Below are 71529 nucleotides of genomic sequence, written 5' to 3'. Positions count from 1 at the left end.
CGGCTGGAATTGAACCCAGGTGCTGTGAGACAGCAGTGCTAACCACTGTATCACCACGGACTTACAGTTAACACATTTACACATTGGACACAAACTGCTGCTGCTACTAATCATATAACCTTGGGCATTTGGACTACAGGCAGTATCGATCCTTCAGAGAGCTCCTCACTAACTGTGGACAAAGGTGAAGGTAATCCAAAGCCATTTGTAGAATTTGCACATCTCATTGTTTAAGGATGGGAAACACCTAATCACTATGCAGTTTCCAGGCTACCTGTCTCCATTTTCATACTGGATGAAACGGGAAGGTTAAAATAAATGACCACTATCAGATTCCTATTGTATCATGATTGTCTTCCCCATTCAAACTAGACTGGACACGCTAGGATCATTTAAGACCTATCTAGATAGCCACATGAACAGACTGGGATTAGAGGGATACAAACTGATGGTTGAGTTAGGAACACATGATTGGTGCAGGCTTGGAGGGCCGAAGGGTCTGTTCCTGTGCTATTTTGTTCTTTGGAGAGAGAGGAGCGTGTGAAGGAGCGTCTCCTCAGTATTAAACCAATGATCGTGTGATTAAAGCTGGCCTTGGGGGCTACACCTTTATTTAACCCGGGGGCCCGGCAAATCCAACAGAATCATCAGTCTGAGAAGAATTAGCCGTAAGCCATCAAGCACCAAGAGCTCCAGTTTCACAGTTCACGCCAAAATTAATCTCCTAGATGTTCAACTGCAAGAATCCTTGGAACCAGCTGCGACCTGTACAGGAACTCACTTCCACTTTTAATCATCGAATCCGCCCAAGCCACCCCAGGCCTGCTGCGTGGGAGACCTGAAATCGTAAATCAGCGATTGAATTAACTGTGTTCTGTAGAACCGGGCTAGCTGTAACGAATTTTTGTTTGTGTGGGTGTGGTTTGGATGTGTGAGACCGAGGGCGGGATTCTCCCCAGAAATCGGCAAAATTGACGGAGGGTGGGAAAAATGGCAGTGAGGCTGTCGATAACATTAATAACTTTCTCTACCAGATAGTTTGCGGCTTTGAAAAGATACTCTGGGCGTGGTGGGTGGGTGGGGGAGGGGGGTGGATTGCGGTGGTGTTGAGGGGGTGGGGGGTAGATCAGTGGGGGCCATGATGTATTGCTGGTTTGATTCGTCCTCCCGACCAGCAACTTGGTCAGCTGAGGATCGAGTCATCATTTTGAAGACCACCCCAGCAAAGAGAGACCAAATGAGTTCACTCTGGAAAACAACCGTGACCCCTCAGCACTGTCCTCCCCCAACTACCTGGGCACTGGCACCTGGGCATTGCCTGGGCACTTCCCAGGCATCACCCTTGGGACACCAGCTGCGACTCATGCCATTCTGCCTTCGGATGGGTATGGATGGGTTTCTGATGAGGGGGAGGGGGGGCCTGATAATTCGTAGAATTCCTACGGTGCAGAAAGAGGCCATTCAGCCCATCAAGTCTGTACTGACCATAAGCACAACAGGCCCCATTCCCGTAACCCCACACATATGATGGTGTATTCAAATGAAGTTTCAAATATGGAACATTGGGAAACTCACCCCCTCACTGACAGGGAGAGGGGACAATCATGTCACACGTTTACACTGATGTAAAACACAACTTTGTTGTTCCCATGATATTTTCCGCTCCCTTCACTGAACCTGCCCAACACAAACAGGAGCAGAAAATTCCAAACCCGGGTGTGTGACATTGCATTAATTTGGGAGACTAAATAATCTTAATTATTTTAATCTCACAAAAGCTTGCTGCTGAATTATATAATGGGAAGGCACACTCCCAGAGAGAGTAAGAAAAGACACATTTCTTTCCATATACCCTGTACTGATTATGGACACTAAGAAAGCAGATCCATACTGTCCTTGTCAGGAGTAAATCTAAGGTTTGGGAAGATCCAAGGACTTAGCTAAAAATAACCAAGAAATTGATGAGCAGAGAAAATAGAAGGAAATCGTAAGAGTTTTTGGCACTTTAGGAGCATCTACTACCAAAGCTCCTTATACTGCGATGAAGGCATTAAGGTCTCAGGAATACCTTGTGAAGAAGAGTTAGAGAAAGGCTCAGGGAAGGATTCACAGATCCCTTAAAGAGGCATATACTGACAATAGATGCGATGGTGTTCCATGTGTGATGGTATCATGTAGCTGGTTAAACCTGACAGCTGGCACCAATCTGAAATGTCATGTCGCCTGATGCAAATATCAGTAGCCAGTGATGTCAATGGGATTTCTGAGACTTAAAGCTTATTTATTAGTGTCACAGGTAAGCTTACATTCACACTGCAATGAAGTTACTGTGAAAATCCCCAAGTCGCCACAATCCAGACGCCTGTTCAGGTACACTGAGGGAGGATTTAGCACGGCCAATGCACCTCACCAGCACGTCTTTCAGGCTGTGGGAGGAAACTAGAGCACCCATAGGAAAAGCACGCAGACACGGGGAGAACGTGCAAACGCCACATCGATAGTGACCCAAGCCGGGAATCGAATCCTGGTCCCTGGCGCTGTGAGGCAGCAGTGCTAACCCACTGTGCCAATCTGTGCTTGGCTATGTGGTTATCCTATTACGAGTTTCCAGTAAACCATTGGTGGATGAACAGGAGGAGGAGAGGCATGCTGTTAATGCAGGAAAGTTCACGATGGAAAAGTTCACTAGGTCACAGTGAATACACAAGTCATGAGCGTTATGCAATCTGTTATCTCCTTCAGAGTTTGTTCTTTCATTACATTACTGATAATTCACTTTCTGCATGAGGTTAAATGGACAACATTTATACTGGTGCCAGCATAATCTGGAGCAGCAAACAGCTGAGATGTGTTTATCAATATATGCAAATTAAAAAAATGTTGGCTAATTTCGGAGCTCCCTTGACAAGCTGGGCAATATTTTTCTTGCTGCAATTCACCCGTTTGCATTCTAAGCTAGCTGGAAAATGAGAATGTTTGCTTCTGCTGCTGGCAACACCTCCAAGCTGGGATTCACCCACCTTTAGCAACTGAGAAAATGCCTAACAGGAGGTGCCCTGGGCCAAATGCCTTCACCGAGATCAGGCTGCCAATTTAAAAGGGCGCCCTGCTCTCCATGTTCAGAGAGAGACCCCCTCCCCATCACCATGGAAATGGTGACCCCCACCCCCAATCCCACTGACAAGGGGAGCACCACTAACCCCTCAGGAAATAGGGGCATCCTCCACGCAACGTGGGTGGCACGGTAGCACAGTGGTTAGCACTGCTGCTTCACAGCTCCAGGGTCCTGGGTTCGATTCCCAGCTCGGGTCACTGTCTGTGTGGAGTTTGCACATTCTCCTTGTGTCCGCGTGGGTTTCCTCTGGGTACTCTGGTTTCCTCCCACAGTCCAAAGATGTGCAGACTAGGTTGATTGGCCATGCTAAGAAATTGCCCCTGAGTGTCCAGGGATGCGTAGGTTAGAGGGATTAGTGGGTATAAAATGTGGGGGTAGGGCCTGGGTGGGATTGTGTTTGGTGCAGTCTCGATAGGCCGAAGGGCCTCTTTCTGCACTGTAGGGTTCTATGGTAACGCTAAAATAATGGATTGTTCCCCTCTTCACCAACATTATGCAGGGTGAGAGTGACCTGACTCCACCCCTTCAAACTGCCCCCATCCCCCCTCATCGCTCATGGTCTTGTTGGCCAATTCTGCCAGTGAAGTCAGCCTCATGCCCGGGAAGGGGCACAATCGTCTGCGTTTACTTACTTTAGTCCCTTCATCTATCGAGATCCTCAGCAGCGCAGATCGTACATGATCCCCACCAAGGGGGACCAGATGTGATGGCCTCGCTGGTGGGACTCGAGGCCGTCAAAGTCCCGAGGTGGTTGGACAGTGCCCAAGGAGGAGTGCCAGCCTGGCACTGCCATCCTGACACCCTGGCACTGCCCACTGGTCACTGAGTCGGGTGGGGGGGGTGCAATTGGTTAGGGTCGCAACTGGAGGAGGTGATCAACCAGGGCAGCAATCAGGGATGGGGATCAGATGAATCGGTGAGCGGGGTGGGGTGAGAGGGGCCGGGTGATGTCTGAGGGTGGGGTGGGGAGCTGGGGGGTATGCTGTCCCAGTGTACTGGGAGATCAGGCTACTGAGGCAATGGCTCCCCTTGAGCACACTCTCGCAGGTGAGCTTAGACCCCACCATCCCCTACTCATCAGATTCACATTACAGCCTCTTTATTGCGCACTATTGTGTAACCTCGCCGTAATTTACATGACATACCTTGCTGAAAAAATGGGTGCGAAAACCTTTCATTTTAATATTTTGAGAAAATCCCACCCATGAGGTCTCCTTTAAATTCCAGTATACTAGGAGATCGGGCCGCCTCTGTAATGGCACCCCGAGAGCTCAGCAGCCACTTCTCAGTGAGATTAGGCACCACCCCTCCCCCTACTGGCGAGAATAACATCCTGGCTCTTTTTTTAACTAAATGCCCCAGAAAATCAGCATGATTCTCTTCTGTTTTCACGCTTGATTGGCACTTAGGTATGATTGCCTCATCAGGACTTGGTCTGGTTACATAAAAGGAACAAAAGATGTGATGAATTAAAAAGACTGAACATCAAAATCTGCAACAAACCTAATCAAAACTCTGTTCTGAAATCCCAGGGAGGAAACCAAGTAAACACAAATGCATTAACTCTGCTCACACTAACACACCATCAACTTAGTTATTATCCTGCAGCCTCAACATGGAACTACATCTATTGTCAGACAAATTAATTTCTGGCATTGAGCCTCCACCTCTAATATGAAACGCGATATAAATATATTTCTTAAAAGGTACAGTAACATCTTATTTGGGATGAACGGTGGCTCGGAAGGCAACCTGCAGAGGGTGATATTCCCATATGTCAGTTGCCCTCTTCCTCCTAGGTGGTAAATGTCTCAGTTTGAAAACTAGTGTTGAGGGTACCTTGGTGAGTTATGCATTTTGTAGATGGTACACATGGCTGCTGTTTGTCAGCAGTGGATAGGGTGTCAGTCAAATGGGCTGCTTTATACAGGGAAGTATCCAGGTTCTTGAATGTTGTTGGATCTTAGCTCATGCAGCAAAGTGGTAAGTATTCCATCTCACTCCTAATTTGTGCCTTGTAAATGATGGACAGGCTTTGGGGATTCAGGAGATGAGTTACTCTCCAAGAATTCCCAGTCTGCTCTTGTAGTCACAGTATTTAGATGGCTGGTCCAGTTCAATTTCTGATCGATAATAACTCCCCCAGAATGTTGATAGCAGGAAATTTACCAGGAGATAATGTTATTTTTCTCTCTGGTGCAGCTTGAAGTCAGCAGATTCTAGCAGGTGACATAAAGAATAAGTCTAAGCTGTTTTAAAAGTAAATTAAGGGTAAAATGAGACCATTAAGGACCACAGTGGTAACTTGTGTGTGGAGCCAGAGGAGGTAGGCAATGTTCTAAATGAATGCTTTGTGTCAGTGTTCACTGGTGAGAGAAATAATGTGGGTGTAGAAGTCAGAGAGAAGGATTATAATGCAATTAAAGAAATTAACATCGACAGAGAGGAGATTGTGACTAGCTTGGCAGGCTAAAAAACTAGGTAAGTCTCCAGGACCGGATGAAATGTATCCCAGGCTGCTGAATGAGGCAAGGGAGGAAATAGCAGGGGCGCTGAAAATAAGTTTCAATTCCTCTCAGGCTGCAGGAGAGGCGCTGGAGGACTGGAGGACAGCCAATGTGGCACCATGATTCAAGAAGGGAGGAGAGAATAAACCAGGAAATTACAGGCCAATTAGTCTATCTTCAGTGATGGAAGAAACTACTGGGAGCAATTGTGAGAAACAGAATGAATCTGCATCCGGAGAGGCAGGGATTAATCAAGGACAGTCAGCATGGTTTAGTTAAGGGGAGGTTATGTCTGACCAACTTGATTTTTAGAAGAGGTGACCGGGTGTGTAGATGCGGGTATGAGATGTACTCTCCTTGGCCTTCAGAAAGATTTTTGTGAAGACCCCACATGGAGAACGATAGCGAAAGTAAGAGCCCATGGGATCCAAGGAAATTTGGCAAATTGGATCCAGAATTGGCTGACTGACAGAAAGCGGAGGGTGATGGTCAAGGGACGCTTTTCCGACTGGAAGACAGTGTCCAGTGGCATCCCACAGGGATCGGTGTTGGGGGTCCTTGTCATTTTTGGTTTCTGGGGTGATCTTGAACCCATGCACTCCATCTGTGGGAACGGCAGTGGGGGCTCAAGATCCAGCGAAATCCGGATTTTGGGAATCTCACCGATGAGATCAGGATTTCTGATTTTCATCGCCTCTCAGCAGTGCCAGACTCAGGTCCATGCCCATAACAGGTGTGAACCTGTTTTTGATATATTTTAATAAATTTAAACATAGTTAAAGACCACTTTTACAATATACTGAGCCGTATTTTCAAACTAGGTGGGAACTACTCCCAACACCCTCCGACCCCCTTGTGGGGGCGTAAAGGTGAGCCTAGTCCCTGGCATTGCCCCATGGAGGTTGGCGCGATGCAAACCTGGCAACTTGTGCTGGGAGTAATGCCAGGGGCAGACCCTAGTGGAGCCTTATGGTGGGGGGGGTGGTCTCTTTTATTTGTGGTGGTTTGGGAGAGCAGTTATAGGAGCAGTGGTGATGCCAGTGATGGTTGTTTTAGGAGAATGGGGGTCCAATGCCAATAATGTTCAGAGGGAAGGAGATGGTGCCGGTGATAGCTATTTGGTTGGGGGGGGTTGGGGATGGAAGGCCAGAGGAGAGATTGCCGCCTTGACCATGGGGGAGTGCGGGTGAGGGAGCCCCTGAGAAATCTGTGGTGGGGTGAGGGGGGTGGGGTTATCTTTTGCCCTTTAATCGTGGCACCCCGATCTCGGTGCAGCTGGACTTTACCGTTGTTTTTAGGACCCACCGCTCCAGATAGCACAAAATAACAGAAGATCCAGAGAGAAAAATGGCCTATTTTTCAGCAGCGAAACACATCGGTTTTCAGTCGGACCCTGACATTTTGCCATTTTTTGGGAAGATTCCTCCCACACTAACTGATTTAGACTTGAATGTAACTCACAGACTATACAAAAATTGGCAGGGTGGTAAATAGTGAGGATGATGGCCTTAGATGACATGAGGATTTAGGCAGATGGGCTGTTCAGTGACAAATGGAACTTAATGTGGAAAAGTGTGAACTTGGGCAGGGCAAAGAAGGTAAGGGAATATATGATGAATGGTAGGATCAGAGGGGCCTTGGTGTGCATGCACACCAAGATAGCAGGATACGTGCATAAAGTAGTTAAGAAGGCATATAGTATACTTGCCTTTATTACTTGAGGCATAGAGTTTAAGAGCAAGGAGGTTGTGCTGGAACTATATAAAATGTTGCTTAGATCGCAGTTAGACTTAAAATCCCCACAGAAGGAGTCCACTCGGCCCATCAAATTTGCACCAACCACAATCCCATCCAGCCCCTACCCCGTATTTACCCTGCTCGGTGCCCTGACACGAAGTGTCAATTTAGCACGGCCAATCAACTTATCCCACATATCTTTGGAGTGTGGGAGGAAATCAGAGCACCTGGAGGAAACCCACGCAGACACAGGGAGAATGTGCAAACTCCACACAGACAGTGACCCGACCAGAATCGAACCTGGGTCCCTGTGCCACAGCAGTGCCACAACAGTGCTAACCATTGCATTGTGTGCAGTTCCAGAATCCACATTTTCAGAAGGGTGTGATCACGCTGGATGAGATTTATCAGAGCTTTGCCTGGGCTGGAGAGTTTTAGTTAGAATCATAGAGGAGAATAATGGAATCTCTACATTGGAGAAGGAGGCCATTCGGCCCATCAAGTCTGCAACAACAACAATCCCTCCCAGGCCCTACTCCAGCAACCCCACATATTTACCCAGCCAGCCTACACATCTGTGGACACTAAGGGGCAATTTAGCATGGTCAGACCACCTAACCTACACATCTTTGGACTGTGGGGGGAAACTGGAGCACCCAGAGGAAACCCATGCAGATATGGGCAGAACATGCACATCCTGCACAGACAGTGACCCAAGGTGGGAATCGAACCTGGGTCCCTGGAGCTGTGAGGCTGCAGTGCTAACCACTGAGTGTTAAATGTGCACTGGTGATTCAAATGCACACAGGGCTATGGGATAAGTGCTGGAAAATTGGATTGGAATAGCTGTTAGGTGGTTTGTCTTTGATAGGCACGATGCAATGGACCAAAGGACCTACTCCTGTGTTGTATATCTCTGTGACTCTAAAATACGGTTTAGAGATACGCTCATGACCAACTCGCAAAAATATCATGAGTTCAGGGGCAGGGACAAATCAATTGCTCAGTGAGATTACAGGTCAACATGAAAGTAACCCCCTCAGATAAAAGTTAAACAGTGTTGATTCCATTTCATAGGGAAGGATCACATTCACTACGAAGTTTGAGTGTACATTTTAACTACTGAGCAATGATAACAATTCCAACCCAGCTTCTTGTTGTTTGAGGTTATTACAAAGGTTTTCAATTCCACCCTGGAGTTGAAGGCTGGATTGTTGGGAAGTTTCACTCTGTGACAACCAAAAAAGTTAAGAAAAGATTAATTTCCCCCAGCATACGAAGGCCACAATCACTGAAGCGAATGTGAGTGAGTGTGTTTGTGTGTATACATGTGTGTGTGTCCATGTGTGTACATGTGTGAGTGTTCGTTTGTCCATGTATGTTTGCGTATGTGTCCATGTGTGTATCTGTGTGTATGTGTACGTGTGTGTGTATGTGTATACATGTGGCTGTCCATGTGTGTCTGTGTGTGTGTCCATATCTGTGTGCATGTGTCGGTGTGTGTGTGTCTATTTGTGTGTTGGTCCATGTATGTGTGTGTCTGTGCGTCCGTGTGTCCATGTATGTGTGCCCAGGCGTATGTGTGTCCATGTGTGTGCATGATGTGGGTATGCCGGCGTTGGACTGGCGTAAACACAGTAAAAAGTCTGACAACACCAGGTTTTAGTCCAACCGATTTATTTGATAGTAAACGCACAAGCTTTCGGGGTTAGTCCCTTCGTCAGGTGAATGGAGAGTTCTGGCCTCAGACAGAGCATATAAAGCACAGACAGTTTAGAGATTACTGATTAGAATGCGAATCCTTACACCTAACCTGCTGTTCAAGACCTGAAGTGGCTGACAATGTGAGTGGAAGGAGCACTGATCACAGGTTACAGAGATGTGTATTGTCTCCAGACAGCACAGTGAGTGAGGCTTTGCAAACCCAGGCAAGTCACGGGGGTTACAGATAGTGCGACATGAACCCAAGATCCCTGTTGAGACCGTCCTCATGTGTGCGGAACTTGGCTATCAGTCTCTGTTCAGCGACCCTGCGCTGTCGTGTGTCGTGAAGTCCGCCTTGGAGAATGCTTACCCGAAGGTCAGAGGCTGAATGCCCGTGACCACTGAAGTGTTCGCCAACAGGAAGGGAACAGTCTTGCCTGGTGATTGTCGAGCGATGATCATTCATCCGTTGTCGTAGCGTCTGCATGTGTGTGCACCCAGGTGTGTGCGTCCATGTGTGTCTGTATGTGTCCGTGTGTGTGTGTATCTGTCCCGTGTGGGTGTATGTGTATGTTTACGTGTGCTGAGTTGGGATCAGGTGATGCACACAATGGTTGACAAGTTACTGAACTTCACAGTTGCGGCACACGTAGTCAGAGTATATGGTGAATGAGGTCTGCTGGTGCCTGTGGAAACCTTCTCCGAGCTTGACATCATGACTTCAGGGAAGGGAGTGAGAAAATGAGGGAAAAAAACTCTGCTGTTTCAATCGATTCCAAAGTGGCAACTTCAGGATAAGTTACAGAGACACACACACACATTTAACAGGAAGTTCCTTCAATGTTGCATTTATCTGGCAGATCTGTGTACTTTTTATACCGTTCAATTGTTCAACTGTTTTGTGTTTGTTTGTGTGCATCTCTCGAATACCTTTGCTGTTAATCACGCCTGGGTGAGGTTATGGAGAGAAAGAGAAACAAAATTGAAAACAAGAGGCTGCAAAAATGAGAGCAAACATTTTGTAAGCATTGGAAAGAAAAATCCTCTTTGAACAATAAACTGGTGTCATCTCTATATATCTCACAGAATCTCTACAGTGCAGAAAGAGGTCATTCAGCCCATTGACTCTGCACTGAGAACAAAGAACAAAAGAACAAAGAACACAGCACGGGAAACAGGCCCTTCGGCCCAACGAGCCCACACCGCCATTTTAACATTGTGAGTTCCCTCTTCCACCCATGACCCTTGTCTACGCTCATGGCACTCCACATTGGAAACCAGATTTAGGGGAGAATAATTTAGGGGCAATTTGTTACACCAATCAGCCTAAGAGCATATCTTTGGGGTGTGGGAGGAAACCGGAGCACCCGGAGGAAACCCACGCAAGCACGGGGAGATCAGTCCCGCCCAGGCCCTATTCCTGTAATCTCAAGCATCTTACCCTAGCTAGTCCCTCTGACGCTAAAGGGCAATTTGGCGTGGCCAATCCACCTAACCCACACAGCTTTGGATCTCCGAGGGATAAAACACAACGGGTGGGGTTTTCTGGCACCGCTCACCCCAAAACTGGAAAATCCCGTCCGAGGTCAACAGACCTTTGTGTGGTCCACCACCCCCACCCCCACCCCCACCCCTTCCCACACTCGCTATGATTCCTGTAACCTTTTGAAACTACAAAATCTGGAGGAAGGTTCCTATAGTGCTGCGTAATTTGCTATGTAAATGAAATTATTAAATGACTCTGTGTAATTTAATTAAATCAACTTCAGTGATTTCAAGTGAGTCTACTCAGATAGCAGAGGCAGAACTCTTATTCAGAATAGTTATTATTAATGATAAACCCATTCGCAGTGGCATTAATGAAACTACATCTAGAAATACTTTTGAAAAGGAAAAGAGAAAGATTACCTTCTATCATGTTGCCTGACTGCTGTGGTTCATAGCTGTTATGAAAATAATTTTAGTGGAAGCTTAAAGCTTAACCTAGGTCGCACGATAGCACAGTGGCCGGCACTGCAGCCTCACAGCGCCGGGGACCCTGGTTCAATTCCCACCTTGGGTCACTGTCTGTGTGGAGTTTGCACATTCTCCCCGTGTCTGGACGGATTTCCTCCCACATTCTGAAAGACGTGCTGGTTAGGTGCATTGACCCGAACAGGCGCCGGAGTGTGGTGACAGGAGGAATTTCACAGTAGCTTCATTGCAGTGTTAACATAAGCCTTACTTGTGACCAACGAATAAACTTTTAACTCTACTTTTAGCAAGTACAATTTCACGCACACTTCGAGTACAATTTCTCCATTGCAAACCAAAGCAAAAAGTCGGTTTTTGGTTTCTTGATCCACGGCTCCCTGCAGCCAAGGACAATAGCAACCATTCATAAAATTCAACACTTCTGCGTCTCAGCAAAAGCGATAACTTCAGACGTGAACAGGCTCAGGCAATCAGTGCTGGAAGAGAAACAAAATATCCGACAAGTACATAGCAGGGTTGTCCTGTGTCCATACGGAGAAGAAAGAGGGCAGGTTTACTGAACCTCTGCTGTCCTAAGGGCTATCCAGTGAAACAATAACCAGCCTTATGTATTGTCTCCAGATGCTCTGCAGTTCAAACATTTTCTTCCTGTGTTTCAGATTTCTCGCATTTACTTCTCTTCTCCTGATTTCATGTTGCTACTATTGTATTTTTTGGGACTTCATCCAAGTGTGAATGTAGTCCTGAGGAAGCAAATAATGGACTCATTGTTTGCCGTTTGTTAATCAGTAATGATGAAAAAAAAATTGCAAAGTTTCCACAGAGGTTCTTCAGCATTCTGCTTTAGTGTCAGATCTCACCATTCTCTCTCTCAGGACCACACAAACTCAGCCGAGTTAGGAGGCCCAATGTATCTCCTGTTTGCAATTGTCGTTGGTTAATGCAATTGTTTATTGAATTCACACACTTTGTTCCCCTCAGTCCCGGCCACGGTGCAATTGTTTTAGTTCAGTTGTGCTGTTGAGAGCTTTTCATTGCAGAGATTAGAAAACGGACAGACAGAATCACTGGCTACTTCAGCTCAAGCTGAGCCTTCGCTGATGGAGCTTCCCCAGACAGAGGACGCCGAACATTGTTCAGAACTTTCGCCGACGGAAGAAACATCAGACCATTTGGCATTACCACTAATGGAGCAGAGCGCTCCACTTCATCCGGAAGCTCCGCTGACGGAGGGCACGTCACATCAATCCGAGCCGTCGGTGATAGAGGACGCGATACATTATCCTGAAGCTTCAGCGGTGGAGAAGGAATCATCTGTTAATGAGGCAACACTGATGCAGAGTGCGCCACATCATCCTGAATCTTCAACCATAGAGAAAAGCCACTCGTGTTTTCATAACTTAAAGGTAATCTAGTGATGACCCAGATTCCCAGTGGTGTCCAATAGGAAGGATTTGTTTTACTTTTGTTTCATTATTCATTTGTGGGACATGAGCATCGCTGGTTGGTCAGCACTTATTGCCCATCAGTAGTTAGCACTGCTGCCTCACAGTGCCAAGGACCCTGGTTCGATTCCCGGCTTCCGTCACTGCCTGTGTGGAGTTTGCATGTTCTCCCTGTATCTGTGTGGGTTTCCTCCCACAGTCCAAAGATGTGCTGGTTAGGTGCATTGGCCATGCTAAATTCTCCCTCAATGTACCCAAACAGGCACTGGAGAGTGGCGACTAGGGGATTTTCACAGTAACTTCACTGTAGTGTTAATGTAAGCCTACTTGTGACACTAATAAATAAACTTTAACCTTAATTGCCCTTGAAATGGATTGGCTTGCTAGGCCATTTCAGAGGGCAGTTAAGAGTCAACCACATCACTGTGTGGTCTGGAATCATTTCCTTTCCCAAAGGACATTAGTGAAACTGATGGGCTTTTTTTTCAACAATGATTTCATTGTCATCAGTAGATTCTTAATTCCAGAGTTTTTTAAAAATTGAACTTAAATTCCGCTATCTGCTGTGGCAGGATTTTAATCCAGGTTCCCCAGAGCATTAGCTGAGTTTCTGGATTAAGAGTCTTGCGATAATACTGCTAGGCCATTTGCCTGCTCTGTGTTTGAACTTCAAAAGATCATAGGATAAATGGGAGTGAGACCTCCCTTTGTTCAGCCATTTAGGAAGGGCCTGATATTCTTCCATTATGACATTCCACTGTTGCCATATAACCCCAAGTCTTCTCCCAAAGAAACAGATATTTATCGCATTGTGTGGAGATCTTTCAGTCCTAAATTTGTCTTCGGCTAGTTTAAATCTAAGTTCCATTGCTCTAAACCCACTCTTTAGTTGAAGTAATGTTTTGGAGTTATCTTTTGAATAGCATTTCCTGCCTTTTATAAGATGACATTTTAAGGGGAGGGTAGTGGATAGTGATATTGTCACTGGACAAGTAATCCAGAGACCCAGAGTAGTGCTGTGATGACCAGGGTTCAAACCCCCGTCACAGCAGATGGTGAAATCCAAATTCAGTAAAAATCTGGAATTAAAAACCTGGTGATGACCATGAAGCCATTGTTGATTGTTGGAAATCTGGTTCACCAAGGCCCTTTGGGGAAGGAAATCTGCTGTCCTTACCCGGTCTGGCCTACAAGTGATTCCAGAACCACAGCAACATGGTTGGCTTTTGAAATGTGCTCTAAAATAGCTTAGCAAGTGATTCTGTTGAGGGGCAAGTAGGGATGGGCAATAAACGTTGGATCAGCTAGTGACAGCCACGTCCCATGAATGAAAACAAAATAATGTCTTAGGTTCCCTCTGCCTTTAGGCTTTACTCATACTTAAACAATGATAGTTGGACTTGTTGGATGTCAAGTTATGTCTACCAAGACTCCCAAATCCTTTTGATTAACTCTTTTCTGAATTGTCCCCAGGATTTGGATATACTCCTTGCATCTCATTAACCCAAGATGGATCCTATAATTAATTTTAGTCTGGCCATTGGATCACGCAATTTGAGCATAACTTTCTCTGCTTTGTGCCGTACTGTTTTCCAATCTATTTAAACGTTCTCTTGAGTTGATTGTTGCTGTGTTGTGATTGGCGTATCGAATCCACCTTTTTCTCTCCCAACCGTCTCCCCCTCTCCCACCCCCACTGCCTTCCATCTGATTCTGCAACTAATTATTCCTGGAACAGGTCACTAGTCTGTCACCTGGGGCTTATGGTTTGTGGGACACTACATCACAATCTGGCATGGTCAATCTTTGGACTGTGGGAGTAAACCGGAGCACCCGGAGGAAACTCAGGCAGACACAGGAAGAATGTGCAGACTCCACACGGACAGTGACCCAAACTGGGAATCGAACCCGGCCCCTCGGTGCGATGAGGCAACAGTGTTAACCACTGCGCCGCCCCATTGAATTCATAGGATTTGTAAATCTGTTTTGAATTTCTATTGTTTTGAATATTCCTGAAACTTAAAGTACAACCCAAGGAAGATCTAGGGATCAGCAGACACTGCGAGACGCTCCCACCAACTGCTGAGGCCACAATAAATTAAATGGAGATTCTGTGCTTAACCTTCTTTAGCTGTTTACATTGATAAGTATCGTATTCACAAGTACATAAAGATCTTTAGGGCAGAAAGGCGCATTAATACATCCCTTTTCTGCACATTATGGTATCGTACAAATTCAGGACTTGTTATTGTCCCCAGTGCTAATTAAATTGAATTTCTGAATGGGTGGGAGGAGACAATAAGTTGTCAGATGATGTTGGTGCTTCTGACTTGAATTGGGAGTCAATATGAGGGAGGGTTTTTCATTTGGAGTGCTATTTTCTGGATGCGGAATGGATTTATTTTGCGTCGGGTCATCATCACAATGTGGCCCGTGAGTTGCCTGTGGAAAAGGTACTCCTCAAAAGGCAGCCTGCCAACTGGGAGACAGGCAATTGGGCAGCTTGGCAAAGGGTGTACTGCAGCACCTTGAAGAGTAGAATCAACTGCAGTTAACACATATATCACTTTGGGGCAGTTGGCAGCATTTTTGAAGAACCTACAGCAACGTGGGATTAAATTTAGATGCCATTCAGGCTCAAAGTGTATTTCACTGCCATAAAAATGTGTCCCAAACTCGACGCAGCATTTCCTGATTGCAAGTGAGATTCCATTAATTTATGCCACCAATGGTTTCCTCTTATACTGCCCAAGGTTGGCGGGATGGGGGCAGAACATGACAGAGAGTCAGCAGAGAAGAAAATAACATTGGTAGTCCTGGCCATCTAAGGCCTGGATGATAAGCTCTAGAGGCAGCCTTCAGTTCGCCATATCTTTCCTGTGAGAGATCAGGTCGTGATTACGCTCAAGTCTCTAGTTCGACAATGCCTTACCACAGAGGGTAAATCTGCTGGCATCAATGGTGAATCTCAAAGGCTGTACCATTCCCACCAAAATGCTGTATTGCCTTGGGTTCACTGAGTGTAACCATATGGCTGGACACCATACAGCAATTCCGTAGTGTTACATGAAGATTATTTAAAGTCCCTACATCCAATCAGTCTGTGCCTTGTGAATCTCGTACCAATCAATTTTACTAATTTTTTCCCAAACTGTGGGTAGGTCCTTCATGCACTTGAGCCAGTCTGGCTGAGGCTCCAAACCCTATGAGCTGGCTGAAAAGACATGTGTCTGTGCTGTGTGCTAATTGACATTGCAACAAATAAAACCAGTTCATGTGGAGGATGAGAGGGACCGTAGGAATGGGATTCATGCCATCAGTCCTGTGAGCCAGCAATTAGAGTCGTGGAATTGTAGATTCCCTACAGTGCAGAAGGAGGCCATGTGGTCCATTGAGTCTGCACCAACTCTTATCCAGGCTTACCCTGTAACCCACATATTTACCCTGCTAATCCCCCTAACCTATATATCTTAGGACACTAAGGGGCAGTTTAGCATGGCCAATCCACCTAACCTGCACAACTTTGGACTTAGATCATGAACAATCTATCCTTCAATCTGTCTTTGTTCCATACCCTTAGATTTAATTACTTTACAAAGGGTGTTTTTTCCGATGGAGCATGAGAGGAGGAGTAACAAACTGACTTCACCCTTTAGCATTTCCTTGTCCCTCCACATCATTGCAGCATAGTGACACAGTGGTTAGCACTACTGCCTCACAGTGCCAAAGATCCAAGTTCAATTCTGGTCTTGGGTGACAGTGTGGAGTTTGCACATTCTCCCTGTGCCTGCATCGGTTTCCTCTGGGTGCTTTGGTTTCCTTCCATACTCCAAAGATGTGCAGGTTAGGTTGATTGGCCAAGCTAAATTGCCCTTTAGTGTCAGGAGATTAGCAGGGTGAATACATGGGATTGTGGGGAAAGGGCCTGGGTCGAATTGTTGTCGGTGTCTGCTCGATGGGCTAAAAAAACCTCCTTTTGCTTTGTAGGGATTCTATGAAGTTCCTCGACGTAGCTTGTCTCAGGTCAATCCACTCTTTTGCGGCTGGGGATATTTCCTTGAAGACATTAAATAAAATCAAGCTTTTACTGATTGATTTAATTTGATTTATAATTGTCACATATATTAGTATACACTGAAAAGTATTGTGTCTTGCGCACTATACAGATAAGGCATATTGCTCATAGTGAAGGAAAGGAGAGAGTACTGCATGTAGTGTCACAGTCATAGCTAGGGTGTAGAGAAAGATCAACTTAATGCGAGGTAGGTCCATCCAAAAGTCTGTTGATGGTGGGGAAGAAGCTGTTCTTGAGTTGGATGGTGACCTCAGACATTTGTATTACTTTCTGGATGGGAGATGATGGAAGAGAGTATGTCCAGGGTGTGTGGGGCCCTTAATTATGTTGGCTACTTTGCTGAGGAACGGGAAGTGTAGATGGAGACAATGGTTGGGAGGCTGGTTTGCATGATGGATTGGGCTACGTTCCTGCTATGATAGTGGAGTCGGACACTTTAGGAACTTTCAAGTAGTTATTGGATAGGCACATGGAGTACACCGGAATGATAGGGAGTGGGATAGCTTGATCTTGGGTTTGGACATAGCTTGACACATCGAGGGCCAAAGGGCCAGTACTGTTCTGTGTTCTATATTCACAACCTTTAGTACTTTCTTTCGTTGTTATCTTCTTTCCTTGATCTAATGCATGGGGGCATTAGTCACTGCACCAATGAACCCCCTGTTGACTGGTGCCTTACATCAAAAGAGCCATTTGTCAAGATGAGCAGATATACTTTAGCAAATTCCCTGGCTTAAGCGTTGAGTAATTCCTGATTTTTATCTGAGCTAATCCAGACAGAGTGATGACATTCCCTGAAATCATACATGCATGAAGGTAATTCATCGTTTGTGACAAGATGATATTGGAAATGTATTCCTGGGTGTGAATCGATGACCACTTTTCGGTACATTCCCCCCTTGCTGCCACCCCCGCCCGGATATCCATGTATAAACCTGTTATATTTTTCAAGTTGTTTTTAGCAGCCTTGTCCTTTGCCTTGTTTGCGGAAGCGTTGTCTGGGAGCTATTTGAAGAGCGCAATCACACAAATCGAGAGACGCTTCGACATACCAAGTTCATTCATTGGCATCATTGACGGGAGCTTTGAAATTGGTGAGTGTTAAATCCAGAAACCTAACACTCCACGATTGGGATAAGTTGCGGTTATCATTTGTATTTGTTGTTTTTTTTTGGTTAAAGGGAATCTGCTGGTGATTGCCTTCGTGAGTTACTTTGGAGCAAAGTTTCATCGACCGAAACTAATTGCCATCGGTTTGATACTCATGGCCACTGGAACATTTATAATAGCTTTACCCCATTTCATCATGGGACGGTGAGTTTCCGAAACCAAGCGTTCATAGTTTCTCTCGATTCTGTGAAGGAAATGTTAAGGGTGGCACGGTGATTAGTACTGTTGCCTCACCGCGCCAGGGACTGGGTTCACTTCCCAGCTTGGGTCACCGTCTTTGTGGCGTTTGCGCATTTGCCCCGTGGGTTTCCTCCGGGTGCTCCGGTTTCCTCCCATAGTCCAAAGATGTGCGGGTTAAGTGGTTTGGCCATGCTAAATTGACCCTTAATGTCAAGAGGACTAGTTAGGGTTATGGGGATAGGGCCTGCGTGGGATTGTGCAGGCTTGATGGGCTGAATGGTCTCCTTCTGCACAGCAGGATTCTATGATTCTAAGTATATTGCTAGGAGTGCTTGTTGAAATATCAACGTTAATACAAACTGTCAACATTTGCACAGCTATGAATATGAATCAGCAATTAAATCTTCGAACAATTCTACGTCAAATGTGTCCATGTGCTCAAGAGAACCATACGATGTGCAAATTTCAGAATCCCTGCAGATGTCAACACTAATTCCTAAAGAGGGCAAGTAAAGTTCTGTCAGATTTGTGAACGGTTTTATTGTTTTATTCTATGTTGTGGCATTCTTCATTTTACTGGAAGTGTGCATTTGTTGCTCAGGTTGTGAAAATACAGGCAAATCCTCTCTGTGGATACTTGTATTCCTTGGAAATGTCTTGCGTGGAATTGGGGAGACGCCAGTTGTACCTTTGGGTGTCTCTTATCTCGACGATCACGCCAAGCAGGAGAACTTTGCCTTCTACCTGGGTAATTATGGATTTTTCCGAATGAGTCAACACAAACCGTACATTCGGAATAAGGAATTTTCGTGCACTGATTGTTCTTAACTGAGTAATCCCATTGTACTTTAGGATGTATGTACACAGTTGGACTCTTGGGACCAATATTCGGCTTTGTACTGGGATCCTTCTGTGCCAGTTTGTTTGTGGATATTGGATTTGTTAGCTCAGGTAAGGACTGTGAGCATTTTCTAACATTTTGTAGAACCATAGAATACCTACAGTGCATTTGACCCATCGAGCCTATACTGACCACAATCCCACTCTGGCCCCATCCCCGCAACCCCTACTAATCCCTCCGACAACGCCCTAATATTAAGGAGCAACTTAGCATGGCCAACCAATCTAGCTCGTAAATTTGTCAGCTTTCCAGTGCAGAACACTGCATCTTCCAAGTCTAAAAGGAAGACAACTTTCCACATTGAAGGTGCAGCGTGATGCAGCCACAAATGTGAAGGCACCGGATAGGCTGGGGAGGTATAATTAAAGTGGGAGAAGGCTCGTATATAGTGAGACCAAACGGTTTGTTCTTTAGAGTGTCAAACGAGCTGTCCATCCAGCTTAGCCAAACCAACCCCATTATTTAAGTGATGCACGAACAAAACTTTAAGGCATTTGTACAGGAAAGTTCATGCACCAGTGCTGGAGTTTCACAAGTCAATCTTGCATATCTCCAAACAAAATCTAGTTTAAAATGAGTGAAAATTTCTTTAAAAAAAAAATTAAAGACTTGAATTTATATTTCTCAGAATCTTCAGAAGTGATTTAGACCCAATGAAGTCTCATTGAATTAGTGGCCTGTTGTAATATAGGAAGCAAAGCAGTTAAGTTATGCATAGCAAGATCCCACACTCAGCAATGTGACCATTACCAGACCACCTGCCTTTTGTTGTTTGAGGGATAAACATTGGCTGGGATACCAGGAAAATCTCCCCATTCTTCAAAATTCACAACCGCCTGAAAGATCAGAGGGCCATCATTTTATTGTTTTTTTAAATTTGATTTATTATTGTCACATATATTAGAATACGGTGAAAAGTCTTGTTTCTTGCGCAAAGCTTACTATTGATAGAGAAGGAAATGAACGTGTGGAATGTGGTGTTACAGTCATAGCTAAGGTGTAGAGAACTTAGATCAACTTAGTGAACAGAATCAATGTGGGAGGTCGGTTTGCGTGATGGATTGGGCTACATTCATGACCTCTTGTAGTTTCTTGCAGTTTTGGGCAGAGCAGGAGACATCCCAAGCTGTGATACAACCAGAAAGAATGCTTTCTATGGTGCATCTGTAAAAGTTGGTGAGAGTCGTAGCTGACTTGCCAAATTTCCTTATTCCTCTGAAAAAGTAAAGGCGTTGGTGGGCTTGCTTAACCATAATGTCGGCATGAGGAGGACTAGGACAAGTTGTTGGTGATTGGGACGCCTAGAAGCTTGAAGTTCTTGACCATTTCTATTTTGTCCTCATTGATCTAGACAGGTGCATGTTCTCCTTTATGGCTCCTGAAGTCGATAACAATCTCCTTCATTTTGTTGACATTGAGGGAGAGGTTATTGTTGCTGCACCAGTTCTACAGATTCTCTATCTCATTTCCTGTACTCTGTCTCATCGTTGTTTGAGATCTGACCCGCGATAGTGGTATTGTCAGCAAACTTGAAAATCGAGGTGGGGAGGAATGTACTGGAGTGTTGACCACAGAATTTTGTGCTCGAGGCCAGAAATGGTACTTCAACGCACAACCTTCTGTTTGAGAGGCAAGTGTTTGCCAAAGTAGCCCATTAAGGGCCATGAAAATACACAATTGTGTTTACATTTTCTTGTTCCTAAGTGTTTCTTCTATTTCTTTTATTCTGATATCTGAACTTCTGGGAGTTTCTGCTCACAATATCACATTGGTAACTCCAAACATGTTTCCGGGTCTCCATAGCAACTACAATGGTGGCCTCAGCTTAGATATACTTGGCATAACTGATATGTTGGGCAGCATAGAACATAGAACATTACAACGCGGTACAGGCCCTTCGGCTCTCGATATTGCGCCGACCAGTCGAACCAATCTAATGACCCTCTAACCTAAACTATTCCAATGTTATCCATATGCCTATCCACTGACCATTTGAACGCCCTTAAAGTTGGCGAGTCCACAACTGCTGCAGGCAGGGCATTCCACGCCCTTACTACCCTCTGAGTAAAGAACCTACTTCTGACATCCGTCCTATAATTACCACCCCTTAATTTAAAGCTATGTCCCCTCATGTTAGCCATCACCATCCGAGGTAAAAGGCTCTCACTGTCCACCCTATCCAATCCCTTGATCATCTTGTATGCCTCAATCAGGTCACCTCGTAACCTTCTTCTCTCTAATGAAAATAACCTCAAGTCCCTCAGCCTTTCCTCATAAGACCTTCCCACCATACCAGGCAACATTCTGCTAACCCTCGTCCGCACCCTTTCCAATGCTTCCACATCTTTCTTATAATGCGGCAACCAGAACTGTACGCAATACTCCAAGTGCAGCAGCACCAGAGATTTGTACAGTTGCAACATGATCTCACGGCTCCGAAATTCAATCCTTCTACCAATAAAACCTAACACACTGTACGCCTTCTTAACAACTTTATCAACCTGGGTGCCAACTTTCAGGGATCTATGCACATGTACCCCGAGATCTCTCTGCTCGTCAACACGACCAAGAGTCCTTCCATTAGCCCTACATTCTGTAATCCTGTTACTAGCCCTATATTCTGGAATCCTGTTACTATGCATGGTGGCATAGTAGTTAGCACTGCTGCCTTGCAACGCCAGGGACCCAGGTTTGATTCCCAGCTTAGCTCACTTAGGCTTGTGTAGAGTTTGCACGTTCTCCCCATGTCTGCGTGGGTTTCCTCCAGGTGCTCCGGTTTCCTCCCTCAGTCCGAAAGATGTGCAGGTTAGGTGGATTGGCCGTGCTAAATTGCCGTTTGGTGCCCCGGATGTGTAGATTAGAGGGATTAATGGGGTAAATGTGTGGGATTGTGATTTGTGCAGACCCAATGGGCCAAATGGTTTCTTTCTGCATTGTAGGGATTCTATGAATTATCAGCATTTTGCATAAAACAGGGGGCGAGGTTGGGGGCGTTGACGGGGGAGGGGGGATTGAGGGAGAGGAGGGCAGGGGAATTGAGGGGGAGGACGGCGGGTGGGTTGAGGGGAGAGGAGGGCAGGGGTTGAGGGTGAGGAGGGCGGGGTATGTTGTGGGGTGAGGAGGGCTGGGTGTTTGAGGGGGCAGGGTGGGGGATTGAGGGGGGAGGGCAGGGGGAGTTGAGTGGGGACGGCGGGGGTTTGAGGGGGAGGGCGGGGGGTTGAGGAAGGAGGGTGGGGGAGGATGAGGGGGGCGGGGGGAGGGGGAGGGCAGAGGGAGGGGGATGGGGAGGGTGGTTGACGGAGGAGGGTTGGGGAGGTGGTTGAGGGGGGCGGGCGGGGGATTGGTTGAGGGGGCAGGGCGGGGGTGGTAGTTGAGAGGAGAGGGCGGGGGGTGGTTGGGGGGAGGGGGAGGGCGGGGGTTCTTGAGGGGGAGGGTGGGGTGGTGGTTGGGGGGAGGGCAGGGGTGTGGTTGGGGGGAGGGGGAGCGCAGGGGTTCTTGAGGGGGTGGTTGGGGGGGAGGGTAGGGGGTTGGTTGAGGGGGGAGGGCGGGGGGTTGGTTGTGGGGGGAGGGTGGGGGGTTGCTTGTGGGGGGAGGGTGGGGGGTGGTTGAGGGGAGGAGGGTGGGGGGTTGTTTGAGAGGGGAGGGTGGGGGGGTTGGTTGAGGGGGGAGGGTGGGGGGGTGGTTGAGAGGGGAGGGTGGGGGGTGGTTGAGCGGGGACGGCGGGGGGGGTTGGTTGAGGGGGGAGGGTGGGGGGTTGGTTGAGGGGGGAGGGTGGGGGGTTGGTTGAGGGGGGAGGGTGGGGGGTTGGTTGAGGGGGGAGGGTGGGGGGTTGGTTGAGGGGGGAGGGTGGGGGGTTGTTTGAGAGGGGAGGGTGGGGGGTTGGTTGAGGGGGGAGGGTGGGGGGTTGGTTGAGGGGGAGGGTGGGGGGTTGGTTGAGGGGAGGAGGGTGGGGGGGTGGTTGAGAGGGGAGGGTGGGGGGTTGGTTGAGAGGGGAGGAGGGTGGGGGGTTGGTTGAGGGGGGAGGGTGGGGGGGTGGTTGAGAGGGGAGGGTGGGGGGTTGGTTGAGGGGGGAGGGTGGGGGGTTGGTTGAGGGGGGAGGGTGGGGGGTTGGTTGAGGGGGGGAGGGTGGGGTGTTGGTTGAGGGGAGGAGGGTGGGGGGTTGGTTGTGGGGAGGAGGGTGGGGGGTGGTTGAGCGGGGACGGCGGGGGGGGTTGGTTGAGGGGGGAGGGTGGGGGGTTGGTTGAGGGGAGGAGGGTGGGGGGTTGGTTGAGAGGGGAGGGTGGGGGGTTGGTTGAGAGGGGAGGGTGGGGGGTTGGTTGTGGGGGGAGGGTGGGGGGTTGGTTGAGGGAGGAGGGTGGGGGGTTGGTTGAGGGGGGAGGGTGGGGGGTTGGTTGAGAGGGGAGGGTGGGGGGTTGGTTGTGGGGGGAGGGTGGGGGGTTGGTTGAGGGAGGAGGGTGGGGGGTTGGTTGAGGGGGGAGGGTGGGGGGGTTGGTTGTGGGGGGGAGGGTGGGGGGTTGGTTGAGGGGAGGAGGGTGGAGGGTTGGTTGAGGGGGGGAGGGTGGGGGGTTGGTTGTGGGGGGGAGGGTGGGGGGTTGGTTGAGGGGAGGAGGGTGGGGGGTTGGTTGTGGGGGGGAGGGTGGGGGGTTGGTTGTGGGGGGGAGGGTGGGGGGTTGGTTGAGGGGAGGAGGGTGGGGGGTTGGTTGAGGGGGGGAGGGTGGGGGGTTGGTTGAGCGGGGAGGGTGGGGGATTAGTTGAGGGGGGAGGGTGGGGAGTGGTTGAGCGGGGAGGGTGGGGGGTTGGTTGAGGGGAGGAGGGTGGGAGGTTGGTTGAGTGGGGAGGGTGGGGGATTAGTTGAGGGGGGAGGGTGGGGAGTGGTTGAGCGGGGAGGGTGGGGGATTAGTTGAGGGGGGAGGGTGGGGAGTGGTTGAGCGGGGAGGGTGGGGTGGGGGACGTTGAGGTGGGTGGTTGAACGCGGAGGGCAGGATTCTTTGGTCCCGCCCCTGACAACGGGAATTCCCACTGACATCCGTCCATGCTGGCGTTAGCATGCGGAGAATTCCGGTCAAAATCTCATCTTTTCTTTGGTTCTCTTGCTAGCTCTCTCTTTCCACCAATTGGCTTCATGGTATTGCATGATTTATTGCAGCTGATCTTGTCATTATCTGGGTCAAATTCCGGGAATTCCTAATAATATGTGAGAACAATTCCCCTCCAATTCGATTTTCAAGTTTGCTGACGACACCACCATAGTGGGTCAGATCTCAAACAAAGACGAGACAGAGAACAGGAATGAGATAGAGAATCTGGTGAACTGGTGCGGCAACAATAATCTCTCCCTCAATGTTAACAAAATGAAAGAGATTGTCACCAACTTCAGGAAGCATAAAGGAGAACATGTCCCTGTCCATATCAGCGGGGGTGAAGGAGAAAGAGTCCACAGCTTCAAGTTTCTAGGTGTCCAGATCACCAACAATCAGTCCTGAGCCCCTCATGCCGACACTATAGTTAAAAAAGCCCATCAACGCCTCTATTTTCTCAGAAGACTAAGGAAATTTGGCATGTCAGTTACGACTCTCACCAACTTTTACGGATGCACCATAGAAAGCATTCCTTCTGGTTGTATCACAGCTTGGTATGGCTCCTGTTCTGCGCAAGAAACTACTAAAGGTTGTGGATGTGGCCCAATCTGTCACACAAACCAGCCTCTCATCCATTGACTCTGTCTACACTTCCCACTGTCTCGGCAAACCAGCCAGCATAATTAAGGACCCACGCACCCTGGACATTCTCTCTTCTACCTTCTTCTGTCGGGAATAAGATACAAAAGTCTGAGGTCACACACCAACCAACTCAAGGACAGTTTTTTCCCTGCTGCTGTCAGACTTTTGAATGGGCCTATCCTGCATTAAGTTGACATTTCTCTGCACCCTAGCTATGACTATCTTGCTACATTCTGCACTCCCTCGTTTCCTTTTCTATGAACATTATGCTTTGTCTGCATCGTGTGCAAGAAACAACAATTTTCATTGCATGTGTTAATAATACATGTGACAATAATAAATTAAATTAAATCAAACCAAGAAGAACGATTACCAATTTCTCAGGGTGGGCGAAACATTGCCTTGCTTGCAATGACTGAAACCCAAACATATATATATGTATGTATATATACATACATATATATATATAGAGTTGAATATAAAACAAACCTTCCTCTTTAAATGAAAGTGTTAGCCCTTTAACAATAACTCTGAGGGGTTAGTGGTGCTGTGGCAGTAGACAAGGTGTCAATACAAGTTCCACCATGGGTCAGAGGCATGTGGTGAACATTCAGGGCAGAATCTTCCAACCCTTCCCACTAAAGTGACACCTCCCCATCCCCACCCCCTCCTGGCAGCAGGGCGGGCAAGCCACACAAAGCACCATAGACAACAGCAGGTCTGGAAAAGCCTACCCATGAGTAGTTTGTCCTTAGAGGTTGTAGGATGTCACCGTTCCCAAAATACTGTGAACACGATATTTGATGTGTCAGTCTAGACTTAACAATCCTACGCAGTTGAATCCAGCCTGTTTGAGGCTCTTCTTAAGTGTGACTGCTCGATGGCTCCCCCCCCACTAGCAGCATTATACCTTAGAGAGCAAGTTTTGTTTGGAATCTTATTTGAAGTAACGCGACCAGATAAAATATATTTTCAGAGTTGACTTTTCGGAATAACTGGCTATGGGTTTGCATTGTGCTGTGCTACAGGATGGTAAGATGTGGTAATCAGCACTGAGTCCCCTACCAACACCCCATCTCAGTTGGGTAGCTCACGGTGGCACAGTGGTTAGCACTGCTGCCTCACAGCTCTAGGGACCCGGTTTCAATTCCGGCCTTGGGTCAATGCTTTCGTGGAGTTTGCGTGTTCTCTCCATGTCTGTGTGAGTTTGCTCCGGTTCCCTCTCTTATTCCAAAGAATGTACAGGTTAGGTGGATTGGCCATGTTAAATTGCCCCTCAGTGCTAGGTTAGGGGCATTAACTGGGTAAATGCGCAGGCTATGGAGATGGTGCAGGGGATGTACCCGGGTAAGATGCTCTGTCAAAAAGCTGGTGCAGAATCAATGTGTGAAATGGTTTGCTTTTCCACCGTAGGGATTTTATAATTCTAAGATCTGTGCCACTTGATGAGACATTCAACAGGCACCTAATTCATGTTCAGTGCGAGAGGGAAATGAAGGAATCCAGTCACCAGGAGAAGGTTTGGGGGTTGGCACATTCTCCGGTGCCCGGGTTTCAAGCCTCTCTCTGCCTCAGCATGAGAGGAGGCTGAAGAACATGGATAAGGGAATAAAAAAATAATCAAACAGAGACTGTTATTTTTTGCAATGATTTAAAGACAAAATCACCCATAAGGGATTGTGCAAACATGTTAGAATCATAGAATCATACAGTGCAGAAGGAGGCCATTCAGCCCATTGAGTCTGCACTGACCAAAATCACACCTAGGTCCAATCCCTGTAACCCTATATATTTACCTGAGCTAGTCTCCCTGACACTAAGGAGCAATTTAGCATTGCCAATCCACCTAACCCACACATCTTTGGACTGTGGGAGGAAACTGGAGCAACCAGACGAAACCCACACAGGCATGGGGAGAATGTGCAAACTCCGCACAGACATTGACTCAAGCCGGGATTCGAACCCGGGTCCCTGGTGCTGTGAGGTAGCAGTGCTAAGCACTGTGCCTTCATGCCGTATTCTGGGGTCATTTATTTAAGCTATGAGATCTATTTGCGAACTATATGAGAACTGTGAGAACTGTTTGAACTCATATGAGAACATATACACCCAAATAGGAAGCTTAAAGATATCAGAGCATTTAGTCTTCTGCGCACAGGTCAGAGTGAAACAAAGGTGGAATCACATGACACACTTCCCTTTTAATGATATCATGCTGCTATCCTTTAAGAAATTGCAACAGAGATGAACTCACAGGACCTCTGAGCTGATATGTGCTAGCAGTGAAATTGATACTTGCAGTATTATTGCTAGCAGTAATTTATAGAGATTACTCCCTCCTAGCCAAATAAAAACTGGGGACTGTATCTGTGCTTGGAACTCCCTTTACCACTGGAAATATGTGGTGGGTTTGAAGTATGCGACAGAGAGTGCTTGATGCTGCTGTCAGAGTGTTCACAGTAAGAAGTCTCACAACACTAGGTTAAAATCCAGCAAGTTTATTTGGAATCATGAGTTTTCAGAGCTCTGAATCCTTTATGGGGTGAATAGACTCACCTAATGAAGGAGCAGTGCCCCGAAAGCTCGTGCTACCAAATAAACCAGTTGGACTTTAATCCGGTGTTGTGAGGTTTCTTACTGCACCCACCCCAGTCCAACGCTGGCATCTCCACATCATCACTATTAGTGTTCGTGCAGTGCGTATTCAGATAATATTGCTGTAATGCTCAAACAGAACATAGCTAAGGCAAAAATCTTACATGCAATTTGACATCATTCCATGAGCCCCAGTAACCCAAAGACCAGCTAGGCTAAGCTCTGCTGGTGTGCAGGCAATAAAAATACTTACTTGTGCTTCAAAACTGTGCAGTTTGGAGGATAGCAAAAGTGGCTGTGGAAGGCAGGTGGCATTGAGTCATCTTACTCTTTATTGAAGCTGGCAACTGAACAAGGAAAGAACGTTATGGCTTTCCATGACTCTGCAGAATCTCACAATAAATATGCATCTATTTTCACAGACAGCCTGACGATTACTCCAAAGGATACTCGATGGGTCGGCGCCTGGTGGCTTGGTGTTTTACTAGCCGGTGTGATATCTATTCTTGCTGCAATACCTATATGCCTCTTTCCAAAAACTATGCCAAAAGAAGGAGAAGGAAAGAGAGGATCAAACACTTCTGCTAAAGGGTCTGGAGAGGGAGACCATGGTGGGTCAGATCATACAGCACATCAGGCACCCAAGTTTTCAGCACTGGCCAAAGGCAAGTTGCAATTTGTGTCCAGGGTGCATGGGGTCCTTAATTAGACTTTTCTGAAGTAGTGGGAAGTGTAGACAGGGTCAATGGATGAGATGCTGGTTTGCATGATGGACTGGGTTTCATTCATGGCCCTTTGTAGTTTCTTGCGGTCTAGGGCAGAGCAGAAGGCATACCAAGCTGTGATATGACCAGAAAGAATATTTTCTATGGTGCATCTTTAGAGGTTGGTGAGAGTTGTAGTGGACATGCCAAATTTCCCTCGTCTTCTGATAAATTAGCAGCGTTGGCGGGCTTTTTTAACATCTGCACGGAGAGACCAGGACAGGTGGTTGGTGATCTGGACACCTAAAAACCTGGACACCTAAAGATGTTTATACAAATCTATTGTAAATGGTGCCAGGGTGCTATCAAACTGGCACCTGCTGAATACTCGGTGAGGGAGTGGGGGAGAATGTCCCAACGTGAGTACTCAGAATGACTTCTGCTATGATGGCCAGAAGGGATTATCAATAGATCTCCCTGTGGGCCTTGTAGAATACAAGCTCCTCTATTAGGCAAGGGGAGGTTTGCCCAATAGGGAAGGAGCAGCGGGGGTTAAAAACTAGCTGGTTCCACTCAGGGCAGCAGTCAATAGGCTTGGGGCTTACTTACACTCTAGCTTTCGAATGGCACTTGACCACCACTGTAACTAAATGGGGTGATTAGTGATGGAGACCTGGCCTCGATATGACTATTACGATGTTAATATATTAAAATGATTTTTCTGGGCTCCCTCAGAATGTTTTGTGTTACTCCACCAGTCAGAGGGTTTGAAAAATCAGAAATCGGAAATCGCAATCTTGCCAGCGAGATTCACGCTTTTCCATTCTTTCTGAATTTTGCATCCACACCAGTGATCCCGCGCATGGCTAACATGTAGGTGGCACCGTGCCACAAACTTGAGTTCATTCTGACAATCAGTGTTGAACATTGTGAGCTCCCATTCTTGCCACTGCTACCGCTCATGCTACTTGTGGTGTTGCTATTACTGACAGCCACTATCGCTATCACCAACAGTACTAACAAATTCCCATTCATCAGCTCAGTCGTGATGTCAGGACTGAATGAATTTGCTCCATTGTTGCTGTTTCTGAGCTGGTCTGGCTGTTTCAGTCACTCCGTGCTTTCCTGTAAGAAGTCCATGTTGACATTTTTTATGTGACCCTTCCTTATTCTTCCTGGACATCCTGCCATAGTGTATAGCGTTGTGGAAAGTTATTCTGTTTCTGTTCTACAAACCATCTCAGGTGCCTTCCTTGGACCTTCTGTATAAATGGTGTTCCGTACCTGGACTATGTTCCTATTTTAAATTAAATGTTGTATAAGAATTACGGGTAAAATGGAGGGCAACAGTTGCATCCCTGCCCAAATCTTCTGCGGTTCATCAACCGCTGGCATTAAACCTTTATCTTCTTTTCTTGGATGCCAGCCAGCATAGGTTTGCTTTGGTAGGAATCAAAATTAACAAATACAGGCTGGGATTCTGTGACTTCACCCGCAGCTGGGATTCTCCAGTCCCGCTGCAGTGAATGGGAGATTTGAGCACTGATTTCTTTGTTTCCGCTGGCAGCAACGGTGGGGCATACGACATTGAAGAGTTCCACCATAGATTCCACTTGAAGTGATAATAATCTAGACTTTATCTTAGAATAGAATAGAATCCTTACAGTGTAGAAGGAGACCATTTGGCCCATCGCGTCTGCACCGAAAATGATCCCACCCAGAACCTATTCCCACAAACCAATACACTTACCCTGGCACTAACACAATTGAGCATGGCCGATACACCTAACAAGCGCCTTCCGGATTGTGGGAGGGAACCGGCGCACCCGGAGGAAACCGACGCAGACGTGAGGAGAAAGTGCAAACTCCACATAGACCCAAGCTGGGAAGTAAACCTGGATCCCTGGCGCTGTGAGGCAGCAGAGCTAACCACTGTGCCATCGTGCCACCCCAACATATCTAGAACCTGTTTAAAGTCCTTACTGATTTGTTTTATCTCCCAGCTTCTAATATTCAAATATTTAAATATTCAAATACTTGAAGAAGCATATTTCAAAATGCCAATGATGGTGGCACAGTGGTTAGTACTGCTGCCTCACAGCGCCAGGGACACGGGTTCGATTCCCGGCTTGGGTCGCTGTCTGTGTAGAGTCTGCACGTTCTCCCCATGTCTGCGTGGGTTTCTTCCGGACGCTCCGGTTTCCTCCCACAGTCCGAAAGAAATGTTGGTTCGGTGCAATGGCCGTGCTAAATTCTCCCTCAGTGTACCCGAACAGGTACTGTGGGGTGTGGCGACTGGGGGATTTTCAGAGCAACTGACTTTCTGTGATAATGTAAGCCTACTCGTGGCACTAATAGCAAATAAACAAGCAACATAATGGGATTTGGGGGTAATGTGTGAAAAAGGCATTGAAGTTGATGATTAGCCATGACCATATTGAATGGTGGAGCAGGCTTGATGGGCTGAATGGCGTTCTCCCAGTGTCCATCACAACTGGGAAAAAAAACTGACAATTTTCATATGAAAAGATAACATAAAACCTTTTTATTTTTCAGATTTCTTGCCATCTGTGAAAAGGTTGATTTGCAACCCAATCTATTTTCTGCTTCTACTGCAGAGTGTCCTCCAAGTGAACAGTATGATCGGAATACTAACATTCAAACCCAAATTTATTGAGCAGCAGTATGGCCAGACAGCATCAAGAGCCAATCTTTTAGTGGGTTTGTACTTTATTTTGATTGATTTATCGGTTCTTTTGAGTTTCGTTTGCTCGGAAGCTTGGCATTCGATAATGCTGATTAAAGAAATCTTCACTTAGGGAAAAAAACGTTACTGATGTTAAAATCATGACAGTTCACTGAGGCGTCATTGAACATCAGTGAGGCAGGAAGGAGAACCCGACACGTAAAGGATCAGTTCGAATGACTGAGTAGGACTAGTGGCCTGAACTCACGGCGGCACAGTGGTTAGCACTGCTGCCTCGCTGGGCCAGGGACCCGGGTTCAATTCCTGGCTTGGGTCACTGTCTGTGTGGAGTTTGCATGTTCTCCCCGTGTCTGCGTGGGTTTGCTCCGGTTTCCTCCCACAGTCCAAAAATGTACGGGTTAAGTTGATTGGCCGTGATAAATTGCCCTTTACTGTCGGGTGACTAGGAGGGTAAATGTGTGGGTTTATGGGGATCGGGCCTGGGCGGGGTTGTGGTCAGTGCAGACATGATGGGCTGAATGGTCTCTTTCCGCGCTGTAGATTCTATGTTTTTTTTCAATCATCACGGTTAACTTTGCATTGAGCATCACTGAGGCAGCAAGGAGAGCCTGGCAGGTAGAGGATCAATTTGAATGACTGAGCAGGCCTGGGGGCCTGAACTCCTGTCGCTAACACTCCTGTGGGGCTAACACTATTTTACTTCAGCTGATTTCAGTGGAGAGGGGACCAGAATCACATGGATTCTGTTCCTGGTGTGTGTGTGTGTGCCTTTGCTGAGTTCAGACCTTCCGATGCCTGACACCCAGTTGTTAGTGACAAAAACCTTCTCCCTGTGGTCAGGTTGAAGATAGAATACAGGGTGAACCTTAACTATTGCTTGAGAATTTCAATGAGCAAAAGACAAAGCATGGGATTTTCATATGGTAGGCAGGACATTTTAATTTGATTTGATTTGATTTATTATTGTTGCATGTATTAACATACAATGAAAAGTATTGTTTCTTGCATGCTCTACGGATACAGCATACTGTTCATAGAGAAGGAATCAAGAGAGTGCAGAATATAGCGTTACAGTCATAGCTAGGGTGTAGAGAAAGATCTACTTTTGCAAGGCAGGTCCATTCAAAAGTCTGGTGGCAGCAGGGAAGAAGCTGTTCTTGAGTCAGTTGGTACGTGATCTCAGACTTTTGTATCTTTTTCCTGACGGAAGAAGGTGGAAGAGAGAACGTCTGGGGTGCGTGGGGTCCTTGATTGTGCTGGCTGCTTTTCTGAGGCAGCGGGAAGTAAAGACAGAGTCAATAGATGGTGGGCTGGAAGGGAGACATGGACCATGCAAAGGCACTCGAGAGAAAATGGGATTTTTTATTCCCGGGGCAAGTGCAGCTGGAAAATCCTGACGTCACAGCAAATAGAAGGAAACAAAGACATACCTACCTCATGCCTTTCCTCCCGATGTCTCAAAGGGTTCTCCTGAAGTGCTCTTGGCACAGTAGGTGGGATTCTTGGCCTTGTGCGTGGCAGGACCCATCGCAAGTGGGAATGAAGAACAGATCTAGCGTCCCAGCCACAACTCTATTCACACTCAGCATCACAGGGAAATACTAACCGTGGACAAGGGCGGGAGATTTCGGCATTGTAACATGGAGCTATATATGCACAGCAAGACCACACAAACAGCAATGCGAATGTGACTAGATAACCTGGTTTGATTGAGAACAAATATTGTCCAAGGCACTGGAGAGAAAGCTCCACTCTTCTCCAAAACAGTGCCATGGTACTTCTACATTTTCTTGAGAAAGTAGGCCCTAGTTTAACCTATCAGTCAAAAGACGGCACCTCTAATATTGCAATGCTGCCTTCGGTACCTCACTGCAGTGGTAGAGTGAATCACACGCAGGAATGGGGGTTGAATGCAAAACCTGCTGATTCCAAGACTAGAACACTATTGCTGAACTGTAACTAAAAATGATCTCCCCTACTATTCTCTGATCTGCTCGCCTGTTGTGCAAGTATCCATGTCAGGAGTGGATACTCATGATTCTGCGGTACTTACCCATCGATGAGTAAGGCCTTATTCACATTCTTTATCAAACTATCAAGATCGATCGTTAAGTATGACTCACAACTGTGCAATCAGAGAGGTTTTTTTTAAAGAAATGATCGCATTGGTATCATCTGAAGCATCCTGGATTACGCAGGTGCGACAGGAGCTGTTTGGTAAATCAATAAAAGGTTGCCCTCTGATGTCAAATGATCGCAGTAAGAAGTCCCACAACACCAGGTTAGAGTCCAACCAGTTTATTTGATAGTAAGTTTTCGGAAACTTCGTCAGGTGTGTGGAACCTGTTGGACTTTAACCTGGTGTTGTGAGACTCCTTACAGTGTTTACCCCAGTCCAACGCTGGCATCTCCACGTCAAATGATCAGCCATGCACACGTACAGCAGGGTGCTGTTACCATGGCCTTGTACCTGTATAATTGAATGATTCCTCAATGAGTGAAGAACTTTCTTTCTGGAGAGGAAATATATTCTCTCATTAACTCAACAACACAAAAAAGGATTAGGCTTGAGCTTCGAATTGTTGATGAGTTTACAACAGTCTGAATTTAGATCCCTGGAATGTAAGATCCCCAAGCAAAGGGAAGAACCTCATTCTAACATTTACCCTTTGTCTGGTTGAGTATCCCATTGCTATTTAGAACAAAGAACAGTGCAGCACACAGGCTCTTCAGCCCACCAAACATGTGGCGCCACATGACACCTTTCTAAACTAAAGACCTTTTGCCTCCATGAGGTTCCTATCCCTGTATTCCCTCTATTTGTGAGGCTTTGCTCTGTGTAAACTGGCTGCCATCCTACTTCCACAGGCTATGTGTTATGTAGCTTTCAGTGAGTGCATTTTTCCTAGAATAAGGGGATCTCTAATTCACTCTTTCTCAATGAGTACAATCTCTCAGTTTTGGTCTTGTTCTTGCAAATCAGCTCTCCACCCTCCCAGAACCTCTGTGTCTTTTCAGTACATGGAAACCAGTACTGTGCGCAGCTCTCTAATCAGAACACTGTGTGCTTAGATTCAGATTATCGAATGCGTCAAAGTGTGTGACCCAAATAGAAGATACCCACATGTTAATTAGCAATTGAATGGTCTGTTAGTAAAGATACTGATATGCGGTCGTTTTTGATAAAATGTCTCGAACTATTGAGCTATGTGAAATATCGTAAACATTGGGCAAATGAGAGTCAAGTGAATAAAGAACGCAAAATGTCCCACAGCCGTAATGATTGTCACGTGAAAAGCAGTGGCGAACATCATTTTTGGGTGAATAGGCAGTAAATATATTACTGTCAGAGTGTGAATGCATCTCAATAGAAAGGGGCTAAATGGAATAATGATGGGAACTGATCGATTTTCAAGTATTAATGCTGATAACACAGAAAATATACAAGCTAAACACAGTGATTGTTGGAATTAAATTAATGACAATACAACATAGACAGGAACTATCCTCTATGCTAGGCCAGCATTTATTGCCCATCCCTAATGGCCCTTCAAAAGATTACTGATATTAGGCACAGGATTGGGCTGTGGGAAACTACATGTTCAAGGACAAGTGTAAGGATGCAAAGCAATACAAGATCAAGTCGGACAACCTGAATAATAATGCAAGCATCTTTTTTCCAGGAATTGTCAACGTTCCTCCTGTGGCAGTTGGGATTTTCTGTGGAGGGTTTTTGATGAAGAAGTTCAAGATAAAAGTGATCGGTGCTGCAAGGTTCTACATCGCGACTGTTGTTGGTGCGTGGATGTTCCTTGTCCTGTTTTTCGCAATGGGCTGCCAGAGGACTCCAGTGGCAGGTTTAACAGCCTCCTACGCTGGGTAGGTATGGTTCTGGGAAAATAATGGCTAGGTTTCGCAGTATGTACATGTGCAATGGTATGTACAACTCATGGCATGCCCAGGAAGGGCGGGAGGCTGCTTTAAATATCCAATATCTGGCAATTATCTTGCAATTGTGTCTTTGTCTATATATGCCGTGTTTCTGAAACCTACATCTCCACTCGCCTGATGAAGGAGCAACGCTCCGAAAGCTCGTGATTCCAAATAAACCTGTTGGTCTTTAATCTGGTGTCGTGAGACTTCTTACTGTACCTACCCCAGTCCAACACCAGCATCCCCACATCATTTGATGTGGATCTCTCTAACAGAGAAAAATATCCCAAAGCACCTAACCATCTCAGAATCAATCAAACACTGATGCTGAATCAAAGAAGAATACTTTCGGATTAGAAGTTACGAATTTAAAAAGATTTAAGGAGGGACGTACACAACCTAAAGCCTACAGAGGGTGGCATGGTGGCACAGTGGTTAGCACTGCTGCGTCACAGCACCAGGGAGCCAGGTTCAATTCCAGCCTTGGGCGACTGTCTGTGCGGAGTTTGTACGTTCTCCTCATGTCTGTGTGGGTTTCCTCTGTGTGCTCCCACAGTCCAAAAATGTGCAGGTTAGGTTGATTGACCATGCTATATTGCCCTGTAGTGTGAGGGGGATTAGTGGGATAATTACATGGTGTTGTGGGGTTAAGGCCTGGGTAGGATTGTTATCAGAGTAGACTTGATGAGCCAAATGGCCTCCTTCTACCTGGAGGAACATGACTAGAGACATAGCCACCCAGTGAGAAGGCAGTGGGGATGGGAAAAATGTCAAAGTTGAAGGAGTGCGGAGTTCACTGAGCTGTGTTGGTTTGAAGGAGTTCTGTTGGTTTGCAGCAATAGGGAGGAGCAGTGGTTGGAGAGTGGGGGGCAGCGACATGCAGCAATCTGAACACAAGACTGAGTTTTAAAACAAAGCCGAGTTTTAAAACAGGCAACGAGTGTCAACAAGCACGGGTGGAAGGGAAAGCGTTGGGAAAAGGGACTTGTTGTGAGTTGGGGGTTAGGCTGGAGAGATTAAATTTATGGTACAAGATGGAAGACAAGCCAGGAAAGCATTGGAATAGTCAGTGGAAAAAGAACAAGCAAGTTAACATTGCAGGTACAAACCCCTTGTCAGAACAACAGATACACGGATACCTAATTTGATTTCTGTCTTCTGATCATATTTCATGTTATGACTAATGTTCTTCAATTTATGTGCACTCCCAGCAAGCAACAGGGCAACATTAGCGCTATGATCTGCGTCACCTTGAAATCGTCAACAGGTTAATGGTCCGCCCACTGTGACATTTAAACATGCGCTGCAATTGTGTTCTTCAGCATCATATTGAATAATTATGGTGAAGCTTTTCACTCCATTTATAAATGACATGGATGTAGGAATAGGCAAGTGTGCTGATGAAATTGACTGGAGTAAATAATGCAGATGGGAGCCGGAAGTTGCAAAGGGGACATTGGAACATTTAAGCCAGTGTCAAAAGCTGTGGCAATTGGAGATTCAATGTGGGGAAGTGTTAGATCACTCTGGAACTAAGAAAAATGGATCAGAGTGCTTTCTAATCGCTGGCAAGTTGGAACTGTGGAGGCGCAGGGCAACACAATGATCCAAATCACTAAACCACTAAAAGCTGGAGGACTGGCATAAATAATAAGTTAAAAGGCTAAAGGAAAGTTGACCTTTGGGCATTAGCACTTAAAGAGGTGGAAGTTATGCCACAGTTATTGTAAAACACTGTTATAATCCCATACAGTGGAAAACTTTGAGGTGAAGGAGTTCTAATAAGTGTGTAGGCCATTATTTCTAAATCTACAATTACATTGTTTCCTTATATATTAATTATTTTAGTCACCAAATGTCAGTAAAACTATGCTTTATAAGTGAAAAATATTGATGCCAATAGCATTTTGCTTCAAACTATGTGGTATTTTGAAACATTACTTTTTAGCATAGCTAGAATATTATTATGAAACAGTTTAACTTTGTTTTCATTCATTTGTGGGACATGGGCATTGCTGGCTGGCCAGCATTAATTGCCCATCCCTATTTACCCAATGTGAAGGTAGTGGTGAGCTTCCTTCTTGTATCACTGCAGACAGTGTGCTGTGGGTTGACCCACGATGCCGTTAGAGAGGCAATTCCAGGATTTTGGCCCAGTGACTACGAAGGAATGGCGATATTTTTCCAAAGTAGTCATGATGTGGGGATGCCGGCGTTGGACTGGGATAAACACAGTAAGAAGTCTCACAACACCAGGTTAAAGTCCAACAGGTTTATTTGGTAGTAAATTATTTGGTACTACCAAATAAACCTGTTGGACTTTAACCTGGTGGTGTGAGACTTCTTACGATATTTTTTTCCAAATCAGAATGGTAAATAGCTTGGGGATCTAATAGGTGGTGATGTTCTCATGCATCTGCTGCCCTTGTCCATCTAGATAGAAGTGGTCGTGGGTTTGGAAGGTGCTGCCTAAGGATCTTTGGTGAAATTACTGCAGTTCATCTTGTACATAGTATACCCTGCTGTAACTCAGCATTGGTGGTGGAAGGAATGAATGGTGCCAATCAAGCGAGCTGCTTTGCCCTGGATGGTGTCAAGCTTCTCGAGTGTTGTCAGGGCTGCAGCCATCCAGACTGGTGGGGAATATTCCATCACACTCCTGACTTTTACCTTGTAGATGGTGGACAGATGTTGGGGAGTTAGGAGGTGAGTTACTTGTTGCAGTATTCCTAGCCTGCGCTTGTAGCCATTGTTTTTATGTGGCTAGTTCAGTTCAGTTCCTGGTCAATGGTAATCCCAAGGATATTTATTGACAGTGGGGGATTCAGTTATTTAATCCAAATCAGACTCACAGAAAATTTTACTTACTGCTGACTGGAGGATGGTAATTGGAAGGGCCACTACTTTTCTTGATTTATATTAATGACCTAAACCTGTGCGTAACAGAGCACAATTTCAAAATTTGCAGATGATCCAAGAGTTGGAAGCATTGTGAACTGTGAGGAGGGTAGTGATAGATTCTAAGAAGATCGAGACAGGCTTGTGAGATGGGCAGGCATGTGGCAGATAAAGTTGAATGTAGAAAAGTGTGAAGTGACGTTCCTGCCCCATCACCAGAGAACCCGCTGAGGGGGTCCACCTTTGGACCAGAAGACCCCACCATTGGGAAGGGCCGGAAAAGTCCCGCTGTTGGAGTGGGACTCAAGCCCAAACCTTCTGGCGTAGGGCAAAAATGCTATCCACTGAACCAAAAGACCTCCATGACCACTGACTACTGCTGAAGCAGTACAGGACCTCAATTGTAAAATTCTTACCCTTGCCTTCATATCTCTCCATGATTTTGGCTCTCACTTTCTCTGTAATCTTCCCCATCTCTACCACTCTCAAAGATTATTGGTGCATCATCAGCAATTCCAGTCATGTCCTCACCCCTAATCCCTCCACCATTGGTAGCTTTCAGTTACTAAGGCCCTGAACTCTTGAATTCCCTCCCTCAATGTCTCTGCCTCTTTACCTCTTCTTTCTAAACTAAGACACTCCGTAAAACCTAATTCTTTGACAACGCTTTTGGTCATGTACCATAACATCACCTTATATGGCTCAGTGTCAAGTTTTGCTAACACCATTTCACAGAATTGTTATAAGGTCCATTGTGTCTGTGCTTGTTCTCCATGATGTAATAGTTGTAATGGTGTGTTACATTAAAGGTGCTATACAAATGCAAGTTCTTGCCATTGTTGTTTTTCATGTAAGTGGAATGGAAATCTGGAACTCTCTCAGCTCCCCACCCCTAACAAAGCTCACCCACCTACCGCCACCACCACCCCCTCCCCCCCCCGCCCCGCCCCCCAGCCTCCCCCCTCAGCTGGGTCACTCGGGAACTCCAAAACTGAGATTGATAGGATTTTGTTAGGTTCAGGTTATTAAGGTCTACAAAAGCAAGGTTGGAAGATGGAATTAAGACACAGATCAGCCATGATCCAGTAAAATGCCTTAATAGACTGGACAGCATGGTGGCACAGTGGTCAGCACAGCTGCCTCGCAACTCCAGAGACCAGGGTTCGATTCCTGGCTTGGGTCGCTGTCTGTGTAGCCTGAACGTTTGTCTGTGTGCGTTTCCTCCAGGTGCTCCAGTTTCCTCCCACAATCCAAAGGTGTACAGGTTAGGTGCATTGGCCATGCTTAATTCTCCCTCAATGTACCCAAACAGGCACCGGAGTGTGACGACCGGAAGATTTTCACAGTAACTTCATTGCCGTGTTAATGTTGGCCTACTTGTGAGGCTAATAAATAAACTTTCCTTTGGACTCAAGAATGTGAATGGTATCCGTCCGCCCCCAGTCTACGATTTGGAACTTTGCAGTTTTTGTCTCAATCTCACACAGCCAATAACTTTGATGTACTTTTTCTTATCTAGTTTAGGTCAACTGCTGAACGGATTAACATTTAGCTCACTTCTACTGCCATTATATTTCAGGACAACAGGCAGCTCATACCAGGAGCACGGATTATTCTCCCAATGTAACGCTGGCTGTGTATGCTCAAGGACAGAGTGGGAACCTGTGTGCGCTGGAAATGGGATGACTTATGTTTCTCCTTGTCTTGCTGGTTGCACACTGTCACGTGGAACAGGGGTAAAGATGGTAAGAAAACACTTTATCCTTCTGCAAAGATAACTTTGGGTTCATTCTCAGAACTGATTTGCAACACATGGTAACTCTTTGTGAAGGTCAGTGTGGACATATTTAGATTTAATTTTCAAGACTAAAGCAAAGTGTAATCAAATCGGGCTTTTCATTTCGCTGGCAGCGTGTTAGCATTGATGCCTCACAGTGCCACAAACCTGGGTTCAATTTTGGCCACAGGTTGGGTCACTGTCTGTGTGGAGTTTGCACTTCCTCTCTGTGTTTTTTCTTTGGAAAAATCGCCCCAAGATCCGACAGAAATGAAGCATTGATTCTACAATCACCAAACGTGGTATTGACTACCCATTTGGAATGGAAGGATGGCTGCAGGCACGCCTCTGAATGAAAAATAGTGCCGCAGTACAATGAAGATTGCTGTCAATTGTCCAGTGCTAGTATCCAAGGAGAGTGTCCAAGATGGTATCATGCACAGTCTCCTGAATTGCTTCTATAAATCATTGTGTCTGATTTATCCAGGAATATGATGATAATAGAACACCGAAAAGATATAATGAAGATATCTTTAAAGTAGTAGCATTTATTTAATCACATTCCTGAGTTATGCTTTGTCCTGATGGAGAGAATTTGAGCATAGAGCACCAAGCCTTTGACCTAGTCTAGTAGGCACAGTATCTATATGGTTAGTCTAGTTGTATTCCTGGTCAATGATGATGCTTAGGAAGAGAATCCCAAAAGGATTTGAATGATGGCAATATTATCAACTGTGAAGAGAAGATAGCCAGTCTCTCTCTTATGGTATTGCTTGTTATCCGTTGGCAGATCTGTTACTTGCCACTTACTAATCCAAACCTGGATGTTGCCCAAGACTTGCTGCAGGCGGGCATGGATTGCATTATTATCTGAAGAATTGGATACACGTGGCATGGTGGCACAGTGGTTAGCACTGCTGTCTCACAGCGCCAGGGATCGGGGTTCAATTCTGACTTCGGGTCTGTGTGAAATTTGTGTATTCACCCCATGTCTGCGTGGATTTCCTCAGAGTGCTCCAGTTTCTTTTCACAGTCCAAAGATATACGGGTTATGTTGATTGGCCATGCTAAATTGACCCTAGTGTCAGGGGGATTGGCAGAGTAAATATGTGGAGTTGCGGGGATAGGACCTGCAGATTCTTTGGGCCAAATGGCCTCCTTCTACACTAAGAATTCTATGATTCTATGACCATTGAGTTCTATACAGTTGTCAATGAACAACCCCATTACTGACCTTATGATGGAGGGAAAGTCACCGATGAAGCAGCTGAAGATAATTGGGCCTATGATGCTGCCCTGAGGAACTCTTGTAGTGAGGGAGGTGATGGCATTGTGATATTGTCACTGGATTAGTAACCCAGTAACCCAAGGTAGTGGTCTTGGGATGTGCATGGAATCCCACCATGATAAATGGTGCAATTGATATTCAATAAAAATCTGGCCTTAAAAGTCTAATGATGACCATGTTGTTGATTGTCTTTAAAATATGGTTGACTAATGTCTTTCAGGGAAGAGGTTCTGCCATCCTTACCTGGTCTGGCCTACGTAAGACTCCAAACCCTCAGCAATACTGTTAATTGCCCTCTGAAATGGCCAAGCAAGCTACTCAGTTCAAGAATAATTTGGGATGGGCAATAGATGCTGATCCAGCCAGCAATGCCCACCACCCATCAATAAAAATTATATCCTGAGGCTGCGATTCTTGGCTTCCAGCAGTCACAACCATTTTCTTTTGTGCCAAGAATTGCTCCAGAAGGTAGCACGATGGCAGAATGGTTAGCATTGTTGCCTCACAGCACCAGGGACCCGGGTTCAATTCCGCCCTTGGGTGACTGTGTGGAGTTTGCACATTCTCCCCGTGTCTGTGTGGGTTTCCTCCGGGTGCTCTGGTTTCCTCTTACAGTCCAAAGATGTGCAGGCTAGGTTGATTGGCCGTGCTAAATTACCTCTTAGTGTCAGGAGGATTTGCAGGGTTGTGGGATAGGGCCTGGGTGGGATTGTTGTCAGTGCAGGCTCAGTGGGCCGAATGGCCTCTTTCTACACAGGAGGGATTCTATAAAAGTGGAGAGATTTCTCCCTGATCCAATGCATGACCACTGGTTCGTGATTGAAACTCTAGTCCTCTCCTGGGCTGCCTCCTGCCTTGCATCCGTCACCAATCTATGATCAACTAAAACTTTGCTCCCCATAACTTAACTGCTCAAGATTACATTCACCCATCACCCCTACATTTCCTGAAGGGCTGGGAGGTGAAGGTGCCTGTAAAGTGATAAGAGAAGGCAGCGATGTGGCGTCTGGCACTTTGCCAACATGTCAGTGACAGGAAATGTGACACAGAGCCCTCCCACTTCAAAGACAATTGGCCTACCTATCCGCCAATTAAGGGCCTCTTCCCACCATTGCTGGCATGTTATCAGCAATGGTGGGCCCCCTGCCATATGTGGAAACTATCAGGTTAACCCTGGTGATCTTGCGGCTGGCTCAGGTGGGGTCTCTCCTATTTAGACACTTTGGCACACAAAGGAGCCTCCACGTGGCACTGTCTGCCCTTACCAACCAGTTGCCTTCCCGTTGGTACAGTACCCGAGGCCAGAATTGAACCCGGGTCCCCGGTGCCGTGAGGTTGCAGTGCTAACCACTCTGCCACCGTGCCACCTTCTGGAGCAATTCTTGGCACAAAAGAAGATGGTTGTGACTGCTGGAAGGCAAGAATCGCAGCCTCAGGATATAATTTTTATTGATGGGTGGTGGGCATTACTTGCTGGATCAATTCAATTTTCTACCACCGTTCAAGACTGTGATGGGATAAAAGCTTTCTGCTGTGGATGGCCCTAAAGCCATCACATGAATGGCCAGGTTTGTGCTGCTAGATCTGCCCTCAATCAGTCTTTATTTTCATTCATTCATATGAGACATGGGCATCGTTGCCTGGGCCAGCATTTATTGCCCATCCTTAGTTGCCCTTGGAGGGCAGTTGAGAATCAATCATATTGGTGTGGCTCTGGATTCACATGTAGACCAGGCTAGGTAAAGAATGGCAGATTTCCTTCCATAAAGGACATTGGTGAACCAGATGGGTTTTTCCGACATTCAACAATGGTTTCACGGTCATCAGTAGATTGTTAATTCCGGATATTTTTTGTGTCTTAATACAATGGTAGTACCACATGACATAGTTGGGAGTGTCCTACTCTGACCTCTCCTTCAGCAGATAGTGTGGCGGTCACTCTTACCAACACATAGAATCATAGAACACTACAGTGCAGGAAGAGGCCCTTCAGCCCATTGAGTCTGCACCGAACACAATCCCACCCAGGCCCTACCCCCCATATCCCTACATATTATACCCACTAATCTGTCTAACCTACACATCCCTGGACACTAAGGGGCAATTTCTTAGCATAGCCAATCAACCTAACCCGCACGTCTTTGGACTGTGGGAGGAAACCGGAGCACCCGGAGGAAACCCACACAAACATGAGGAGAATGTGCAAACTCCACACAGTTAGTGACCCGAGCCGGGAATCGAACCCAGGACCCTGGAGCTGTGAAGCAGCAGTGATAACCACTGTGCTACCGTGCCGCCCCAATATACATATGCACATGAAAATTGGTAAGGAAGACGTCAATTAAGTTATCACCTTAAATTGGTTCTCTCATCGTCAGCTATAAGCCCAGTCAAGCAGTTTTATCCTGTTGGCATAGCTCAATCAGCTACCTACCTGTGTGACATGAAGTCCAAAGTCAAATTGATTTACAAAGGCCAGTTCATATTCATTTTTGAAAGCTGTCGACTTTTTAACACAAAGGATTCCTATGCAGGGGCAGTAATAGCTGCTGAAGCAGTGAACACAATCCATTTAAAGTGACCACACCATTCACAAATCTCGAGCCAAGAAGCACTATAAATCCAAGCAACAAAAAGGAATTGTAATCCTTATTACCCATCCGCTCTTTTCTCCGGACTTAAAACAGAAAGTGCTGGAAAATCTCAGCAGGTCTGACAGTGCCTGCGGAAAGAAATCTCACAACACCAGCTTAAGGTCCAACAAGTTTATTTGTAGCAAATGCCGCGAGCTTTCGGAACAGGCTGTCCCTTCGTCAGGCGGCTGGGAGTTCTGCCTGTTTTACCCCAGTCCAACGCCGGCATCTCCACATCATGACTACGAAAGAAAATAGAGATGACGCTTCGAGCCTGGATGACCCTTCATTCGAGCCAGAACAAACCGCTAAAACTAACCTGCATGTATGTGTTTATTAAGGCGACTGAACTCTTAATTCTTCCACAGTTTTGTTGGGTGTTTAGAAATCTTCCAAGACTTTTGGATTTTGATGGAAGTGAAAGTGTCATGGTTGTAGAGGGAGCCTTTGAGGATGAAGTCACACCTCGCTCTGATAAAGACTCATCCAGACTCAAAACGTTGGCTCTATTCTCGCTCCACGGAGGCCGTCAGACCCTGCTGTAATTTTCCAGCATTTTTCGGCTTTGGGTTTCAGATTTCGGCAATCCGCGGTATTTCGCCTTTAACCTGACATTGAGCCTTTTCCACGCAGGAGTTCCACAACTGCAGCTGTATCTCCCATTTCGCCGCTATCAATTCTTCTGCTGTCCTGGGACAATGTCCGAGAACTGAGGGCTGCAACAAAGTCTTTCCGTATTACTTGGCAGTAACTGTCTTTGAATCCTTCACCTTCTCCTTCGGAGCCATGGCGGAGTTTGAGATACTGATGAGGTAAAATTATTTTATGGAGTTAATGGTTGGAATTTGAATTCCTGTATAAATGCAAGCCATAAAGAGTTCATTCATTGATATAGCCCCTCCCAGGGACTCAAGATGTTCACCGGGGGGCTTTCTTGCCATTTCAATCCTTATAAAGTCAGCATTGTAACGTAGGAAACAGTTTATACACAGCAGGATCCCATAAGCAGCAATGTGCCAATGCTCAAATGAGCTGATTTTCAGCGTCGTTGGCTGAATAAGTAATATCGGCCAGGACATTGAAAAGAACCCTTCCTTTTCTTTAAAAGAATGTCAAGGGGGTCTTCTACGTTCACTCAGGAGGACAGGCACAGGCTGGGACAGCCCCATCTGAAGGCAAGTAGGTGCAGAATTCTCTCAGTACTGCCCCAGAGATCCAGTCAGCGATAAGAGTACTGCAGACTGGTTAGCATGTCTTTTGTTGAAAAGGGGAAAAGAAATGAGGGTTTTCCTTCATTCTCTTCCTAATTCCTTTCTTCCAAGTATAGGACTTCAAGCATAACTCCTGAGCAGAAACTCACCCAGTTGAACAATGAATTTGGACTGACTTAGTTAATCCAATCTCATGAAATATAGCAGGAAAATGTGAAGTTGCGCACTTTGGTAAAAAGAATAAAGGAGCTGAGTACTATTTAAACAGAGAAAGACTGCAAAAAGCTGCAGCACGGAGGGATTTGGGGCCCCTCGTGCATAAAGCTTGCATGCAAGATCAGCTGGTGATTGGGAAAGGAAAGGGAATATTGGGCTTTATTTCAAAGAGAGTGGAGTATCAAAATAGAGAAATCTTGCCAGAACGAGACAAGGTACTAGTTAGACCACAGCTGGAAGACTGTGAAAGGTTTAGGTCCCCTTAACAAAGGAAACATATCCTGGCTATGGAGACAGTCCAGACAGGGTTCACTAGATTGATCCTGGGTATGGATGGACAGTCTTATGAGGAAAGGTTGAGTATATTGGGCCTGTACTCACTGGCTTTTAGAAGAATTAAGTGCAAACCTCATTGAGACATATAAGAATCTCAGGAGGCTTAACAGCGTTGTTACTGAGAGGTCGCTTTTCCTTGCGAGAGAGTCTAATCTCAGAGTAAGGGATCGCATATTTAAGACAGAGATAAGGTGGATTTTCTCCTCTCGGGGGTAGCAAACCTGTGAAATTCTTTACCTGTAGAGGGGCAGTGGCACTGTGGTTAGCACTGCTGCCTCACAGCACCGGGGACTTGGGTTCGAATCCTGGCTTGGGTCACTGTCTGTGCAGAGTTTGCATGTTCCCCCCACGTCTGTGTGGGTTTCCTCTGGGCGCTCCTGTTTCCTCCCATAATTGGAAAGACATGCTGGTTAAGTGCACTGGCCATGTGAAATTCTCCCTTAATTTTCCCCCAAGGGTGTTGGAGTGTGGTGACCAGGGGATTTCGCATTAACTGCAGTGTTAATATAAGTCTACCTGTGACAGTAATAAATAGACTTCAACTTATTAAGAATGCTCAAGGCTGAGATAGACAGATCCTGATTCAAATAGATGCTGGAATCTGAAACAAAAACAGAGGGACAGAGTGCAGAGGAGGTTTACTAGGCTGATACCGGAGTTGAGGGGGTTGAGCTATGAGGAGAGGCTGAATAAACTAGGCTTGTACTCGTTAGAGTTTAGAAAAATGAGGGGAGATCTCATTGAGACATATAAGATGATGAATGGGATGGATAGGATAGAGGTGGAGAGACTCTTCCTGCTCAGAAAGGACAGTAGGACTAGGGGGCACAGCCTCAAGATAAAGGGGGGGGCGGTTTAGAACGGAGTTGAGGAGGAACTTCTTCACTCAAAGGGTGGTGAATCTCTGGAATTCTCTGCCCGTTGAGGTGGTGGAGGCTGCCTCGCTAAATATTTTTAAGACGCGGGTTGATGGGTTTTTGATAAGCGAGGGGATTAAGGGTTATGGGGAGAGGGCGGGAATGTGGAACTGAGACACAACAGATCAGCCATGATCTTATTGAATGGCGGGGCAGGCTCGAAGGGCTAGATGGCCTACTCCTGCTTCTATTTCTTATGTTCTTATGTTTATGTTAACGCTGGAACATCTCAGCAGGTCTGACAGTATCCGTGGAGAGAGACCCTTCACGCTCACAATATAAATCTTGTTCGATTCTCCTTGTCTTCAGCTCTGACAAAGGTCAACCTAACTCAAAACGTTGGCTCGATTCTCTCTCCACAGACGCTGTCAGACCTGCTGAGACTTTCCAGTATTTTCAGTTCTTTTTTCAGATTTTTAATCAGCAAAGGGAAGAAAGGGCTAGGGGATAAGGTGGGAAAGTGGATTTGAGGATAATCATATCAGATCAGCTATTGATCTCACTGAATGGCAGAGCAGACTCCATGGGCAGATTGGCCTAATTCTGCTTCTATGACTTAAGGTCTTATGACAGCTTGGAATGTAGTTCAATCACAGCGTAAAATAACCTAAACCTCTGCCCTAAAATTGGCCGCAGCTGAAGATAATCCGGTACAGAACTGCCATGAGGTCAGATAATAACTTGCAATTGGATTTACAAATATATAAAAACATGTTACGGATGGTTTCCGGACAACTCCTTCCTTGATCAGCCCAGGTAATTACAGGCCGGTGAGCCTTACATCAGTGGTAGGGAAAGTATTGGAGAGGAATCTTTGAGACAGGATTTACTCCCACTTGGAAATAAGTGGATGTATTAGCGAGGGGCGACATGGTTTTGTGAAGGGAAGGTTGTGTCTCACTAACTTGATTGAGTTTTTTGAGAAGTGACGTAGGTAATTGATGAGGGTAGGGCAGTGGATGTTGTCTACATGGACTTCAGTGAGGCCTTTGACAAGGTCCCTCATGGCAGACTGGTACAGAAGGTGAAGTCGCATGGGATCAGAGGTGAGCTGGCAAGATGCATACAGAAGTGGCTCAGTCATAGAGACAAGGGGTAGCAGTGGAAAGGTGCATTTCTGAATGGAAGGCTATAACAAGTGGTGTTCCTCAGGGATCAGTGCTGGGACCTTTGCTGTTTGTAATATATATAAATGATTTGGAGGAAAATGTAACTTGTTTGATTAGTAAGTTTGCAGATGACACAGATTGGTGGAATTGCAGATAGCGATGAGAATCATCAGAGGCTACAGCAGGATATAGATTGATTGGAGATTGGGCAGAGAGATGGCAGATGGATTTTAATCCAGACAAATGTGAAGTAATGCATTTTGGAAGATCTAATACAAATGGGAAATATACAGTAAATGGCAGAACCCTTAGGAGTATTGATCGGCAGAGGGATCTGGGTGTATGGGTACACAGGTCACTGAAAGTGGCAATGCAGGTGGAGAAGGTAGTCAAGAAGGCATACAGCATAACTTGCCTTCATCGCCCAGGGTATTGAGTTGAAAAATTGAGAAGTCATGTTGCAGCTTTATAGAATCTTAGTTAGGTCGCACTTAGAAAATAATGTTCAATTCTGGTCACCACACTACCAGAAGGATGTGGAGGCTTTGGAGAGCCTACAGAAAAGGTTTACCAGGATGTTGCCTGGTATGGAGCGCATTAGCTATGAGGGGAGGTTGGAGAAACTTGTTTTGTTCCGACTGGCACGACAGAGATTGAAAGGTGAGGTGACAGAAGTCTACAAGATAACGAGGGGCATGGACGGAGTGGATAGCCTGGGGTGGAAGAGAGGCATAGGTTTAAGGTGCAGGGGTGCAAAGTTTAAAGGAGGTGTACGAGCAAGTTTTTTACACAGAGGGTGGTGGGTGCCTGGAACTCGTTGCCGGGGGAGGCAGTGGAAGCAGATACGATAGTGACACTTAAGGGACGTCTTGACAAATACATGAATAGGATGGGAATAGAGGAACATGGTCCCAGAAGGGTAGTGGGTTTTAGTTCAGTTGGGCAGCATGGTCGGTGCAGGCTTGGAGGGCCGAAGGGCCTGTTCCTGTGCAGCAATAGTCTTTGATCTTTGTTCTTGTTCACTGTAAGAAACCTGCAGCCCGCACTTGGTTGGAGGTTACAGGTATAAATATTCATCCTTAAAAATGTGCCTTTTTAGGCTTCCGTCTAGCTCCAATCCATTTCCTTGTGAGCCACGATGATCTGAAACGGAGTGATTGAAGACTCAGTGCTTTTCTCTGCTCAGATTTTCCCTCAGTGTCAGTGACTGAGAGCAAACACCGCACCCCACCCCCCCAATAAACAGCGATATAAAAAGCGATCCTGTAACTTTTTGCTGATAAAAGGGTTTCTGAAATTTGACTTTTGCAGGAGTTTGTGTAATAAACAATAGCTAACTGCTTCAAATTTTAATGTTGCAGCAATCGAGAATTACTGGACAATATTATGCTTTACTCTAAAGTCCACTGGAGATTTTATCAACTCCTTCTGTTTAAATCATAACCATTATAGCCCATCGTACAGAATAAACGATCGTAATCTGTATTCTGACGTCACTAATTAATCAAAGTGGCAATATTCCCAGTTAGTGTTTTGAGTCACACTGGTAATTACTTGCAAATAAATCCACCAGCTGCAATATGGACCCTTACACAAATAAAGGAAATATATTTCAGTCATATAAATTGTTATTGTTGTAATTATATAAATTATAGAGTTACAAAACTGTCCAGCCAACAATATTTTTGTAAAGCTGATCTAATTGCATGTGGGTTCATCTATGATATAATTGTAATTATATTAATTGAATGACTAATCATTTGGCACTTACCTGAGTTAAACACTGAAAATGATTAAGCGTTGTACAGCACCAAAACTAATTTAGAGAAATGCTGCTTTGTAATTATGATAATTGGATGGTGTGGCATGATTTAAGAACTTTGAAGTATGGTATTTACAGGAACCTGACTCCGGGTGTTATGAGTAATTACAGAGGAGAATTTCACAGACTGCATATATTAACATCTTAAACATATATGTGCATATGTGTGCCCTTGTTCACATGTGTGTGTATGTGCATCTGTATGTATCCATGTGCATGTGTGTGTCCATCTTTGTGTATGTGTGTGTTCACATGTGTGTATATGTATATGCTCATGTTTATGTGCGTGTGTTGTGTGCCCATACATGCATATGCATGCGTGTGTGCCCATATCCATGTGTATATATTAATGTGTGTACTTTGCCCATGTCTGTGTGTCCATACCTATGTTCATATGTGCGTATTAATGTATGTGTACCTTGCCCGTGTCTGTGTGTGTGTGTGTGTCCATACCCATGTTCATATACGTGTATTAATGTGCATGTGTGTGTGTGTGTGTGTGTGTGTTTGTGTGTGTGTGTGCACCCATGTCTGCCTAGTTTCCAGAATGTCTTTATAAAAAAAGTTGTTTCTCCATGAAGCACCTGATAAGTTATTTTGATCAGAGGTCCCCAAACTTTCTGGCACTAAAAATTACTACAGTATAATTTAAGAAAAAGATCTGCATTTCTGTACTCTCAGGACTTCCTATTGTGCTTTACAACAATGAGACCCTTCTGCAGAGTGGCCACTGTTGTCATGTAATAAACACAGCAACCTATTTACACACAAGTCTCAAAATGCAACACGTGACCAGCTCATTTGACTTTAAGGTGCTGGTTAAGGGGTAAATATTGTCAGAACACCTGGGAGAGCTCCCGCACTCTTCCCTGAAGAGTGTCCAGACCTTTTATCCAGAGGGTGGGCAAGGCAATGATTTAACATCTCATTCACAAGCTAGCACAGCTGACAATGTAGTTCACCCTCAGGTCTGCTTGAGAATTCCAGCTTAGATTTCGTACTCAGAGTCAGAGTCAAGAATGTTGCCACTACGCTATACCTCACATGGCTAATTACAAATTAGTACAAGTTTGCAAAACAATTTGAAAGCTTTTTAACAAATGCACTGACCCAAGAGAGTTAAAAGAGGCGTTGAAGGACAGGTTCTGAGGATAAAGGAGAGAGCTTATAGAATATACAGTGCAGAAGGAGCCCATCTGACCCAATCAACCACAACCAACAACAATCCCATCTAGGTCCTATTCCTGTAAACCCCACATATTTACCCTCCTCAAACCCCTGACACTAAGGGACAATTAATCATGGCCAATCAACCTAACCTGCACATCTTGGGACTGTAGGAGGAAACCGGAGCACCTGGAAGGAACCCATGCAGACATGGGGAGAACGTGCAAACTCCACACAGACTGTCAAGACAGTCACCCGAGGCCAAAATTGAACCCAAGTTCCTGGAGCTGTGAGACAGCACTGCTAACTACTTACTGTGCCACCGTGCCACACTGATGGGACAAAAACACTTGTTAGCTGTTACGTAGAATCATAGAAATCCCACAGTACAGAAAGAGGCCATTTGGCCCATTGAGTCTGCACTGACCACAATCCCACCCCCATATCCCAACATATTTACCCACTAATCCACACACCTCAGGACACCAAGAGCAACTTTTAGCGTGGCCAATCAACCTAATTCACACATCTTTGGACAGTGGGAGGAAACCGGAGCTCCTGGAGGAAACCCGCACAGACACGAGGAGAATGTGCAAACTCCACACAGGCAGTGACCCAAGCCGGGAATCGAACCCAGGCCCCTGGAGCTGTGAAGCAGCAGTGCTAACCACCGTGCTACCGTGTCGCCAAAGAAGTTGCCAACTCCTTTGGCTCAGGGAGATGCTTTGTGTTGAAATCCAGCCAGAACCATATTAGTTCAAACATTAATAGTAAAGCTTGTGAATGGGAGACAGCCAACAAGACATACAATAGCACAGGAACAGGCCAGTCAGCCCAACGGATCTATGCCACTGGGGGTGGCACAGTAGTTAGCACTGCTGCCTCACAGCCCCAGGGACTTGGGTTCGATTCCGGGCTTGGGCCACTGTCTGTGTGGGGTTTGCACATTCTCCCCGTGTCTGTGTGGGTTTCCTCCGGGTGCTCCGGTTTCCTCCCACAGTCCAAAGATGTGCAGGATTGGCCATGCTAAATTATGTCAAGGGGACTAACAGGGTAAATACATGGGGTTATGGGGAAAGGGCATGGGTGGGTTGTGGTTGATGCAGACCCGATGGGCTGAATGGCCTCTTTCTGCACTGTAGCATTTATGATTCTATCCTTTCACAAGCCTCTTCCCCATGTTATCCCCTATCAACATATCAAACTAAATAGCATTGCTAAAGCATTTGGGTAGCTCTTCATTGCCTTTACACTGATTTAATTGGTCTTTTGCTTCCATCAGGTCAGTTGATTCAGAGCTGAAACCACTGGCTATTGGCATATACGGTTTGATTATAAGAATGTTAGGTGAGTTTTGTCAGGTCAACTGTATTTTGAAATTATTTTGCTTTCAGCAACCGAAGTCCTGATTGTGATCAAATCCACCCAGCAAGAACTGGGTGTTTTGGTGTTGGGGGTGGGGGCGGGGTTCACCTTAGGCCCTGACTGATTTTACGCTCTGTTGAAGTCAATGTCTGTAACATCACCTGACTTCACCCGTCTCAGCTCCTCTGTGTCATCACACTTTCAATAGTTCGAAACTTGACTATTCCAAGGCACAGTAAGGAGTCTCAAAACACCAGGTTAAAGTCCAACTGGCTTGTTTGGTAGCACCAGCTTTCAGAGCGCTGCTCCTTCATCAGGTGAGTGGAGAGTTGGGTTCACAAACAAGGCGTATAAAGATACAGACTCAATTACAAGATAATGGCTGGAATGCGAGTCTGAACAGGTAATCAAGTCTTTACAGATACAGACAATGTGAGTGGAGAGAGGGTTAAGCGCAAGTTAAAGAGATATGTATCGTCTCCAGCCAAGACAGTTAGTGAGACTTTGCAAGCCCAGACAAGTCATGGGTTCATGTCACAGATAGTGTGACATGAACCCAAGATCCCGGTTGAGTCAGTCCTCATGCGTATGGAATTTGGTTATCAGTTTCTGCTCAGAGACTCTGCATTGTTGTGAGTCTTGAAGGCTGCCTTGGAGAACGCTTACCCGAAGATCAGAGGCTGAATACCTATGACTGCTGAAGTGTTCCCCGATAGGAAGGGAACATTCCTGTCTGGTTATTGTCAAGCGGTGTTCATTCATCCGTCGTCATAGTGTCTGCATGGTCTCGCCAATGTACCATGCCTCAGGACATCCTTTCCTGCAGTGTATCAGATAGACAACATTGGCCGAGTATATACCGTGTATCTGGTGGATAGTGTTCTCACGTGTGATGGTAGTATCCATGTCAATGATCTAGTACGTCCTGCAGAGGTTGCTGTGAAAGAGTTGTGTGGTGTCGTGGTCACTATTCTCCTAAGGCTGGGTTGTTTGCTGCGTACCATGGTCTGTTTGAAGTTGTGCGATTGTTTGAAGGCAAGTAGTGGAGTGGCCTTGGCAAGATATTCGTCTTCATCGATGACATATTAAAGGGTCTGGAGAAGATATCGTAGCTTCTCCACTCTAGGGAAGTACTGGACAATGAAGGATACTCTGTCCACCGTGTCCTGTGTTTAAGGAGGTCAGTGCACTTTCTCACTGTGGCACGTGGGAAGTGTCGATCAATGAGTCAAGCGCCATATCTTACGATTGCATTTTTCAGCGTTTGTAGGTGTCTGTTGCAATCCTCCTCATCTGAGCAGATCCATAGGGGATGGCTTCTTTAACATGTTTAGGGTGGAAGCTGAAGAAATGGAGCATTGTGAGGTTATCCATGGGCTTGCAGTACAGTGAAGTGCTGAGGTGGCCTTGATGGAGGTGTGTGTGTCCAAGAATGCAACCGATTCTGGAGAGTAGTCCATGGTGAGTCTGATGGTGGGATGGAACTTGTTGATGTCATCATATAGTTGTTTCAGTAATGATTCACCGTGAGCCCAAAGGAAGAAAATGTAATCGAGGTATCTGGTGTATAGCTTCGGTTGAAAGTCCTGTGTGGTGAAGAGGTCTTGTTCGAACCTGTGCATGAAGAGGTGCACATTGGCATATTGAGGTGCGAATTTGGTCCCCATAGCTACTCCGTGTGTCTGGATGAAAAACTGGTTGTTGAAGGTGAAGACGTTGTAGGTCAGGATGAAGCAAAATCTCACTAACTGTCCTGGCTGGAGACAATACACATTTCTTCAACCTGTGCTTAACCCTCTCTCCACTCACATTGTCTGTACCTGTAAAGACTTGATTACCTGTTAAGACTCGCATTCCAACTATTATCTTGTAATTGAGTTTGTGTCTATATATGCCCTGTTTGTGAACCCAACTCTCCACTCACCTGATGAAGGAGCAGTGTTCTGAAAGCACGTGCTACCAAATAAACCTGTTGGACTTTAACCTGGTGTTTTAAGACTCCTTACTGTGCCTTGGAATAGTCAAGTTTCGAACTATTGAAAGGGTAATGCCGCAAAGGAGCTGAGACGGGTGAAGTCAGGTGATGTTACAGACATTGACTTATACCCTGCACTCTCTCGTTTCCTTCTCTATGAACTTTATGCTTTGGGCGCCAGGGGAATCTTATGGTCTCGCCAATGTCAATGGCATTTTGCGTGACCCTGTCATCCCAGCTCCAACTACCTCCCTCCACCCACTCCATCACAGAGTGTCACATTTGGCAGGACTGGAAGATCTGGCTAGAGGTAAGGGCTGGAAACTCCCACCCAAAATCTCAACCTATCTTCCTCCTTTATCAGCTTCTGGGGGGCTGAAATAAAAATATTCAACTAACAGGCCTCCAGCGCTGAATTCCCACCTGCACTAAATTACCAGCACAGCTCATCACAGATCACAGAATCACAGAAACCCTACAGAGCAGAAAGAGGCCATTTGGCCCATCGTGTCTGCACTGACCGCAATCCCACCTAGGCCCTACCGCCACATCCTGACAAATTTAGAACAAAGAACAAAATCAGCCTGGGAAACAGGCCCTTCGGCCCAACGAGCCGCGCCGCCATCTCAACACCACCAGTCCACCTCTCTACCCATGACCCCTATCTAATGTTTTATGGCCATCCAGATTGAGGGAAACTGATTTAGGGACAATTTATTCCTGCCAATCAGCCTAACAGCACATCTTTGGGATGTGGGAGGAATTTACCTGCTAATCCCTCTAACCTGCGCATCTCAGGACACTAAGAGGCAATTTTAGCATGGCCAATCAACCTAACCCGCACATCATTGGGCAGTGGAAGGAAACCAGAGCACCCGGAGGAAACCCACGCAGACACGAGGAGAATGTGCAAACTCCACACTGACAGTGACCCGAGCCAGGAGTCGAACCCTAGGTCCCTGGAGCTGTGAAGAAGCAGTGCTAACCACTGTGCTACCGTGGCGTCCACTGTTAATCTGTTAATCGCAGATTTTATTGTATTCAAATTTCATTACCTGTTGTGGTGGGATTTGAACCTGAGTACCCTGAGCGTTAATCCCTGGTCTCTAGATTATTAGTACCACTGACAATACCACTACACCACTGCCCCCCTAACACACCAGCCTCACCACACTCTTTTAGAATCATAGAATCCCTACAGTACAGAAGGAGGTTAATAGGCCCATCGAGCCTGCATCAACCACAATCACACCCAGGCCCTTTCCCCATAACCATACGTATTTACCCCGCTAATCCCCTGACACTAGGGTCAGTTTAGCATGGCCAATCAACGTAACCTGCACATCTTTGGACTGTGGGAGGAAACCGGAGCATCCGGAGGAAACCCACGCAGACACAGGGAGAGCATGCAAATTCCACACAGACAACGACCCAAGCCGGGAATCGAACCCGTATCCCTGGCGCTGTGAGGCAGCAGTGCTAACCACTGCGCCACCATGCCACCCTCCACATTGTGCTCTGCACCCTGCTGGGACATTTTACGATAATAGAGAATTATATCAGTGCAGGTTGCTGTTTTTGTTCCAAATGCCATTTCTAAAGCCTACTTTTCCTCCTGTTCCAGCTGGAATCCCCGCTCCTATTTACTTTGGAGCATTGATAGACACAACCTGTCTGAAATGGGGAGCCAACAGATGCGGGGGCCGAGGAGCCTGCCGGATGTATGACACGGATGCGTTCAGGTTTGTTGTTATTTCCAAAAGGCCTTTGGGCCTAGTATCTATGATTGTGGCACAGCAGCCAATCATTGTGCTGCTCCTTCTTTCTGTTTATTCTTTCGGTGGATGTAGTCATTGCTGGCTCGGCTAGCATTTATTTCCCATCCTTAATTGTCCTGGGAAAGGTGTTGGTGAGATGTCTTTTTGAACCATTACTGAGATCCATGCACCTGAAGCCCATTTGAACTGAGCCTCACAAGAGCCTAGCAACCATGTTGTGATGTTATCAAACTTCTACAATAGTCTCATTGGCTGTGGTTAGGGTTGAAAATGTGACAAAATAAATTCCTGAAGACTTTTATCACATGTCCAGTCATCAGTTGACTAAAACATTCCTTCTTGCCTTCCTAGGCCAATTGAAAAGCAAAAGTAAACATTACCCAATTAAATGATGCTTGACTGGTAGCCAACAACCTTTATTTCCTAATTATCAAGGTTTTTATATCATTGGATTATAGAATCCCTACAGTGCAGAACCAGCCCATTCAGGCCATCAACAACTGGCAACAGTCCCACCCAGGCACTATCCCTTTACCCCCACGTATTTACCCTGCTAATTCCCCTGGCACTGAAGGACAATTTATCCTGGCCCATCCATCTAATCCACACATCTTTGGGGTGTAGGAGGAAACCCACACAGACATGGGGAGAATGTGTAAGCTCTACACAGACAGTGACCCGAGGCCAGAATTGAACCCGGGACCCTGGCACTGCGAGCTAGCAGTGCTAACCGCTGTACTGCTCGATATGTATACACTGTTAAGAGAAACGTTCAAAGGAAATGACAAAGAAGTCTTTTTAATTCCACACTAGTTTTGCCCTAGGCTTGCATGTAGCAATGTCCTGGAGATTAATCTTTGATACATGGAGACTCCAGGTCAAAATCCTGGTTGCCATTTTCACTCTGAAAGCAATGACGGTGGAGGAATTCACTTGAGTCATTCAGGTGAACTCAGACTTTGCAGGGGATTTTCCAGCAAAATCTGATATTCCGATTTTCACAATTCACTGCACACCCCCCCACCCCCCCACAACCGCATCGTCAGCGATGTCATGAGATTCCCATCCAGGAAGGTCGCTGTTTAGAAAAGGTGCCCCGATCTCAGGATTCCCGACATCCCCAATGTTTTCCAGCCCCATCCCAGTGTGACGGTCTGGGCAATGCCTCCTCTCTTTAGCACAGAGTACCGCACAATGCTGCAAGAAAAGGTGGCTGTGCAGGCCACGCGTCAGCCCACACTCTGTGTAAAAATGGAAAATTCCGCTGAGATATCCAGACAGAATAAGGTGGAGCAGCTGAAATAGGTCAGGTCCCAGCAGATACTGGGATCTTTCCCTCAGCTTGGTCAGTACAGAACCTCTACCCACACCCGATAGGGGCATTGGCACAAATCTGGATGGCTTGGGAATCCCTACACTGGGAGTAGCCACTTCCTCAATCTCCATGGGATCTGGCTTACAATCAGAGATTGCCAGCAAAGTGAGGGAAGCTGATTCCAGAACACTGTAAGCAGATAGTTCGGAGCATTTCCATATCAACCCTCCCTGAAGCCGAGGTACCTTTCTCCCTGAAATAAAATTTTGACATCAAATAAATCATTTATTTATTTATGGGGTGGCACAGTGGTTAACACTGCTGCCTCATGGAGGCAGGGATCAGGGTTCAATTCCAGCCTTGGGTGAGTACCTGTGTAGAGTTTGCACCTTCTCCCCGTGTCTGCGTGGGTTTCCTCCGAGTGCTCCGGTTTCTTCCCACACTAACAAAGATGTGCGGATTGGGTGGATTGGCCATGCTAAATTGCCCCTTAGTGTCAGGGGGAATGGCAGGGTAAATATGTGGGGATAGGGGGTGGGTGGGATTGTTGTCGGTGTTGGCTTGATGGGCCGAATGGCCTCCTTCTGCACTGCAGGCATTCTATAATTTGTACGAACAGAACAGGATCGCGGGGGGCACAGGGTTGGGTGATGGGGGACAGGAACAGAGCAGCCACTGAACGCCTGACACCAGAGCTTTACTTTGAGGCTGGTGGATTTTATGGGTCAACGGGGGTGGGGGGGGTGAGGGGGGGCGTGGGGGGGGGTGGTGGGTGGGGGAGCGGTTGGTGGGGTGCCTAGCTTCCATAGTGACAGCCATATGTTTAAAGACAGGAAGCTAGAATTAGAGTCATAGAGGTTTACAGTATGGAAACAGGCCCTTCGGCCCAACTTGTCCATTCTGCCTTTTTATTTTAATCCCTAATCTAATCCATGTATAGTCATAGGGGTCCATATACAGAGTCATGGTTGTGGAGGAGTCAAGGCTTCAGCCTTACTGGTGTCTCCATGCCACGTATAGCTCATAACAGTTTAAATACATTCTCCCATTAGCCTGTGTAAATTACAGGTTACTAGTGTAACCTGACTGTGATCCCTGTGTCTAAGCTCTCTGATGCACTTGCCTTGTGACAGAGACTACTTCTGGACTAAATAGTGGCCTTCCAACTGTATAATTTTAATATTCTTACCACAGAAGTGTCAGGCAATGGCTATCTTCAACAAGAGAGAATCTAACCAACTCCCTCCACACTCAATGGCCTTACCATCACTGAATTCTCCCACTATCGACATCCTGGCTATTACCATTGAGGAGAAACTGAATTGGACTAGTGGCACAGTGGTTAGCACTGCTGTCTCACAGCTCCAGGGACCCGGGTTCAATTCTGGCCTTGGGTGTTATGTCTTTGTGGCTTTCCTCTGGGTGCTCCTCCTATGTTCCAAAGAGATGCAGGGTAGGTGGATTAGCCATGCTAAATTGTTCCTGAGTCCGTAAAGACATGGAGGTTAGATGGATTAGCCATGGGAAGTGTGTGGGACTACGGAGATAGGGCAAGGAACGGGGCCTAGGGAATATACTATCTTGGAGACTTGGTGCGTCTGATGGGCCAAATGACCTCTTCTAGAGATTCTATGTGGATACAAGAGCAGGTCAGTGGCTGGGTACTCTGCAGTGAGTAACACACCTCCTGACTCTCCCAAACCTGTGTACCATCTATAAGGCACAAATTGGAAGTGAAGGAATACTGTCCACTTGCCTGGATGAGTACAACACCAGCTGCACTCAGAAAGATCAACATTATCCAGGTCAAAGCAGCTCACTTCTTTGATATTCCATCCATCTCCTTAAATATTCACTGCTTTCACCACAGTCACACCAGCCACGTGCAGGATTCATTAATGCAACTCACAAGGTTTCTTCAGCACGGTGGCACAGTGGTTCGCACTGCTGTCTCACAGCACCAGGGACCCAGATTCAATTCCGTCCTTGGGTCCCTGACTGTGTGGAGTTTGCACATTCTCCCGGTGTCTGCATGGGTTTCCTCCGAGTGCTTCAGTTTCCTCTAAAGACGTTGGTGTTAGGTGGATTGGCCATGCTAAATTGCCCCTTAGTGTCAGGAGAATTAGCAGGATAAATACGTGGGTTTACGGGAATAGGGCCTAGGTGGAATTGTGGTCGGTGCAGACTCAATGTGTCAAATAGCCTCCTTCTGCACTGTATGATTCTATGACGCTACCTTCCAAACATACAACCTCTACCACCTAGAAGGACAAGGTAACAGAAACATGGGAACACCACCACCTGAAAGCTATCCCCAAAGTCATTCACCCTCCTGATTTGGAAATATGTCACCATTTCTTCGCTGTTGCCAGTTGAAAACTTTGGAACTCCCCCCTCCAAAGATGTGTGGGTTAGGTGGATTGGCCATGCTAAATTTCCCCTTAGTGTCTCAAGGTGTGTAGGTTAGGGGAATTCGTAAATATGTGGAGTGACAGGGGTAGGGCCTGGATAAGAAGCTGTATCTGAGATCATCGATGCAGACTTGATGGCCTACTTCTGCGCTGCAGGTATTCAATGATTCTATGATTTTAACAGCACTGTGGGTGTACCTAGGTCACGTGGACTGCAGTGATTCAAGAAGGCAGTTCACCATCACCTTTAACCTGTTTCCCACCAAATTCAGATAATCTGATGTTGCTCCCAAAGCAGCTCACTTCTTGCTAAACCATAATCCCACGTGGAGATAATAACAGTGTGTTATTTGTATTGGATAATGCTACCCGTGTCTCAATCTGAAAGGTCAAATTGCTGTCAAGTCGCAAACAATTAGTTGAACAATCGAATCACTTTTAAACTCTCTCTCATGTCCTTCCGTATACTTGCAGGCGTATCTACTTTGGAGTGGCTACCGGAATTGGACTAATCTGTTTTGCTCTGTTTATTCCTTTTTACCTGCAAGTGAAGAAACATTTTATGTTAAAGGACAAGAAAACATCAGACAATGAACTGTCAATTATGAATGAAGACAGAAATCGCGCAGATTGTGATCTTTTGATGAATGCCACAGATCATGACCAGTGAGGGCACTAGTGAAACTGTGTACAGAGAAAGACAAGGCACGAGAAATTCTATATCTCTTTTGTCTAAAGGGTAATATTTACACTTTAGCCCTCCAAAAAGTGTTCCATATTAATGGATGTCCATGCTAGTGTTCAGTTAAACACTCCTGTTGTGCCTGGATCTGCACTGAGTGTGTTAAAGTGCAAAATTTACATGAAGAGTTACGTGTGAGGAAAATTTTCAGTTATTCTGTAAAATTCTGACTTGAAATTAGTGTCTATAATGCTATATCTGGTGACCCACTGCATGGTGCATCGGCAAGCCATCTGCTCAACTGGTACAATGAGACTCTGGGAATAGCCCATGCCCTGACTGGTTGGCACACTGGATGAACATTCGCTCTCTTTGGCTGATACACGGTATTAACACCTCCTCTGATTGGCTGGCACACACACACACACACACACACACACACACACACACACACACACACACACACACACACACACACACACACACACACACACACACACACACACACACACACACACACACACACACCCCAATTGGCTGTGGCAAGCTGGTTTACCATGCCTCTTGGTTGGCTGGCACACTGGCTTAATGTACCCACTCGGCTGTACGACACAATTGGTGAGCTCACTCTCTGGAAACGGAGCAGGTGAGGGGCGGACCATGGAGAGATCCCTTGCCCTTGGGTGGGATTTCATAGTTTTGGGGCCAGCGAGGCTGTAAAATCCCGCCCAGTGAGTGAAGGCACTTTCTGATTGTGTCGAGGGGAAAGGACAACACAATCGGAGAACGAGGGTTGAATTTCTGCTGTGCAATTGACATGTTTGCCTGATGTTCTTTTCCGAATTCATGCAAAACAGACAGCTTAGTATGTTTGTTAGGCTAGATAAATCAGAGAGAGTGGGGTTTGTCAATCGTTCCAGAAGTCTCAATCTTATATGAGGGTGTGTAACATAACAGGTCAGCATCTAGATGAATGGTCATTGTATAGAGAGGACAACAGTGAATGGAAGGAGAAGGTGGGAACGGCACCAACTGAATTGCTGTAAGCACACAACAGGCTGCCTGAGCAGAATAAATGCGAAACAGAATTAAATTAATTGGCACGGCTGTAGCTCCGAGTACCAACAAAAGCTAATTATGTTCAAGTAGGGAGTTTAGCTTCAATGGAATTTGAATCATACAACTCCGGCAGATTAAAGGACTAAGCACAGCCATGGATACGGAATGTTGGAAATTGCATGAAGCTTTCCGAGGGTCAGCAAAGAGTCAGCTCCTGAGCGGATCATGTGAGGGATTGCAGAACCAGAACGAGCTGGTTTTTGAATCCCTATTAAAGCAAAGAGCACTAGTGTTACGTATGTCAGTTACTTCCTGTCTATAACTATCCACTGCTACTCCTTGGGGTAAATTTTCCAGTCCTGCCCACCGTGGGAATCATTGCGGATGGGGCGGATAATTTGGCGAAACATTTAAAGATCCACTGACCTTGGGAAGGGATTTCCATATGAGGGGGGGCAGGGAGGGTGACTGTCACTTGTCTGGATTTCTCTATCCCGCTAGGCTGTGGAAGCTCAGTTATCCAGCAAGTTTAAAACCGAAATCGATTGTTTGCTGAATATTTAATAACATCAAGAGACATGGGTGCAGCACGGTGGCACAGTGGCTCCCATTGCTGCCTCACAGCACCAGTTTCCCGGGTTCAATTCCAGCCTTGGGTGTCTGCCTGCATTGAGTTTGCACATTCTCTCCATGTCGGTGTGGGTTTCCTCCAGGTGCTCCGGTTTTCTCCCACGTGCTAAAGATATGTAAGTTGGGTGGATCGGCTATGCTAAATTGCCCCTAGTATCCCAAGGTGTGTAGGTTGTGGGTAAGAAAGGGGTAAAATGAGTGGGGTTACAAGGATAGGGCCGGGACTATGTAGGATGCCCTGCCAGTGCAGACTTGATGGGCTGAATGGCCTCATTCTGCATTGTAGGGATTCTAATATTGGGGAAAAGTGGGGGAAAGAGAGATGAGCAGCCTGTTGGAATGTTGGACCAGGCTTGACAGGCCAAATGATTGACTTCTACTCCTCTTTTTTTATTCATTCGTGGCACATTGGCATTACTGGCTGGCAGTATTCAATTCCTTTCCCGAGTTGTTCTTGGAGGATAGTTGGCAGTCAAGCCAATTGCTGCAGCTCTGGAGTCACATGTAGGCCAGACTGGGTAAGGATGGCAGATTTCTTTCCCTAAGGGACATTGATGGACCAGATGGGTTTTTGCTAACAATTGACATTGGTTTCATGGTCATCAGTAGATTCTTAATTCCAGATTTTTTTTGTTGAATTCAAATTCCTCTATCTGCCATGGTGGGATTTGAACCTAGATCCTCAGAACAATAGCGAGTTTTTGGATGAAGAGTCTAGCAATTATGGCATTCAGTCGTTGATTCCCCACAAGGTGTGTCCCACAAGGGTCATCTGGACTTGAAACGGCAGCTTTTTCCTTTCCTTACAGATGTTGCCAGACCTGCTGAGATTTTCCAGCATTTTCTCTTCGGGTTAGATGAAAGTTGATGGGATTAGATGGGATTGAGCCTGAACTTTGCTTAGGGTCAGCCAAAGTGTTGCCAATTCTGACTGGATGAATTCCTGGAGGATTATTACATCCTGCCACAAACTGCTCGCCCTGAAGTTCCGACTATTGTCCGAGCACATGACTCTGCCATGCCAATTTAGAAGGGTAGAGATACATTGGGTGAACTTTGCCGGTACTGTGGAGATGGGATTGGATGTGGAAGGCCTGGAAAACTGTTGGAAGAACCACTGGAATTCCATCACCCCTCCAAAGCTGCACCCCTAACATTGTACTGCTCCCCATCATATTGGGGACTTAGCAGACACAGCCTGTTCCTGGGAGTTCTACATGATGTGAGTGACTAAATTAATTGGCAACACCAGGGAACTGCAATGCAGGGAAAGGTTCAGGGACAACTACAGGAATTTTCTGGAGTGGTCAACCCTCCACCCTAAGAACCCTCACAGTACTTCCTCACCTTTCCAAAGAGTTTGTCAGTGTCTCCATTCTGAGGCAACCCATATGTCTCCCTCTTCTCAAGTAGCACTTACCTCTCCCAATGTGTCAGCCATCTAGATATTGCTGGGGGTGAGGGAGTTGTGGGAGGGGGTGGGGAGGCTCCTTGTTCCCTGATCCACCCAGCCAGTGTGTAGAGGCAGTCAGTGAGGAGGCTGCCTCGGTGTAGGGTTGCTGAGACCATATGTGGCTGCATGTGGTCCCCAATTCTGGCAAAGGGTCATCAAGATTTGATACGTTGGCTCCATTCTCTACCCACCGATGCTGTCAGACCTGCTGAGGTTTTCCAGCATTTTCATCTTCTGTTATCAGTTGGACTAATCTTGACTGTTAATAAGACAAGATTTTTATCCCAGTCTCCAATGCACTAATGATTAATAATGGACAAAGTAGAAGGGCCAAGAGCTTCAGGTTTCTGTTTGTCCAAATCACTAACAACCTGTCCTGGTCCCCCCATGCCGACACTATAGTTAAGAAAGCCCACCAGTGCCTCCACCATCACAAAAGACTAAGGCTACGCCTCTCACCAACTTTTACAGATGCACCACAGAAAGCATTCTTTCTGGTTGTATCTCAGCTTAGTTTGGGCTCCTGCTCTGTCCAAAACCGCAAGAAACTACAAAGGTCATGAATGTAGCCCAGTCCATCACGCAAACCAGCCTCCCATCCATTGACTCTGTCTAGACTTCCCGCTGCCTCAGCAAAGCAGCCAGCGTAATTAAGGACCCCATGCACCCCAGACATTCTCTCTTCCATCTTCTTCCATTGGGAAAAATGTACAGAAGTCTGAGGTCACGTACCAACTGACTCAAGAACAGCTTCTTCTTCCCTGCTGCTGTTAGACTTTTGAATGGATCTACCTTGCATTAAGTTGATCTTTCTCTACACCTTAGCTATGACTATAGCACTACATTCTGCACTCCCTCCTTTCCTTCTCTATGAATGGTATGCTTTGCCTGTATAGCATGCAAGAAACAATACTTTACACTGTATGTTAATATATGTGACAATGATAATAATCAAATCAAATCAAATGATTAAATAAAGCAGTGCATATCCAAAACATCCCTGCCTGCAATCCAATTTGCTCAAATTCCCATTCATTCCCCCAATATACAATGGGTCTAAACACAGAAATACCTCAATTTCAAAACTCTAAACCCCGTTTTCAAATCTTTCCCTGCCTCATTGTGCCACAATGCAATCTTTTCCAGCTATACTTTTGTGATGTCTTACACATCTTCAGTCAGAGTTTCCTCACCATTGGTGGTTCTACCTTCAACTGCCTAGCCCTAAGCTCTGGAATTCACTGGTTATCCTACAAGGTTAGACAGGTGGGCCAGTATCCATTGCAGTTCACAAAAGTGTGAGGTGACCTTATTGAAATATGTAAGATCCTGAGAGGGCTCAATCGGGTGAACACTGAATAAATGTTTCCCCTGGTGGGAGAGACTGGACCTAGGAAACACATTAAAAAGAAGGGGTCTCCCATTTAAGCTGGAATTGAGAAGAAATGTTTTCTCCCAGAGAATGCTGAATCTTTGAAACTCTCCCAAAGGGAAGTAGGGACTGGGTCAATATATAATTTTAGAGAAGTGGGGGATAGATCCTTGACTAATAAAGGCTATCGGAGGTCAGCAGAAGGTGGAGTTGAAGTTACAATTAAATCACCCATGACCTTATTACGAACAAACAGTGCAGAAAGAGGCCATTCGGTCCATCGAGCCCACCCCACATATTTACCCTGCTAATCCCCCTGATGGTAGCATGGTCAATCAACCTAACCTACACAGCTTTGGACTATGGGAGGAAACCGGAGCACCTGGAGGAAACCCACACAAACATGACGCACACACACAGCTGTGATACAACCAGAAAGAATGCTTTCTGTGGTGCATCTGTAAAAGTTGGTGAGAGTCGTAGCTGACATGCTAAATTTCCTCAGTCTTTTGAGATGGCGGCGATACTGGTGGACTTTCTTAACTATAGTGTTGGCATGGGGGGACCAGGACAGGTTGTTAGTGATTTGGACAAACAGAACATGCACAATCCAGACAGACAGTCACCGGATTTGAATGGTCGCGGAACTGACGTAAGGGGCTGAATGGCCTGCTACTACTCCTAATTTATTCACACATTATTATCTCTACCTTTCTAACCCCCTGTCCTTTAAGACGCCTCTTAAAACCTCCTTTTCATCCAACCCAATAACCCCTTATGTGACTCAGGGAGAGAGTTTAGTTGAAAAAGCTTTGTGAAGCACCTTGGGACATTTTACTGCATTGATAGCTTTTAGCAAAATGCAAGCTGCTATGTTCAAAGAAATCAGATGAAACACAGTTTAATTTAATTATCTTTTGCCTTGCAACCAGCGTACAGGAGCTTAATCTTCAAGTTCAGGACAATCTTGGGGGTGTGTTAGGGAGGTGGGGGGATGTGATGTAAGGTGGGGGGAAGTGACAATCCACGTCATTTAGAGGGGGTTCTGCAAAGTGGAGTGCTGATATTGACAAGGAACAGGAATACACAATGACATTGATCAGCTGGACTCATCTTGACTCTTAGTAAGACAACATTTTTATCCCAGTCTCCAACACATTAATGATTAAATAAAGCAGTGTAATCCAAAACTCCCCCACCTGTAATCTAATTTGCTGAAAGACCCTTTCCCCCATCACCCTCTCCCCACCCCTCTGGCATACATTGGGTCTAAAACCAGAAACGTCTCCATTTTAAAACTCGAAACCCCATTTTCAAATCTTTCCCAGCCTCACTGTGCCACAATGAAATCTTTTCTCGCTCTACTTTTTGTGATCTCTTGCACATGTTCAGTGACCGGTGGGTTCTGCCTTCAACCCTGAGCTCTGGGTTTCACTGGTTATCTTATGAGGGAAGGTGAGACAGGTTGGGCCTGTATCGATTGCAGCTCAGAGGACTGTGAGGTGATCTTATCGAGTTATGAATGAAAAGACTAGTTTTCTTTTCACATAAGAATGTGAAGTGGCAAAAGGTGGCAGCAAACTCAATGGTGAGGAGTTCAAACGAATTAATTGGTGTTAATGGGTATTCTATTCAGTGCAGTGCTTGCTTTTGTGTAAATTGCCTAATTTAATAAACTGGTGTAAAACTCACTTTTGCCTCCGAAACCTACTTGAAATTCCACACTCTGAAAACTCCTGCATCTGGTATACGGACACATGCTATATGTGTCTGCCTCTTCCACACAAATACAACTGCGACATTTAGAAAAGTCATGAAGATACTTGCAATCCAAAATGGGTCAGTTCCCACTATTACATAGAACATAGGACATTACAGTGCAGTACAGACCCTTCAGCCCTCGATGTTGCGTTGACCTGTGAAACCAATCTAAAGCCCATCTAATCTACACTATTCCAATATCGTCCAATATCATATCCAATGACCATTTAAATGCCCTTAATGTTGGCGAATCCACTACTGTTGCAGGCAGGGCATTCCACGCTCTTACTAATCTCTGAGTAAAGAACCTACCTCTGACATCTGTCCTATATCTATCAACCTTCAATTTAAAGCTATGTCCCCTCATGCGAGCCATCTCCATCCGAGGAAAAAGGTTCATACTGTCCACCCTATCTAATCCTCTGATCACCTTATATGCCTCTATTAAGCCACCTCTTAATCTTCTTCTCTCTAACGACAACAGCCTCAAGTCACTCAGCCTTTCCTCATAAGACCTTCCCACCATACCAGACAACATCCTAGTAAACCTCCTCTGCACCCTTTCCAATGCTTCCACATCCTTCCTATAATGCGGTGACCAGAATTGTACGCAGTACTCCAAGTGCGGCTGCACCAGAGTTTTGTTCAGCTGCAACATGACCTCATGGCTCTGAAACTCAATCCCTCTACCAATAAAAGCTAAAACACCGTATGCCTTCTTAACAACCTTATCAACCTGGATGCCAACTTTCAGGGATCTATGCACATGCACACCAAGATCTCCCTGCTCAACCACACTACCAAGTAACTTACCGTTAGCCCAGTACTCTATATTCCTGATACTCCTTCCAAAGTGAATCACTTCACACTTTTCTGCATTAAACTCCATTTGCCACCTCTCAGCCCAACACTGCAGCTCATCTACATCCCTCTGTCACCTACAACATCCTTCTGCACGGTCCACAACTCCACTATTATAGTAACGGGTCCTCCACTGAGCGTGGGGGCAAAGTCACACGGTGGGACAATATGAATGTTGCAGCTGGCTCGATCAAGTAATTGAAATGAGAAAACACAAAGGCTTAAAAAAAAAGACAAACCAGAATTTTATGGAAGAGCCAAGAGTTTCTTTGTTAGATAATTTCTTTTCTGGAGTTTGCAATTCCAGGTAAGAGACGATAGAGTCATAGAATCATAGAATCTACGGCATGGAGACAGGCCCTTCAGCCCAAACTGGTCTATGCTGATCAAAAAACCTATCTAAGCTAACCCATTTGCCTGCATTTGGTCTATACCCTTCTAAACCTTTCCTATCCATGTATCTATCCAAATGTCCCTGCCTCCACTACTTCCTCCGCCAGCTCATTCCACATTTTACCTCTGTGTAAAAAAAAAGTTGCTTCTTAGGTTCCCATTCATTCATTTCCCCTCTCAACTTAAATCTATGCCCTCTAGTTCTCGATACCCCAACTCTGGGAAAAAGACTTGAGTGCATTCACCCTATCCCTGCCTCTCACAATCTTAAACACCTCAATAAGATCACCCCTCAGTCTCCTACGCTCTAAAGAAAAATGTCCTAACGTGTCCAATCTCTCCCTATAACTCAATCCCTTGAGTCCTGGCAACATCCTTGTAAATCCTTGTCAATAAAAGTAGAGATAATTACTGTGTCGGATTGGTTAGAGATTTTGATAGTTTGAAAACAGGTAGAGGAATGTTAGCAGGCATGCACCAAGAAGATTTTTAACAGCATTGTGTAGGGAAGGTGGACAATGTCCAACCTCACATCTCCTCTGAATCCCGTGGGGGTACCATCAATAACCATATTTACTGATTGATCTCCAGATAAAGAAATTACCAACACCTGTTTGTAGTCTTTACATAAATATGAATCATGCAAGTTAAACATAAATTAACAGATAACTGATACTTTGAATAAAAAGATACTTTTCACTTTAAATAGCCAGTACAGCAAATATACTGTAAAAATGTCCTGTGATAAGCCTTCCCCCATGGGTGTCAGATCAAACAAAGAACGTGGTCACAGTAAAAAGTCTCACAACATCAAGTTAAAGTCCAATAGGTTTATTTAGAATTGTGACCTTTGGAGCACTGCTCCTTCACCAAGCCATTCACTTGATGAAGGGGCAACACCCTGAAAGCTTGTGATTTCAGATAAACCAGTTGGACTTTAACCCGGTGTTGTGAGACTTCTTACTGTGCCCACCCCTGTCCAACGCCGGCATCTCCACATCGAAGAATGTGATGCTGGCATCATCAAACCACAATGTTGCACACCTTGATGGACAGAGAGTTGAAGCCATTGGCTGGACTCTGTGAGAGAGTGATGATGACTTGCTGTGAGGACAGAGTGATGATGTTCCTTTCATCCTCAGCGTTATGTCTGACTCCTGCCTGACCGAGAGCTGAATGTGCCCTGCCAATGAATGGGTACATCGCGGGCTTTATAAACAGTTTAAGATGAGGACCAGGCACTGCAGTCCCCTTTGGGGTATGGGCTCAGCTTTTCAGTTTCGGTTTCACCCGAGGTGGGCACTCTGTCAGCATTTAAACAGCCCCTTGGCCTCAGGAGCATAGGTACAATGCGGCACTATTGAAATGCTCTAACCTTGATGGGGTGAGAGGAGAGATGTCCCTTCAATGAAATGTAATGTGGGAAGGGTTTCTGGGGGGTTGTGAAAGGGTTACCTGTAGCTGAGCATCTATAGTGCTCTGGTTTCCTCCCACAGTCTGAAAGACGTGCTGGTGCATTGGCCATGGTAAATTCTCCCTCAGTGTACCTGAACAGGTGCCAGTGGAGGATTTTCACAGTAAGTTTATTGCAGTATTAATGTAAGCCTGCTTGTAATGCTAATAAATAAACTTTAAAAGTTAAAAAAAACCCTAAAGGCTTTCCCCTGATTAAAATGTTATTTTCTTCCTATCCTAAAGCCCTTCACATGCGGTGAATGACTTTGAAATACACTGACTTGTGATTTAGAGGCACAGAAAGATTCCACAAACAGCAATGTTGGACTGATTCGTTGACTTTTCTTTATATGATTTGATATTCAGTCAAAGAATCAGGTAAAACTGGAGCTCTGTATTAAGCGATGGAATGGAACTTCTATATCCATCTGATATTTGTGACACATTTTGTGATCATTATATGTGGTATTTGTTCTTCTTTTATAAAGAAACGTGGTTAGTCACTGTTCTGCTGTCCTTCAACCAATTTCAAAGCTGCAGATGGCTATTACCAGGTGAGGAGAAAAAAAACATTCTAAGTGCTTTAAATGTGCCTAAATATATCCGTAAGTTGGGATATATAAACAGCAGCCTGAAAAAAAAACACAATAAGCAAGATTTATGCACATGTTTAGGTTCAGATGTTTCACTTGATGTGGTGGTTATAACACAGTGAGTTATTTCAAAGGTTGGCAAGTACAGAATATTGAGTGAATGTGCGCTTGATGGGTTCTTCACTTCAATGATGAAAAATGGAAAAAAACAAGAAATGTATTCCAGACCCATTTGTTGGTCTCATCAGAAAACAATGAGTTTTTTATCATTGCTTCTATCGCCATGGAATAATCTATACGTTTAGCATGAAATAAAATAACATAGAACATGTACAAAACAATAGAAGCTTTAACCATCCACAAATGGCCACCTGAATTTGGAATTTGTGTGCCGGCCATTTGGTCATCTTTTTATGCGTTTTAGTTTCTTCCAAAAAGCAACAGTTAATATAGTCCTTCACCACCCTGGACCAGGATGGCACGGTGACACAGTGGTTAGCGCTGCTGCCTCACAGCACCAGGGACCTGAGTTCAATTTCGGCTTTGGGTCACTGTCTGTGTGGAGTCTGCACATTCTCCCAGTGTCTGCGTGGGTTTCCTCCAGCTGCTCTGGTTTCCTCCCACAGCCTGAAAGATGTGCTGGTTAGGTGCATTGGCCACGCTAAATTCTCCCTCGGTGTTACCCGAACAGGGCGCCAGAGTGTGATGACTAGGGGATTTTCACAGCAACTTCATTGCAGTGAGCTTATTTGTGACACAAACAAAATAAACTTTAATAAATTTTAAACAAGATTAGCTTCATGATAAAGAGTCATTCGCACTTGAAATGTACATCAGAACTCTAGGTCTCGCATGCCTCACTATCACCGCCAGCGAAGACTGAGAATTTGGTGCTTAGCCAAATCTCTACTCACAGCAGCGGAACTGAACAATCCCAGCCCCAGCAGGGTCGGATGATTCTGGCTGTCAACTTTGCTTCTCTCTCCACAGAGTGACAGTGGGCAGCATGATGGCCTAAAGGTTAGCATTGCTGCCTCACAGCTCCAGGATCTGGGTTCAATTGGGTTGACTGTCTGTGCTGAGTTCCCACGTTCTCCTCGTGTCTGCGTGAGTTTCCTCCAGTTTTCTCCCACAGTCCAAAGATGTGCAGGCTAGGTGGATTGGCCACGCTAAATTGACCCTTACGCCGAAAATCTACCACCTCCTCCACCCCAGAATCAGGGCAGGCGAGGTTCATAGAACACAAATCTCAGTTGGCCTCGGGCGAGATTTTACAATCTCGCCCAAGTGAAGCCATAAAATCCCACCCTTGGCGACAGGGGGTTAGCAGGGTAATAATGCGAGATTACAGGGATACAGCCTGGGTGGGGATAGTTGCCATTTCAGGCTTGATGGACCAAATAGTCTCCTTCTACAATGTAGGGATCCTATGATTCAATGAGATGCTGCCAGACTTGCTGGGTTTTTCCAGCATTTTTGGTTTTTTATATGACGTTAACTTTATTCTGTTACCTCAGAAAATAGGATTTGTTTTCACTTGAAATATTACCAGTACTTTCACACCATCCTTTGGGATGAGGTATTTATCCAGTGGGGCTCAGTGCCAAGCACAGAGCAATGGTTGTCATCTGTAGTTCAGAATGAGTGAATATAGATATGGCCAATTAAGGAAGCAAGTAAAAGATTTATAGCAACCCTTGTGACGTGTGTTTTGTGGCGACAGGAAATTCTGGTCCTGCTGCTGTCAAAGGGGTTTTCCATTCAATCCACCCCCCTCTCCCCCACACCGTTCCATCGCCAGGAAACCTGTGGTGGAGGTTTATAAATGGCGGGACTGGAAGATCCCCACTAGAGAGAGGAGATGGAAAATTCCTGCCCAAATGCATCAGATTGGAGCAGGGCATCTGTTGGTGCTCAGTAACAAGCTTGGACTTAATGTACCAGCTTTGACAAAGGGTTATCCAGACCCGACACGTTGACTCTATTCTCTCTCCAGAGAGGCTGTCCGACCTGTTGAGATTTTCCAGCATTTTCTGTTTTTGTTTCGACTTAATGTATTTTGTTTGGTGGATTGAATAATAAAATTGTGCAGGATACTTCTTGACAGCACCGTGTTGAACTACAGAACATAAGTTTAAATTTTATTAGTCTCACATTAACACTGCAATGAAATTATTATGAAAATCACTTAGTCGCCACACCGTAGTGCCTATTTAGGTACAACTTAGCACGGTCATTGCACTTAACCAGCACGTCTTTCCGACTGTGGGAGGAAACCAGAGCACCCGGAGGGAACCCACGCAGACACTGGGAGAGCGTGCAGACTCCACACAGACAGTGCCCAAGCCGGGAGTCGAACCCAGGTCCCTGGCGCTGTGAGGCAGAAGTGCTAATCGCTATGCCACTGTGCTGCCCACAAAAGAAGGTAATACAAAACCAGAATTTACTGAGATATGGCCACTTGATCACAGCTCTTTAAAGCCAGCGCCGTCTTGATAACCCAAATCCATACCACCAAAATCAATTTTTTCTTTTGGCAGGATCACTTCTTCCGACGGATCTTGTAAAATAATTATCTTTGAAAA

The 71529-nt window shown here is 45.9% G+C and overlaps 1 protein-coding gene across 1 annotated transcript; it reads left to right on the top strand.

Moving 5' to 3' along the window:
* The first annotated feature begins 10989 nt into the window (after nucleotides 1-10989).
* Nucleotides 10990-59775, top strand: LOC145355562 (solute carrier organic anion transporter family member 1C1-like). The gene is made up of 14 exons (XM_080207808.1): nucleotides 10990-12443; nucleotides 17510-17651; nucleotides 17739-17871; nucleotides 18285-18412; nucleotides 18509-18655; nucleotides 18760-18858; nucleotides 27546-27788; nucleotides 30384-30548; nucleotides 34218-34413; nucleotides 38945-39110; nucleotides 43697-43875; nucleotides 51124-51188; nucleotides 54806-54923; nucleotides 59160-59775. Exons 1-14 carry the CDS (start codon nucleotides 12138-12140, stop codon nucleotides 59353-59355), a joined length of 2283 nt encoding a protein of 760 aa, XP_080063934.1. The 5' UTR covers nucleotides 10990-12137; the 3' UTR covers nucleotides 59356-59775.
* Nucleotides 59776-71529: the final 11754 nt, after the last annotated feature.

Source organism: Carcharhinus amblyrhynchos, chromosome 19 (assembly GCF_965287045.1).
Source record: "Carcharhinus amblyrhynchos chromosome 19, sCarAmb.v2.hapA, whole genome shotgun sequence".
Classification (NCBI taxonomy): Eukaryota; Metazoa; Chordata; class Chondrichthyes; order Carcharhiniformes; family Carcharhinidae; genus Carcharhinus; species Carcharhinus amblyrhynchos.
Note: the sequence above shows the minus strand (reverse complement) of the source record. Positions and strands in the feature narration are given on the sequence as shown.

What these genes read in the sequence shown, in the direction of transcription:
- LOC145355562 (XM_080207808.1), top strand. Translation starts at nt 12,138, where the DNA reads ATGGAGCTTCCCCAGACAGAGGACGCCGAACATTGTTCAGAACTTTCG. An exon ending in GTGGAACAGGGGTAAAGATG is followed by an intron (nt 39,111 to 43,696) that starts GTAAGAAAACAC and finishes TTTTCCACGCAG; the next exon opens with GAGTTCCACAACTGCAGCTG. An exon ending in GAGTTTGAGATACTGATGAG is followed by an intron (nt 43,876 to 51,123) that starts GTAAAATTATTT and finishes TGCTTCCATCAG; the next exon opens with GTCAGTTGATTCAGAGCTGA.